At 41.3% G+C, this 72,089-nt stretch overlaps 1 pseudogene; it reads right to left on the bottom strand.

Annotated features, from left to right (window-relative positions):
- Positions 1-40,892: 40,892 nt before the first annotated feature.
- LOC147434817 (uncharacterized) lies at positions 40,893-66,506 on the bottom strand (annotated as a pseudogene).
- Between the last annotated feature and the right edge of the window lie 5,583 nt (positions 66,507-72,089).

The following is a 72,089-nucleotide window of genomic DNA, read 5'->3' as shown; positions in this document are numbered from 1 at the left end:
ACATAAGCCTCTTCTAGCTACATAATTAATCCTCTCCATGGTAACAAAGGTTCGCCTAAATCCCTTCTTGAAGAAGAATTTGTTAATCATTCATACACTATTACATGAGCATTTTTCACTACACTAGCATGTCACTCTTAGGAATCTCACATTTTCACTCTTACACTACCATGCATGGAAGGGTTTCACTCTTGCATAAGCACTCAAAGGAAGTTTCTTGATTATTTGTCTCAAGATCGCAAATTAGTGCATTCCAAAGTTTTGTGTTTACCATGCATAGATCACACCAAAGCAAAACTCATTGCAGAAAGGCATATGCATTGTTTATTTCAAGTTTCTCTACTTTCAAGTTTGTTTTGCAAATTTGAAGGCAGGAATAAGGGGATATCTTCACAGATGTCATGACGGGGTCATGACTGTGTTTCTTGAACATAAAACTCCCATCGCTTCCATGGAGATTCCCCATGGATGGCAAATGATGCAAAGGGACCAAAATGGGAATTCATCAAAGTCGGAGTTAACTTAAAACTTGCGTCGAGACAAAACCTTAAACTGTTAAGAGACTCGTTGTATTTCTTAAAGTCTTGTTTGATTAAAAATTAAAATGAACTAGTAAGTAAGAGATTATAACCCAACGAACTTAATCTAAATTTAAACTAAGATTAAAAATTTATCGAGAATATTTGACGTGGATAGCCCTAGCATAACATAGAAGATTTAAGTATAAACTTTGTCTTACATGATTGGAAAAGGCCGACGCAGGTGTTTACCTGTGGGATACAATGGGGGATCTCCTTTTAATGTACCCAATTTTTTTCAATAAAAGTACTTCATTTACTTTGCAAATATTTGAGGTTTTCATTTTATTAAGTCAAAGAGCATTCTAATAGAACGATCGGATCAAAAATCAAATTTTAGAACTATTAATTATGACCCTTATTCACTTGAAAACAATAAGGTTAATGGGAAACTTAAGCCTCAAGATTGTATCTAAAGATAAGAGTCGACTCTTTTGGAAAGAAAGAGTAATTTTAGGAAAGGAGGAGTAATTTTAGAGGAGAAGGAGTAGGAGGAGTACTTTTAGGAAAGAAAGAGAGGAAGAGTTTAGTTTAGAGCTCTTTTCTTGGAAACCAAGCTTCATCTAAGAGGCTCCAAAATCGCGCATCAAAATGCGTGTCCAAAAAAAATAAAATAAATTTTTTTAAAAAAAAATATAGCTGCGAACGTGCACGAGCTTATCTCTCCTTGCTTCCCTCTATTCTTAGTTGGCCTTGATAGCCTATATAAAGATCCCTCTCCCTTCACTTTGAGGACACACACTCTCAGAAGCGAAAGTTCTCTTACCTTGACGTCGGAGTTACCCCTCTCCATCAACCTCTCTCCCTCAAGCTCTTACCCTCGAGCAATCTCCATCTCTAACTTCTTTCTCTACCATCACCGTGGTGCCCTCAAATTCTTGAGTTCTCTTTCTCACTTTCTCCTTTCTCTTTCGCAATACGATGGCCTCGAAGCGAGTGACTCGAAGCGAGTGACTCGAAGCGAAAAGGACGCTCATGTCGCTCCACCTCCAAGAAAGATGTAGAGGAAGGCAACAACTACTCCAAACGTTGCTCAAGCGGAGGTATTGGTTGCATAATAAGTCAAAGCCGTCCAACCTCAACCACGAGAGGTAGTCAAACATGTTGCTAATCCGGTAAGATGACTTTATAATTCTGCATCGTTATACATGATGACCATAAGTCAAGCCTAAGAATTTCCTTAAAATTGTCTAGAAAACATGATTATATCACAAGAAACAAGCATATGATTTCATAGAGTAGAGAAGGAATCGTTTGATTTATGATTACTGTTTGATAATCTGTCTCTGTTTGATATTAGAAGTTAGTTAATCTTGTTTGAGAAATTACATAAAGAAAACAATTGCTGAAAGGATATCTTGTTTCCAAATGGAACTCGTGGTTAGCAAGGTGATTCCGTAGTTAGCAGAGATTAAGATGAGATCATCAGCTCTCTTTTTGTCTCTTGCGGTTAGCAAGATACCTTGCAGTTAGCAGGATGCCTTACGGTTAGCAAGATGCTCCCTTGAGGTTAGCGACTGGGAAAGTATGCGCATTTTGCGGTAAATGAATAAGTAAATCCTTTGCAAAGGCTCTGTTGGTTAGACAAAGAAAATCAGTGGGTAGTGGCAAACTCTTAAGAATAATTGAAAGAATTCATTTTTTTGAATTATAGAACTGTCTTGATTAGACCATGTTTGGGAAAGAAATGTTTTGGTGATGTTTGAAGGGCTGGATGAAAGAACTTGTGCTTGGAATTAAGAAAAGAACATTGTTTGTAAATGTAAAACAATGTGGTAGTACTTAGAAAACAAGCTAAAAAGTGTGAGTGTGGGGTGGAAAGTGGGGGCTGGCTCAGGTTGCCAATCAAGGATGGGTGGTTCCGATTAGTCGAGAAACTCTCCACTCCCTCTTATTAGGAGAAGTGAAATTAGAGACTCATTGTGTCAAGAGGCAAGAAATCCCAAATGTACATGCCCCTAAAATCTATGGACCTGATTAGGCGAGTTAATTTATATTAAGTCTCATATCATATTTATGGTTTATGGATGGCATCCGTGCCTCTTAAATGTGGGAAAAAAGGCGTTGTTTATGGATTCTAAATATGTCAATGGAATTTCATCTTTATGTTAGGAAACACCTTTCATTAAAATTCTAGATTTATCGACCTGGCTTGTGGCGTATGACCCTTATAACCATGTAAATGATGGATAGAGGACTTCCTCTCTTCTGTTACACGTATCTCTACTTTGTGGAAATGAAGTAGGGTGTCGTCAACGAAAGAGGAGAATAAAGGAAGATCATCTATCAAGTTGACCCAATCTTTTCGGGGTTAGGGACCTCACAGTTGGTATTAGAGCCTTAGGTTAAAAGGCTTTAGTAGTTACATCGAGATTCATTGTGTGTATGGTTGTTTATATCCATTACGAGAATCACAAAGACATTACGATATTTGAGTTGATGCGTACCATAGTTATGGTTGAAATATCTATTATATATTCTCATGGAGAGATATTTTGTAGACCCCTATATGGCTCTTTGATGAGTTTATAAATAGTAGTATTTTGCTTCAAAAGATTGTTGAGACTGGTTAAGTCATTGATTGAGTTGTTTTTCTTCAAAGAAATTGTATGATTGGTTAAGTCGTGTGATTGACAAGAGTCATGACTAGTTAAGTCATGTGACTAAGTTTTGATGGACTGAATAAGTCAGGATTGGTTTGGTTAAATTTTAATAGACTGGGTAAGTCATAATTGGCAAAGTTATGTGGTTGAACCTTTAGTGGGCTGGATAAGTCTAAGTCTAGAAAATACACTAATGTTTTGGGTTGTTATAAATATTAATGTTAATATATGCGTACACTCAGGAGAACCCTCAAATTACTCCTATTTAATGAAAAACCCTCAAAATGATGCTATCTATACAGAGATTCAGGAGAAGAAGTTATTATTGAAACAAATGCAACCACCTTCTTTTAAAGGAGAGGGTGTTGATATTGAGAAGGATGTAGAAGTAGGGATTGAGGCTATGGATGATTACTTCTTGGCTGCAAAGATTGCACCTATAAATCAAGTGATGCTAGGGATGTTTCGCCTCTCTGGTGAAGTGAAATTATGGTGGAAACAACTTTGTCATGACATGAGAGTATTGGAGAATTCCCAGAGTTGGAGGGAAATTAAGCAGGCAGTGAAGGAAAGATACTTACCTCTTGCACACGAAGCGTTGAAGATGAATGAGTTCTTTAGCTTGAAGCGATGCATTTTACTTCGAAGAGTACTACTCAAAGTTTGTAAGGCTTAAGCGTTATGCTCTACCAATGACCATAGAGCAACATGTAGCCCATTTTTGTCAAGGTTTAAGAGAACCAATCAGCTCGCGGCTAGAAGCCATGAAACCTACTACCGTGCAAGATGCTTTACTATGAGCTAAGCCCTTAATGAAGGAGCAAGGGGTTAGAAGAAGAGTTGAACAAAATCAAAGTTTTAATGGAGCGAGACGTCCAATAAGGCTTCCCATTAATAATGGACAACTTCAAAGAGCTTATGCTGCTAATGTTCAAAATACTTCACGCTTGGATGTTCGGTGCTTTGAATATGGAGAGTTGGGACATTATCAAAACATATGTCCATGTCCGACTAATAGAGCAGCAACAACAACTGAAGTAGATCAAAGACACCGCCCTTTTGGACACAACAATGGACAAGGTGGTGGACGAGGCAGAGGACGAGGAAGAGCAGCGAGAGCCTTTGGAAAAGGTCAAGGTAGGAATGCACATGCACATGCAGTCATAGGAGATCCTTCTACCCTTGGTGAAGAAGAAGAGAGAGAAAGAATTATTGCAGCTATTGACAACCCTGGAGCCCAAAGACAATTTGCTGTGATTAAAACACCAGCAACCCTTCAAGGTAAAACTTTTAACCTCCTCATCAATTGTGGTAGTACTCATTCTTTTCTATCCCCAAAATGCTTGCGAAAGTTGAACCTAAATAAAAAACAAGCTAAACCCATGACAACAGAATTGGCTAATGGGAAAACCAACGTATCGCAATATTCTGTGGGAACCCTTGACTTTGAACTAGGAGGACATGCTACTTCAGCTTTCTTTAGAACCTTACCAGTTGGGATGTATGATGGAATTCTTGGGATGGATTGGTTATCTAAGAATCACGATAGCATCCATTGTGGCCTAGGTAGTATGAGCTTTAGAGATAGTCAAACAAAGCAAGTCGAAGTACAGGGAAAGAATGGGATTCCAAAGAGTCAATTAGTTAAAGCCAATCGTTTACTCAAAGGTATGAAGGCCGGACAACAAATATTTGTGTTCAAGCTGAACAAGATGGATTCAAAATCAAGCGTTACAAAACCCTCTTGGCTTCATGAATATTCAGATGTCTTCCCTAAAGACCTCACCTCTCTTCCTCCCAATCGAGAGATTGATCATGCGATAGAGATTCTTCCAAGAAGTGAGCCAGTGTCAAAGAGACCTTATAAAATGTCACTACCAGAGGCCATTGAATTGAAAGAATAACTTCATCAACTTATAGAACAAGGATTTATTAGACCGTGTAAGTCAAGTTGGGGAGCACCAGTACTCTTTCAGAAGAAGAAAGATGGGACTTTACGACTCTGCATTGATTACAGAGGACTAAACCAGGTAACAATTAAGAACAACTATCCTATACCCACGAATCAATGAATTGCTAGATAGACTACATGGTTCCAAGGTCTTCTCAAACATAGATCTAAGATCTGGTTATTATCAAATCAAAATAAACGAATCAGATATTCCAAAGACAGTTTTCAACACCCGATATGGACATTTTGAGTTTATAGGAATGTCATTTGGTCTGACTAATGCTCCAGCTACATTCAATAGATTGATGTAGGATATTTTCAGGCCGTACCTAGATGACTTTGTTCTTGTCTTCTTTGATGATATTCTAATCTACTCAAAGGATGAAGAAGAACATGAAGACCACCTGAGAAAGGTGTTGGATATTCTTCGAGAACACAAGCTATATGCAAAGATGAGCAAGTGTTCTTTTTTCACTCCAAGGATTGAGTATTTGGGATTTATTGTTTCGCATGAAGGAATCTCAGTGGACCCTGCTAAAGTTCAAGGAGTTGTTGAATGGACTCAGCCATCAAATGCAAGTGAGCTTAGAGGATTCTTAGGAATCACAGGATGGTATAGAATCTTTATAAAGGATTATGCACTGATTGCTTCACCCTTGACCGATCTTTTGAAGATAAGCTGGGGACCACTACACCAAGAAAGATTTGATCAACTTAAGCAGTATGTGACTATAGCACCGTCCCTAAAGCTACCAGATTCTAACCAGGCCTTTGAAGTCCTCATTGATGCTAGTGAAATAACAGTTGGAGGAGTATTAGCTCAAGAAGGCAAACCAATAGCTTTCACCTCACGTAAGCTTAAGGTTCATGAAAAGAACTATACCACCCTTGACCTCGAACCATTGGAAGTCATTCACGCTTTGAACTTATGGAGACACTAATTATTGGGAAGGAATTTTTGACTTATAACCGACCATAAGAGCTTAAAGTGGATTTTTACCCAAGCAACCTTGAATATGCGACAAAGACAATGGGTAGAACTTTTGCAAGAATTTGACTTTGACATTATCTATCGTCCCGGAAAAGAAAACACGGCTCAGTCGAAAACCTTTTTTGAGTCTCATATCTAGACCCAACAACCCAATCATTGAAAATATTAAGGAAGTTGTATCATCTAATCCAGATTATCAAAGGTAGCTTAACCTTGTTCAATCTGGGGATTCAAAGAATATACCTTCAATGTTAAATTTCTCACATGATGGACCTTGTCTCTATTATAGAGATAGATTATGTGTACCAAAGCACCCCAACTTAAAGAAGGCTACCTTATTTGAGGCCCATGATAGCCCTACTTGAGGACACCCAGGATATGCGACGACTCTCAATGCCGTACAAAAAAGTTTCTATTGGACTGGGAAAAATGCAGATGTTCTACGCTATGTTCGTCAATGCTTGACATGTCAAAGGATTAAAGCTGAGAGAGTTAAACTTCCCGGTAAACTTCAACCATTGATCATTCCCCAAATGAAGTGGGAGTGTATAAGTATGGACTTTGTCATTTGATTACCTACAGTACAAGGAGGATATAATTCACTTATGGTAGTTGTCGACCTACTCACGAAGGTTGCACATCTCATACCAATCAAAACAACCTTTACCACCTCTGATATTGCATGACTATTTGTTAAAGATATTTTCACATTGCATGGATTGCCCAAATGGATTGTAAGCGATCGTGATGTGAAGTTTACTTCAAACTTTTGGACCTCACTCTTCAAGGCAATTAGAACAAAGTTAAACTTTAGTACCGCATACCATTGTCAATCAGATGGTCAAACAGAACGAGTTAACCAAGTCATCGAAGATATCCTTAGAGCTTATTGCAGTAGATAACCTAAGCAATGGATTCAATTTTTACCTCTAGTGGAGTATGCTTACAATGCTTCTCATCATCAAAGCATTGATATGACCCCATTTTGTGCCTTGTATGGTCAAGAATGTGTCTCTCCTCTCAATGTTTTTGACCCTACCATCAGAGTTGAAGCATCTAAGAAGATGTTGGAAGAAATGGAAAATCAAACAAAATCCATCTGAAGGGATATTCAGGCAGCAACTCAGGATTGTCAAAAGCAGTATGTGGATAGTAAGAGAGCCGAAAGAAGATTTAAAGAAGGTGACAAGGTTTTTCTTCGGATTCATCCAAAGAGAAGTACCTTATCACTTGGAAAGTACCAGAAGCTCATTCCACATTATGGTGGCCCTTATGAAGTGACCAAGTGTTTAGGAACCCAAGCTTACAAGTTAAAGTTGCCAGCTCATATCAAAGTCCACGATGTATTTCATGTAAGCTTATTAAAACCCTATATTCCCAGTGATGATCAACTCCTCAATGATGAACAAATTGGCATGCCTACTCAAAACATCTTGGAACTCCAACCTTCTAGAATTTTAGAGTCTCGAGAGAAGATCCTTTGAAATAGAGTTCTCAGAGAACACCTTGTTCAGTGGAAAGACTATCTTGAAGAAGATGCAACATGGGAAGATGAAGCCACCCTAAAGAAGAACTATCATCAATTTTTCTCAAGATGAGGACATCTCGAATCCCTAAGTTGGGGAGATTGTAATGTACCCAAAAGTATTTCATTTACTTTGCAAATATTTGAGGTTTGCTATTAAGTCAAAGAGCATTCTAATGGAACGATCGGATCAAAAATCGGACTTTAGAACTATTAATTATGACCCTTATTCACTTGAAAACAATAAGGTTGATGGGAAACTTATGCGTCAAGATTGTATCTAAAGATAAGAGTTGACTCTTTTGGAAAGGGAGAGCAATTTTAGGAAAGGAGGAGTAATTTTAGAGGAGAAGGAGTAGGAGGAGTACTTTTAGGAAAGAAAGAGAGGAGGAGTTTAGTTTATAACTCTTTTCTTGGAAGCCAAGCTTCATCTAAGAGGTTTGAAATCACGCATTGGAATCATATCAAAAAAAAAAAAGTTTTTTTTAAAAACAGCCACAAACGTGCGTGAGCTTATCTCTCCTTGCTTCCCTCTATTCTTAGCTGGCCTTGAGAGCCTATATAAAGACCCCTTCCTCTTCACTTTGAGGACACACACACTCAGAAGTGGAAGCTCTCTTGCCTTGACGTCGGATTTACCTCTCTCCATCAACCTCTCTCCCTCAAGCTCTTACCCTCAAGCCATCTCCATCTTCAACTTCTTTCTCTACCATCAACGTGTTGCCCTCAAATTCTTGAGTTCTCTTTCTCACTTTCTCCTTTCTCTTTCGCAATACGATGGCCCTGAAGCGAGTGACTCGAAGCTCGAAGGATGCTCATGTCGCTCCACCTCCAAGAAATATGCAGAGGAAGGCATTAACTACTCCAAACGTTGCTCAAGTGGAGGTATTGGTTGCGGAAGAAGTCGAAGCCGTACAACCTCAACCACGAGAGGTAGTTGAACGTGTTGCTAATCCGATAAGATGAATTTATAATTTTGCATCGTTATACATGATGACTGGTAAGTCAAGCCTAAGAATTCCCTTAAAACTCTCAAGAAAATATGATTATATCACAAGAAACAAGCATATGATTTCATAGAGTAGAGAAGGAATTGTTTGATTTATGTGATTACTGTTTGATAATCTGTCTCTGTTTGATATTAGAAGTTAGTTAATCTTGTTTGAGAAATCACATAAAGAAAACAATTGCTGAAAGAATATCTTGTTTCCAAATGGAACTCGCGGTTAGCGAGGTGATTCCGCGGTTTAGTGGAGATTAAGTTGAGGTCATCAGCTCTCCTTTTGTCTCTTGCGGTTAGCAAGATGCCTTGCGGTTAGCGAGATGCTCCCTTGCGGTTAGCGACTAGGAAAGTATGCGTATTTTACGGTTAGAATTTTAAGTAAATCCTTTGCAAAGACTCTGTTGGTTAGACAGAGAAAGTCAACGAGTAACGACAAACTCTTAAGAATAATTGAAAAATCCATTTTTGTTGAATTATAGGACTGTCTTCATTAGACCATGTTTGAGAAAGAAATGTTTTGGTGATGTTTGAAGGGATGGATGAAAGAACTTGTGCTTGGAATTAAGAAAAGAACATTGTTTGTATATGTAAGAAAAGAAATGTTTTGGTGATGTTTGAAGGGCTGGATGAAAGAACTTGTGCTTGGAATTAAGAAAAGAACATTGTTTGTATATGTAAAACAATATGGTAGTAATTAAAAAACAAGCTAAAAAGTGTGAGTGTGGGTTGGAATTGGGGGCTGACTCAGGTTGCCAGTCAAGGATGGGTGGTCTTGATTAGTCGAGAAACTCTCCACTCCCTCTTATTAGGAGAAGTGAAACTAAAGACTCATTGTGTCAAGAGTCGAGACGTCCCAAATCTACGTGCCCTTGAAAGCTATGGACCTGATTAGTTGAGTTGATTTAGACTAAGTCTCATATCATATTTATGGTTTATGGATGGCGGCCGTGCCTCTTAAACGTGGGGAAAAAAGCGTTGTTTATGGATTATAAATATGTCAATGGGATTTCATCTTTATGTTAGGAAACAGCTTTCATAGAATCCTAGATTTATCGATCTAGCTTGTGATGTATGATCCTTATAACCAAGTAAATGATGGATAGAGGACTCACTCTCTTCTATTGCTCATATCTCTACTTTGTGGAAACGGAGTAGGGTGTCGTCAACGGAAAAGGAGAATAAAGGAAGGTCATCTATCAAGTCGCCCCAATCTTTTCAGGGTTGGGGACCTCACATCCTTTTTAGCTAGGACTAATAATTGTTGGTCTATGGTTTGAGCTCGGGTTCATTCACTACCCTGGAAATGGGATTGAGTCCCGGTCGGGTGGAGAGACCTTTGAAAGCATCTGGAAATCAGCCTAGTCCGAGTAGGCCTTATGCCAACGGGAAAAGGAGGAATGAAAATAGATCCATGAAGGGTTCAAGATAAGGGACGAGGATGTGATTTAATTAAGGAACTCTTCTAATTGTTTGGTAAAAGGAACCTTGGAAAGGCTAGAAATCATAGAGGGAAGACCTAAAAGTTCCATGCTACTTAAAGTACATGGGAAGATCTTCTCTACCAATGAGTATAGCCGGTGACCTACAAACATCTTTTCAAAAGATTAAGGAGGCTATATCCATCTCCCAACTAAGGCAAAAAGCTGCTGCTGACAAGCACAGAAGGGCCTTAATGTTCAAAGAAAATGATTGGGTATTACTTAAGTTTCCTAGGGCTCAATTGAGGCAAACAACGGGCAAAAATCCTACGGGCCATCAAAAGTATTATGCTAAACTAGCAAAAAGATACTATGGTCCTTTCCAAAGTTTGAAGCCAAAATTCGATGGCCATAGAGGTGGATGAATGAGAATTAGGCTAGAGTAAATATAGTTTAACTGATTTAAAAACACTTGATAAAATAACCAATAGAAATTAATCTCTCTAGAAGACTATTGGACAGTCTACCAAGGGGTCCAATGAGCATTCAACAGCCCAATGGCTTGCCTGATTCCTATTGTCCAGAAGACTAGGAGGTCCAATGAGAGTTTAATTGAATTATTTAAATACCTAAAGCTCTCACAAAAAGGGAAAGGGGGACACATGTCACAAGGCTAGCAATTATGTTTATAATTTCCTATTGGCTAAGCTTGGCATGAGCCAATGAGGGGTCAGTAAGAAGAAATAGCAAGAGGGGTCGACCAAGAGAGAGAGGGGGCTGATTTTTGCAAGGCACTATTGCACACACACTCACACAAACTGATATGTGAAGTAAAGAATACTATATCCTTCTCAAACTTTAATGGGAAGCTCATCATCTACTCCAAGCTTGTGAGAAGGGAGGCCTACACCAACAACTCTTGGCTTTGTGATGCAAATCCAACCAAGAGCCAAGCTCCAATACATGCTCATCTCCTATACCATGCTAATTACTAAGCTATGCTAAGCTATTAAGAGAGATTATGTGAGGATAAATACTTCTTTCTTGTAAGAATACTTCTTCTTCCTCTAGATCTACTATCATACCCCGGTAGCTCTCACCATCTTTGAAGATGTCTAAGGTCTTGGGTCTAAGACCATGAGGGAATTGATGTTGTGTTTTTCAAGTGTAAGCTTGGTGCTTGAAGCTTCCATATTCATTGCACTAGCAAGTTATTGAAGGAACACAAAGTATTGTATTGTAATATGTCTCCCTTGATGGGGGAACCTATAATACAAAGCCTTTTGGAGGGAGGACCGGCTCCATGTAAATCCGGTCCTGAACTGTTGTCAATAGCTTAATTTCTCTCTCTTTTTGAAGTATTGTTTATGCCTATCTAACTAGGTTTTATGCTTTTGTTGCTCTCTCAATCCAAGCACTCTTGCTATGTTCATTAGGAGTCTATTCTTAATGAAATGTTCTCTTTGTCTAAGTTATTTGTTACATTGGTATCAGAGTTAGTGGTTTCTCTTTTCTTGCTCAAGACTCGAGAGGTCCTCAAGCTAACTATAAATGGTTGGTATTATTAATTGCAATTGAGTAAGTAGAATCGGGATTTTTCAACCTTGCAGTGTGCCTGCTTCGTGCAGATAACGGGGCATCACCATCGAAAGCTATGGTCTTAATAGTGGAGTCCTACACTATTGAGCTATTAGAAGCTTGACAGGAGCCGATGCTGTTTTGGTGGTGAAAGACCTTCTCTTCTATTCCTTGCAATTAATGATATTCGATCCACGGGTACAGGAGCTTGAGTGCTTTCCTAAAGGGTTAAGAGGAGTAGCAACTAGGGCTTGAAGTGCCAAAGTACACTTAAAAATTTCACACCTAAAATTTGTTAAAATGGCTGACAATAGTAAAGAGAGTGAAATTAGTGTTGATAGATTTGATTTTGCTAATGAACATGCTACTAATGATGCCCCTATGCTTTTTAATTACCTTGTTACTAGGCTTCAACAAGCCATGGGCAATCCATCCCTCCAAGGTGAAGTGCAACAGCAGCTACGTACTCATGGGATTCTCCAAACTCCCAACCAAGAAGAGAGAGTCCCTAGGAAGCCTCCTTGTGAGACTTCCAAAAGAGGCCTCTCTCCGATAAGGGAAGAAGAAGAGGATCCATACGAAGGGCTCAAAAATCTACTACTTGATGACGCATCTCCTTCCCAAAAGAGAACTCAAGTTTCAACGGTAGAGCCCCCACCAAAAGAACAAGAAAGAAGTGAGTCTTTGCCACCTCGGCGGAGACGGCTCCACAAATATGGTGGGCAAAATGCTCTCAAACACCCCCTAAATGGAAAAGAACATCGCATACTTCTCTACACCATAATTCAAAGAGGGACAAGAGAAAACAAGAGAATAAAAAGGCGAGAAAGAGGTCACCCTCTTCTCCATCTTCTTCATCCTCTTCCTCTTTTTAAGAAAGTGATGGTGCAGACAAGGAGGAACAAGGGAAGAAAAAGGCAAGAAAGAGGTCAGCCTCTTCTCCATCCTCCTCATACTCTTCCTCTTCTGAAGAAAGTGATGGTGCAGTTCTTGAACCACCTAAAAGAAGAGGCCATAGGAAATCCTATGCCACATGGAAGAGGTCATCCAAGCTCAAAATGTTCAAAGAGGGAGGAAAGAACATCTCTTTCCTTACATACGATGGCACTTTTGGTGCTACGGACAAAGTCTTGGCCTTCATCTAACAAGTTGGTACGGCTTTTGGAGATGAGGGCCTCATGGAGTCCTCTAAGCTACAGCATGTAGCTATGCATTTTCAAAAGTCTGCCAAGAAATGGTGGTCTAGCCTACAAGCAAATGATGAAGCTCCACGAACATGGAAAGCTTTAAGATTTTCCATCATGAAGCTGTTTTTGGCTACCGATGCCAAAGACAAAGTACTCACCGAATGGCGAAGCTTGAATCTCTCTCCCTACGAATCTATTCATAAATATGAAGACAAGTTTTGGATTTACATCTCAAAGCCACTCTCTTCAAAAAGATGGATTTTGGAGAGAAAAAACAACAATTTTGTGCGGGTTTAACTGAAGATATGGCGGAGTATGTCAACTCCCAAAGGCCACACACCATATCTGCGGTCATACACCATACCATGGTGGCTTCACAAATCAATTTATAACAAGGGGCTAAGAGAAATCCTAAACCCACAAAAACAAGGATCATAACGAGCCTAAGGGGAAGGACAATGTCCAAAAGTCTCCTAAAGGCAACGCCAACAACAACAAAGCTAAGGAGAAGGGAGTTTATAAGGCAAAAATAAACTCTCTCCTGAAGAGCTAGAGCGTTATTGTAAAGATAATTACTGTTTCAAGTGCGGGGAGCAATGGCATGCCTATCGTGCTTGTCCCCACAAGAATACACGAAATGAGCCTCTTAGAGCTACCTTGGTAAAAATCCAAGAAGAGGATGCTCACCACAAAGGATCTCCTCTATGCCATGCTTGGGGAAAGGTAAGAGAACATGATGCTTTCATTCTCTAATTTGACCCTGGTTCTACTCACAATTTCATATCCACAGATTTTTCCACCAAGATAGGCATCCAAACCTATGAGATGGGAGATGTCCTACCTGCCGCCCGATGGTGCTTTCAAGGGGCAAGAAGCCTCATTCACTCCTTGAATGGGGAAATTGAGGCTCCATGTCCAAAGCTATGTGGACAAGGAGGACTTCTTTATCTCTCCTCTCAATGATGAGGATGTAATCCTAGGGGCACCATGGTTTGATTGAATGGCTGCCAATGTTAAATTCCCTAAAAATCAAATCTACTTTAGGTTCAGGGAAAAAGACATGTACATAGATGCTAAGGAGTTGGGTAACACCATACCCATTGTACATAAGCAAGCTTTCAATAAGTCAATAAAGAGCTCTATTTTCGTGTACATGATTTTTGTAAAATATTCTCAAAATGAACCTAATGCTTTAGCAAAAGAAAATATAAACAATCACAAGGAATTAGAGCTATCCAATTTTCTTGAGGGATTTCAAGATGTTTTTATTGACAACCTCCCTTGTGAACTAACTCCTAAACGAGGCAATGATGACCATGCGATTGAACTTCTTCCAGGAAGTTCACTGCCTAATAAACCATCTTATAGAGTTTCTCAATCTCAACAAGAGGAGATTATGTGGCAAGTGCATGAGTTAGTTGAGAAGGGCATGGTTAGGCCTAGCTCATCTCCATTTTGTTCACCAGTGTTATTAGTGCAAAAAGAAGACAACACATATTATATGTGTGTCGACTATAGAGCACTAAATAGGATCACTATCAAAAATAGGTTTCCCGTTCCATGGGTAGAATACCTATTTGATAAGCTACAAGGGTTGAACTACTTCAGTAGGATTGACCTAAAAAGTGGCTACCATCAAATAAGGATAGTTGATCAAGACATTGTAAAGACCGCATTTTGTACTACGTTTGGTCTTTACGAGTACATTGTCATGCCTTTTGGCTTGACCAATGTACCATCCACATTTAACCGCTTGATGGAGAAGCTATTCAGACCTCACTGAACCTTTACTAGAGTGTTGTTTTGATGACATAATCATCTACTCTAACTTACTAGACGAACACAAGCAACACCTCCAGGTAATATTTTAGGTCTTACGAGAGAATAAACTTTATATTAATCGAAAGAAAAGTGAGTTTTTCTTACAGCAGATTCGGTAGTTAGGTCACATTATCTCTCAAGATGGCATCCAAATGGATCCATCAAAGCTAGAGGTAATAAAAGGGTGGCCTAATCCAAGAAATCTACATGAACTAAGAAGCTTTATAGGTATGTGTGCATACTATAGATGCTTCATAGAAAAGTTCTCACAAATTGTGAGACCATTACATGGCCTAGCAAAAAAAAAGGCAGGTATATATGGTCCAACAAGGAGAACAATGATTTTGAAAAGCTTATCTCTCAACCTATGCTTACATTAACAGATCTCTCAAAGCCGTTTGAGGTCCAATGCGACACCTGTGGTGTGTTATGGCATAAGCCGCACATTGCGGTCCTGCGGATGTCCGGACATTGCGGACTAGGAGTTCACGCGGCTTTGGAACAGTTCTTCATAGGATATCATGGGACACGATGGGATTTTGCACCATTCTCGATTTGCGCTGGAGCAACGGGTGTATTTGGGGGGCATACCAGTCTTGGTGGATATCTTTCATGCAATCAATACATCATTCTGATGTAATTTTGTGTTCTATTACATATCAATGAAGAAGACAGTGTTCTGTCTCTGTGTATTATCTTTTATTCTGTCTTCATATACCTTATTGTTCATATAATGTAAGGCAGAATGAGGGTATCCATTCCTGTAGTGTTTATTGCTCCATTGCGGAGTAATAGGTATTACATCTGGCGACCACGATGCGCAACGGGCGACCTGCTGTGAATATGCATGCGCACTAGGTCGCAGGGTTCTCCTGACCCTGTTGTTCCAATTGTGGGGAGACCATGGAGGAGAGGCGGTTCAAATGAATTCATGTTTTTTACACCTCAGACTGAGGAACATGTGTCTCCGTCGCCAAGCCCGGTGCATGGTCGACGTATTCGGCGTGTGCAACGTACTCCACGTAGTCAGTCATGTCCTCCGACCATGCGCTCTCCCTCACCCACTCATGTTGCTCCACCACCAACTCCGATAAGCAGTCCCGAGGTTTCACTGGCGTCGTCCCCGTCTCCTATTGTGCGACAGCTTTTTCCAAGAGGGGGTACAGGTGGGCAAGGGACTAAGGCACAGCCAGTGGCGGGCGGTCAGATTAAGTATAATCGCTTTTGAGGTCTTTCAAAGGAAGACCATGATGCACATTTGCGACAATTTAATAAAGTGTATGGATTGAATCATCCTGGCGCTGTGGTTCCTCTCCATCAACAGTCGGTGTTTGAATCCACACTTTTAGGGAAAGCTGCAAAATGGTTGCTATCAGAGTATCCTGATGATCACTTTCAGATGTATGTTGAAAGTTCCAGAGAGTTCTTGTGATGATTTAGAATGGAAAAGACGGTCCCTCAACATTTGGAAAAGCTTCGGATATTACCTCGAAAGTCGTTATCAGTGGAGGATTATGCTGTGAAGTTCCGGATGCTTTTGCAGCGGACCTCAGGAACAACGGCCAACAGCCGAGGTGTTGAATGATTATTTTCTACGAGGATTGAATAAGGATCTCAGAACTGCTATGGCAATAGTGGATAAGGTAACCACTCCACTGGATAATGTTATTGCAAGGGCTATTGTAGTAGGAGAGGCTTTAGAGGATACGGAATCACCAAGGAAATCAAAGAAAAAGGATCACAAGAAATCTCATCGTAAATCTCACGGAAGTGGCAGTGATAGTTCAGAGTCAGAGAGTACAGACTTAGAATCCTCAGATTCAGGCAGCAATGGTTCGGTGAAAGAATCGGATGAAGCACCTCGGGAAAAATCCCAGCGTTAAGGGAAAGTTGTTCCATCTGGATTGGCGGAATCTTCTGCGATGGTTAAGAGTCTGAAGGAGCTATGGTGTACTCAGTGCCAGAACCCAAGACATCCCACTCAAGAGTGTGCAATGAATCAAAAATGGTGTGCGATTTGTATAGCCAACACCCATAATATAGTGGAATGTTATTACAATGGTCGTGGCCGTAGGAGTCGAGATTCCTCTACATGGCAGTCACAACAATCAGGACATGGACAAGAGCTTGCGGTGGTGTTGGCTCACGCTCATGCATCAGAGGCTCATTTTCAAGGACAAGCTAGTGGGCGGGGTCAAGGAGGGGGTCTCAATCGCGAAAGAGGTGGCCGAGATCCTAATCGACCCAAGACTTTCCTTTTCTGTTGGGAGATGGGCATTGGTGGTCTGAGTGTTCAGAGGCTAAGGAGTATGATCGAAAGAAATAGGAACGTGCTACTGGAAAGCAGCCGAGTGTGGCTATGGTTCAGATTGAGGGGCTGGAAGAATTAAGCCCGGTTGTTTCGCTGATTACCCGTTCTGGCAAAAATGTGGTACCAACAGCCGATGTTAAGCTCCCAGATTCGGCAACTCAAGAAGATGTACATAAAAAGACTGTAACTTGGATGCCACATTGAGTACCACCATTGCAATCATCAAGACCATCAGCTCCCTCTCCGAACAAAAAGAGGGGAGAGTCCGAAGCAAGGCAAATACCATGGAAGAGGATAATTGGGATTCTATTTTGAAAGAGGTTCTAGAATCACCATTACAAGTACGATTGGGATCGTTATTGAAATTGGTTCCGAATTTTCATCACGCTTTGCTAAGTCAAAAGTTCAAAGCAATAAATGAGATGGAAGTTGATATTGCGGTAGCTGAGGGTGAGTGGGATGATTCAGTCCCGTTGTCGGTAACTAGGATGACAGATACACGCATTCCGAAGCTTTGAGTACGATATCATGGCATATATATTGACAAAGTCCTATTAGATGGAGGTGATGGAGTGAATATTATTACTCAAGCGACTTGTGAGCGCTTTGGTCTTAGTGATTGGGAACCTGCATCCTTTGTCGTTCGTATGGCGGATCAGAGAAGAGTACAGCTAGTAGGATTACTCTGAGGCATTGTGCTGGATGTGGCTGGGTTGTCTTTTGTTGTTTCCTTGATATTCTTAAATATTGAGGATCACAGTCAAGATTATCATATTATTTTGGGGAGACCATGGTTACGTCAAGCCAAGGTAAAGCATAATTGGGAGGCAAATATGCTGACAGTTAAAAAGGGTTGTAGGAAAGTTCGGGTGATGTTAGGAACATGCAGACAACCAGTTCAGGCAGCATGGCCAGTGATAGCAGAGACAATGAATATAGTGGAAGGATTAGAAGAGGATGAAGAGGAGCAATTCCTGAAGGCTAATCCGGATTTAGTTTCTCTCTATTTGGCAGATATTTCTATGATTTTGGAGAGGAAATCTTTTGGGGACCCAGGAATAGTAGAGCTAGGTGGACAAGAACAAGTCTTGCCAATTCCTGAACCATTGGAGGAGATTATTAGGCAAGAACGTGAGTTTGAAGCACACATGAGTAAAGTAAAAAGGGTAAAGGAAGATAAACTAGAGATGGTCTTTCTAGGAGCTCAATAGGAGTGTCAGCCCATTCATATTAATAAACAGCTTGAGGCAAGTTTTTGAGGAGACTTGATTAATTTGTTGACAGAATAAAAGGATGTTTTCGCATGGGAGTATGTGGATATGAAAGGATTGATCCAAAGTTTTATCAGCATACGATTCATTCAAAACCAGATGCAGTACCGGTGAAGCAAGATTCGTACACGATGAATCCGAATGTGACGAAGCAAGTCAAGGTGGAAATTGATCGCCTGTTGCGGGTGGGTTTTATTAGCCCTATTGACAATCTTGAATGGATTTCTCCTATTGTGGTGGTACCAAAGAAAAACAAATAGATTCGCATCTGTGTGGATTATAGGAAGCTGAATGCAGCTATTGTTCTAGACCCTTTTCCACTTTCATTTCTGGATTCTATTTTCGATGATGTGGCGGGGCATGAGATGTATTCTTTTTTGGATGGATTCAGTGGATATAACCAAATTAGGATGGTTGTAGGTGATCAGGCTAAAACAAATTTTATTACAACATGGGGCGTTTTCACATGCACAGTAATGTGGTTTGGATTACGAAGCCAAGCATGCGGTTGCTGATTACCTATCCCGACTAGATTCTGGTGAACAGGGCAGTTACTGATGAATTTTTGGATGCATCTCTCTTTTTGACAGGAGCAATTGCGGATGATCTTCCAGTTACACAATCAACTAGGATGATTCCCAGCATTCCCTGGACCTGGTATGAGGAGATGTTCCATTTTCTCGACAATGGGGAAATGCCTTCATTCTTGTCCAGACATCAACATCGCCGAGTGGCTATTCGACACCGAATTTTGAGATTTTCATGGGGAGGTTGTATTATCGCACAGTAGCGGATGTCCTGCTAAGATGTGTCTTACCAAAGGAACAAGAATCTGTTTTAGAGGAGGTTCATACAGGCATTGCAGGGGGTCACTTTGCAGCTTTGATTACGGCAAGGAAAGTGTTGCAATCTGGATTATGGTGGCCAACATTGTTTCAAGATGCAAGGGGTTTCATACAACATTGTGATGGGTGTCAGCGATTGGAGCAACCTACTAAAATTTCCAGGATGCCTTTACAGCTGGTATTACCCTTCAAGCCTTTTCAAAAATGGGGATTGGATTTTATTGGGCCTTTTAAACTAGTAGCAGCGAAAGGTATATTTTGACGGCCACGGATTATGCGACTAAATGGGTGGAAGCATGGCCTTTGAAAGATAATACAACGGTTTCTGTTGCTGGGTGCTTATATAAGGATCTTTTTTCTAGATATGGCTGTCCTATTGAGTTGGTTATTAATCGGGGTAGCCATTTTTTGAATAAGGTGATGGAGAGAATGTTACAATTTTATTTTGTGTTACACACGAAATCTTCTCCATACTACCCTCAAGCGAATGGGCAGGCTGAATCAACTAATAAGCAATTGGTTCGCATCTTGACAAAGCTAGTTAATTTGCATAGAACAAATTGGGATGTCAAACTTCCTTCTGCATTATGGGCCTATTGTACATTATATAAAGTGGCAACAGGACTAACTCCTTTCAAATTGGCATTTGGAATGGAGGAAATTACCCCAGTGGAGCATGTGGTTCCGAGTTTGCGGATGCTCATTGCAGATAGGCTTCTTCTGGAAGATTCCATTGTTTATCATTTGGATGTTTTGCAGGAATTAGATGAAGAGCGATCGCGTAGTTTTGTGGTGTTGCAAGATCTGCAATCCTAGCGGAAGAAATGGATGGATTTCCCTAAAGCACGACAATTTTTACAAGGCAAGTTGATTCTTGTATTTAATTCCCGCCTTGGGAAGATGCCCGCGAAGCTGAAATTACAATGGTCTGGACCGTTCTAGATTTTTAAGTCATGTGGGCCTACCTCCTTTTATTTGGCTAATTTGCGGGGGGAGCCGATGAGTGGGTTTTGACCGCATCATTATTTTTCACCTACCTTGATTTAGTGCCCCTTCGCCTAATCATGATTGGGGATTTTATAACATGCAGTCTCAAAAAGCGAGAAAAGGGCTACGATGGTTGCAACACCGTGGCATGCCCTATTTTGAGAACTCTTTGTGAGTGGTTTCATGCATGCAGTAGATACCTTATACTTTGTTCGTGCTATTTTCAGGTCTTTCGTAAGGTTGCACTTCTGTGTTCTTCTTTTCTTCTGTGTGCCTTTGCCACCACGAAGGCCTCCTTGCTATAGTGCAGTTTGTTTACTCATGTGCAGCAGCTGCCTCTCAGATGGGTGGACGTGTGGTTACAGGATTTGCGCTGCTTGTTTTCCCTAACCTCGATTGGCAGGGTATTCCTGTTCACCCATAGGCCACGGCTTTGATCGAGCAGTTAGCTCTTGGGGATATGGTGCAAGTCAACAATCAGTAGATTCAGTTTAACAGCTAAAAGAATTTCAAGATGCTATTGCATGCCAAGCGATGGTGTTATGCATGTTGCACATGTTATTCCTGCTGCAGAGGCAGAGCTAGAGTTTGGCTTAAAAGTGAAGGGAGGATCACCTTTGCAGGTACGTCAAGAGGAGAGAGGAGAGAGGGGGTCGTGTGGGAGTGTGCTCTATGTCGCAGTGCGTGGAAGTAGCAGAGTACCTGACCACACGACCTGAGTATGTGTTGTGTGTGTATATGCGTTGTGTGGTAGCGTTCCTTTTGTCATATTGCAAGTCAATCATAAGGTACCTTACCACACAATGGGAGTGTGTGCGTAAGCTATTCTACATGGAACAATGCTTACCACGAGGGCATCACCTCGATGATGCGGGAAACATGGTGTCCTTGTGGTAAGTATTGACTTACTGTCTGGGTACTACGTCGGTAGCACAGCGAATCTAGTATCCTTATGATAAGTCAACTTCCCTTTCCCTTTCCCAAAAAACGTATGGGCATCGATTGGTAACACTGCTATATGATGCTCGTATGAAAGCCATTATTTCTCCTTAGATTCTGGCGGCACTCGATCGGTAATGCGGCTAATTGAGTGTCGTTTGTTAGAACCATTTGTTTTTGCATAAATGTGGCATTCAGGTCATTAACCTGGTCGTACAAACGTCATATAATTTGTATGTGTATGCGTAGTTAATTTTTTAAAGTATTAAGTATATAAAATACTTGGTCGATAACGTGGCTGTGAAGAGTATTTCATATACAAATGTTTGAATTGCTTGATTTTGTTGTTTTTAAGTGGTCTTATGAAATTATATACTAGCTAATCATATTCAAAATAATGTTTTATTCATCAACTATCACTATTTTAAATGCTATATTTACATAAATTATATGCCAAAAAGTATTTAGATACAATTTGTATGTTAAATATTCATTTTTATTTTTTTAAAGGACCTCAAGCATCATCGCTATTTTGAATACTACATTTACATAAATTCTCTGTAAAAAAGAATTTGCACACAATTGCATGTTAAATATTCTTTTGTATCTTTTTAAAGAGCATCAATCAGCTTCACTATTTTAGCTTCACTATTTTAAATGCTACATATACATAAATTCTATGTAAAAAAGTGTGAGAACACAATTTTCATGTTAAATATTTATTTTATCTTTTTAAAGAGCAAGACATTCTTTGCAATTTCCTAGTCCGATTTGTATACTTCCAATGTCTTAAGTGAGCTAAAATAAAATTGACAATATATACATCACGATGCATGTATCTTCCAAGAGGTTTTGAATTGTTTTAGATTTTTAACATGTTCTGTTAGATATGGACAATTTTATTAGGAATGACATATTTATTGTATTTTACACAAGCAAACATTCCATTTAAAGTCAAAATGATTATCAACCTGAATAAATATAATATTACACAATTTTTTGAAGTCTTTAAGTTGGTGTGTGCTTTGTTTGAACTAGTGTGAGCGCACGGTGAAAAATATAAGTTAAAAATTCACTATATGCTGAAATGTTCCAGATTGTTAACATGTATTGTTTGATCTGGATGAAGTTCTTATAAACCACTTGTTTGCTCTGCATTTTACACGTGTAACAGATTGCAGTTTAAAGTGAAGTTTGTTTTCAATGTTTATAAATATTTCCATGCACATTTCTTAAAGTCTTCAAGTCATGGTTGAGGATTTTTCTGAAATAGTGTGAGAGTATTAGTGTTGTGTGCAACCATGAATTTGTATTTGATATGTTATTTTTTATTGTCCAGTGCTAAAATGACACTAGATCAAAAGAGAACTATTATGCGTGCCATTCAAAGAGAATGTATTTTGTCAATATCATCATGTGCAAATGGTCACATACAACAGATTAGTGAAAGCGACATCTTCATCAAAGACCTCACTAGCGCTATATGGGAGAACATAGAGGGCGGGCTGCGAGGTGAAGGCCAATATGAATTGTTGATTCCAGCAGGGATTCAATAATTTGAGCCCCACCACAAGGTTAGGACAGTGTTGGGAAATATGAAAGTATGTTGCAGAGACTTAAAGGAAGATATCCCTCATGTCTGTGACATGTCAAAATTAGACCTCTGGGATAAATTGTGGGAGGAACAGAAGGTAAAGATGAAGCGTGTGAAAGTGCATGACCAAGCAGCCTTACCCAAGATATTGAAGATGGCCCAAGATGTGCAAGCACCTTTGGGAGGTCGATCAGATGCCAGCGGCACCGACACAATCATGTGCACCGCTTTGAATGCCAAATGCACTCATCTTGTCGGCATCCCTCATGAGGCGTTGGTAGAAGGTACGAGGGTTGGAGTAGGTTCCTTTGGTGTGTGCACATTGTACACCATCAAAGGCATCTCTTTCTTTCTAGACCACATTACATATGTGGGAAAATGCTACAAGGGAGGGAGTGAGGCGAAATTTGACAGCCTTCATACAGAGCAAGAAATACAAATGCTTCACCCCTCCATTGTAAGGTGCATTGGCTTTACCACCGAAGCTCCTTGGATCCCAATATTTCCATACTACAATGGGGGTACCGTGGGGGACATGATGTGCCGCTTACCATTCGTTCACAGATTGTTCAAATGCCACATGTACAGGATACAACACGACTGGAGGTCATTGCCTATAGAAAATATGTCTGTACAAGAGATAAACATGGTGTGGATCAAAGCAGTGTGATTAAGCAGATGCCAACCATTTGTCACGCCTTAATGGATGGAGTTGCAGTTGCCCACTCGGTCGTGATAGTGCACAGTGACCTGCACCCATTCAACATAATGTTGGACTTGACTCGCGCAAATAAACCCCGTGTTGGCATCATTGATTGGGGAATGAAGCTCGGAACACCAGCTAAGCGCGCATCAATAAATTATCTGCATCCAAGTGCACAGTCAGACTCTACAGTTTTGGAGGCTTAGAGAGTAGGGGATGCAGAGATGACTAAGCTATCATGGATTGCTGCACGATTATATGATCCACGGTGCATAGATGCATACATAAAATTGAGTGATGTTTATGCATTGGGTTATCTATTTGACATGCTGATAGATTTTTGGAGTGCAGCCAAAACAGTTTATTTTCAAAAAGAAGTTTTTTACCACCCCAACCAAAATGTTATGAGGGCCATTCAGATTAAAGTTTATTGTTGAATGAAGTTTAAAGAGTCGGAACAAAGAAGAAATGCATCTGACGTTTTGATATTTTTCAAAGAACATTTAAAGACAGACCCTAATCCTGTCCCAACAACCACTTGTTGAACTTGCGTCATCTTTTTATCTGATCTAAATATTTTTATGATATACATCTATCTTGTCTATGGTATTCTATTTTTATTGAAGTGTATTATTTGGTTTGGAGTGGTTCACCTCCTTGAGTCAATTATCTTTAGTCAATTCAAATTTGTTGTGTTATACGGGGTATTTCAAATTTGTCTTGTGGTTCAATTGGGTCCGACAATTGTGATTTTGTTTAGTCGCATCAGTTGTGGTTTGATTTAGTCAGCTATGATGTCTTATATAGTGGACGAGAAGTTGTACCTTGTGCATCTGTGAGACTGTTGAATCGTGAGAATATATATTTGCCAATGATATTGAATATTTGTCTATTTGTCCATTGTAGCTCCAAGAGAAAATGACTGATAAAGAAAAAGTTTGTGGACCCAATCAGTGCATGATGATCAACAACAAGTGGATGTTAATACATTTTAGCGCATGAAGTCTCTAGCACAAGGTATGTCAGCACAACAAGCAACACGCATTGCTCGACGACTCTCAAAATGGGCAAATCCAAACCACATGCAATGAGATCAATAAATAAGTGACCAAGGACATGATCAAAACAATATGGCCATGTGAGGACGTAGATATAAAGAAAGGAAGGTGGAAGGTATCGAAGTGCCTCCACGATGGGATCAAAGAAAACGCTAAGAGGATCTACTGGAAGTTTATGGCCATCCACTGCACAATGCATATTGTGCATTATATTTTACAAAGCTGTTATGTGTTCACTTTGTGCAACAGCAACCTGTAGACATTTTGTCAAAGGAGACAACTGTCACCACTCATCGTATCAGGGAGAGTAGTGTCACTTCACCCGAGATGAGTTGGCATTGATAGTGGAAGGCACCGACCTACAATTAAAGAGAGAGAGAAGGATATTTACACAACACAGCTCACAGAGAACGATGCAAAAATAACATGGCTTTCTATAGCCACCCAGACACCCAAACCCTCACAGGTCCGGATGGAGAAAAGCATTCACCGCTTAAGCTAGGACGTTCAGAATCTGACAAAGTGAGTGAATCCTCCGCCTGTACAAGGGACACACGTCACCCATGTTGTCTGGCATCCAAATTTGGTCCCCTTGTCTACTTCACATGCATCCTCATCTTCTCAATGTCCAATTTTCTACAAGAATTTTGATGGATGGACTGGATATTATACATTGAAATGTGATCATTATTATCATTTCATCTATCTTATTCGTTTAATGCAAAATAGTAGCTGATGTGCAATCTGCTGAGACAAGATATTCCACAAAGAGTATATATTTTGTTTGGCATGGGAAATGAGTATAAATTCAAGCAAGACCGCCAAGATACCCCTAGCACAATTAGGAATCTGTTTGGTGACCGAGATGCTGCTTTAGAGCAACACAATTGAGATTGACAAACTATGTATAATTGCGAATATCAAGCATTGTATATGATCAAAACACATTGAATAAAAGGTCTTTTACAATGGTTTTGGACACGATTTTCAAAGCTATATTGAATCTGTGAATTTGTTATCTGGTTTCAAGTCTGAGTGTTGTGGATATTCTTGTAATTCAACCTCCACATCTATTATCAAATTCACTTCTATTTCGTCTATAGTGCATTGAGATACAACAACATCGAACTCTTCTTCGTCTTTGTTTTGACAATCATACAACCAGGTTGGCATTTCCTCCTCGTAACTAGCACTTTTGATGGGATTGAATATCTTTTTGTTGCAAAACATATACAATAATTTTTCACTCGGTTTGCTAATACTCTGTTGCAAATAGCGCTATGAACGTACTTGTACATACTCCAATTTCTCTCTGAACTTGAGTTTGCTGCACATTGTGCCAATACTTTCATTGCAAGGGGACGTAAGGTCGAGTAATGCTCTCCACCATTCATCATCCACCACTTCCATGCAGGTTGCTCTTTTGCCATTACCTATACAAAATCATTCGCAAAAGGACCTTCTTTTAATCTAAACGCACTCATTTCTTTGATGCAATCAATTTAATCCTGAATGTTGGAGTAGAATGTATTGACCACGTGATAGAAATCGTTGACCACCTCTGTATTGGACATCAGATCTAAATTCCAATACTTTGGATCGAGCATGTAAGCAACACTATAGAGAGGACTATGAGTGTTATTCCACCTTGCATGAAAATACTTGCCCAAAATTCTTCACTGTTTGCCAGAGAATGGTAGTCACCACTCCTTCTCTACTACAAACTCTTTCAACTCTTCGGGATTTTCGAGACTCTGTTGGACTGACCACCATGTCATCTACACTTTGCCCAAATTTGGCACCCTTTGATCAAGGTTGCGAATTGCGAACATAACGGGCATCATTATATGGTATGCATCCATTACACTCCTCCACCAAGAAGCCTTGTTTGCATTGCCACGTAGACATGTAATTTTATCTTTCACTTTTTCTTTCTGCTCAAGCTTCCATTCATCAAAGACCGTGCAATTGAATGTGTCAATCACAACGCACTTATTGCGGAGAAGTGATTCCAATGTATAAAAGTGTGTGCAAAACCGAGTTTCAGTAGAAAATTTCAACATCACTAACATGCACATTATATACGAATCGAGCACTCTTTGTTGTTTCAAGATAAATTTCACAACCTGACGTGTTGTGTCAATTATTTTGGCAAACCATGTGGTTTCTTCGCTAGTGTACCAATCTTCAGCACCAAGTTTAAGCTGTGTGTATTACAACCATTGGCAAGAATTTATGGAAAGCACTTCTTTATTAATTTACTGGTGTTTTTACAATTCTTTGTGCTGTCCATGACTACTTGAACGGCATGTTAAGCACCAATTTCTTTAATTACATTAATCAAGACCTCAGAAATGTATTTACCACTTTTAATTGCACCAGAACTATCAATCGCCTTTATAAACATTTCCCCCTTGGACAAACCAGCATTACATTGATCAGCATTCTTCTTGGAACATTTGACCAGCCATCACTCGCAATTATGCATCCTGAAAGCGAAATATTCCCAAGTATTATCTTGCCAACATGCTCTTTGACTTCGATGTAACATTTTTCAAAGAAAACATTTCGTATCATGTGAGAAGAAGGAGCTGAAAATCTTGGGCCAAACTCATCAATTTTCTCCCAAGCAGCCTTCCAATGATTGATGTCTACCATGAACAAAGCACTTTCAGTGAAGAATATTGCTTTGGCGAGTGCAGTTTGTGCTTCTTCTAGACACTGCACTCGAAAGCTTTGATGTAATGATTTTTGATGCATTTGACCAAGTCTACCTTCATTGTGATGCTTAAAAGGAACGCTGCTTGAAATTTCCTCCCCCTGTGCAGGCTGTTCTCCAAGCTTAGTTGACATCACCACAGGATCAACGGAGTTAATATTTAGCTCTGACAACTCTTGACTTGCAGCCACAAAGCTGTATATCTGTTGTCTCTTGCCACCCTTTTTGGAGAGCTCTTCTCTCAAACGCTTTGCAATTGCAGCTGCCTGAGGATGTTCACATTTCTTACAACTCTTTTTAATGCTACCCAAAAAATGGTCCCTAATACGTGGTGCATCGCCTGATTTTGTTGTGAGGCAAAATTTACATTGCCACTCTATATATCGGCCGCATATGTTGTGAGCATAATCCCACTCTTTGCTAAGAGATTTTTTCTTCTTTGGCTTCTTCGTACTGATAGCCGACTTTCGAAAATCGAAGAAAAAAAAAAGAAAAAATAACTCATTCCCCCCCCCCCCCCACTCTCAAACCCCCCGGCCAGGCGGAAGCTTTGAAAAAACCCGCCGACCCCTCTCTCGTGCTCCCTTGGTGTGAGCCGCATGGAAACCCCCCCCCCCCCCCCCCCCTTTTACTTTTGGCCCGCCAATATTCCTTCCCCGACCCCTCACCCTCTTCCCCACCCACTCGCCTCACCTTCCCTCAGCCTCATTCCCCCCCCTCTTGGCCCACTGATATATTCCCTCACTCCCACCCATTGACTTGTTTCCCTCCCCTCGTCCTCAAACTCCCATGCAAGACAATAGAACACCCCCTTCTCTCTCTCACCCACACATCTCCACTACCCCACTCCCAAGCCTCACCCCTCCCTCTCCCTCATCTCTCTCTCTCTCTCTCTCTCTCTCTCTCTCTCTCTCTCTCTTATCCACACCTCACCCCTCCCTCTCCCTCACAATCCACACCTCTCCCTCTCCCTCACAATCTCTCTCTCTCAGTCCGCAGGACCACCCACTCTCCCACCCGAGCGCTCACGCACCGCAGCAGGCCATCCGTACACACACACACACACAATATACACACACCCACACACACACACACTCTCTCTCTCTACCCCTACCCCATCCCCCCCCCCCCCCCCCTCCGCCTCGCGCAGTAGAAACCAGACCATCCGCCATCAACAGAAAAAAAACTAATATATATATATATATATATCTATATATATATATATATATATATATATATATATTATATTATATATATAAAGCCCCTTCCCACTCATGTTTTTTGCACCCACATACATATACATACACACACACCTGCCCTCATGCACGAATACATACGCACCGCACCAAAAAAAATACAAAGGAGGAGAAACGAGTACGACATCGACGAATAAAGAAGAAGGATCCAAAGCACACGCCGCCAACAACAAAAAGAGAAAATGCGCCGAAGGCATGCCCCGATCGACTCCGAAAAGAAGTACGCTCGACACCGACGCACCAGCAGCACACCATTCGCCGGCAACACGCGACCACGACACCATCCCAGTAATTTATAGGTTATTTTCATCATTATCTTCAGTTTTCACCCGAGCCATTGTAAATTTCCATTTTTGTAAACATCCTCTCTCTAGGTGATGGTCACAAAGGGCCACCTAGAGATTCCCATCTTTTAATAACCTCCCAAAACAAAGCAAGGGTCAACCATACTGGGCCCACCACTTGCTTTGTCTCCCCGATTAAGCTTATCCTAACCACACTGGGATTACCATAATCCAAGCAGCCAACACCTGTAAATTGGCACTGAGAGGTCACTATCGGGGGGGGGGGGGGGGGGGGGGGGGGGGCAATTCATGAGGAGCCAAGCATTTGGTAGAGTGTATTGGGAAGGATTGACACTATCATCATCATGGGGAGGGGGCTTGTATGTTGGGTTTGCCTTTGGAATTGCATCATACGAAGGGAACCACATCCATCTCTCGACTCCAATGGTCGATGCACACACGTATGCACGCTCTTGGTCGTAAGTATTCACAATCATTGAGTCGTCTTAGAGAACGCACCAAGTAGGTTGCACCACCTCCTCTCCCTACCTCTCTACCATCACGGCATGCCGCTTTGTAAATATTGCAAAAATAATTCACCCTCACACCCCCGAGGGTTTTCATCATTTGCAAATCTCTCTCTCTCCCTCTGTGTGTGTGTGTGTGTGTGTGTGTGTGTGTGTGTGTGTGTGTGTGTGTGTGTGTGTGTGTGTGTGTGTGTGTGTGTGTAGGTTTGCGGTGTTTATATCATCGTGGTTTTGCATGCGTGCCGCTCAAAGCTAGGTGGTGCCCCCTGTTCACTTTATCGTGGCAGGCTTGAGGCGCGCCATTCGGCCCCCGGCATTTTAGAGGCCGTCGGGGTTCAGGGTCCGCTTTGCGTCCGTCATTTGGTGCCCCCACTGAGGAGGGATTTTCTAAGACCCTTTAGTTTACAATGCTGAAAGTGACGCCCACTATCAATCATGGACGAGTGGCTGAAGGAGTTTTCTAACTGGAGGACGGAAGAAGAGGAGACGAAGGAACCGCCTTCATTGAGGTGCTACTGCCAGCCTGCAGTGTCGTCAGCATTCAAGAGGTAAATTCTCCATCTCGTGTCACTCGTTCTAACTATAAATCGAAAGCCTCAGGTGGGAGATTGGTGAAGTGCCATCACTGTTGTCAACCAAGGCACACTGTCAATGAGTGCCAGCAACAACGAAGGCAGCGTAAGGGCTGAAGTCATCTACATCAACATTCATCGCAAAGAAATCATTCACGTCAAGGAAGGGAAGCAAACGGTGAGACCTCTTTTCCCTAAAGAAGATGCAGTCAAAGATATAACTCCAAAGTGGCCTAAAGGGGCTGCTCGAGCCAAAGGCAAAGCCAAAGGCAAGGAGAAGATAAGCCAGTCTGGAAACACATGACCCTGAAAGGAGAAGCATCTGGCCAAGCAAGTGCTTCAAGCTCAAAAAGCCGGGTTGTAGCCACTTTGTCAAAGAAGAAGTCATCCGAAGCTAAGCGACGGAAGGTCGCCTACCGATTTGCACGACGTATGCGAGTGCTACCAATCCACTTTGACAATCCAGAAGAAGAAGTGGTAAGAAGATTCCCATGTCATAGAGAAGAGTGGTTCGGCTACTGCTCTCACTGTTTTGGGAAGCGAGTGGAGGACCTTCCTCCTCTCCCTATACAACTTATCCTGAAGAAGCTCTCTACCACGGGAGAAACCCAGTGGGCTGGAGACGAGCTGCAACTGAATGGAGTAGAATTCATGAAACACGTCGATTACGAAAATTACCTACAATTGCTGTTAGCCAAGAGGCTGGGAGTGGTCAGACGCGTCGCCATCACCCCGTACGTGCTGAGCAACAAAGGAAATGTGGATCCTATGAAAGGCGACAATCTCCTGTGGATGTGCCGACTCATCAACACTGGCATGGTAAGATTATAAGTAAGTATTCCACCCTCTGTGCATGATGGAAAACGGGCTGACGGCATTCCCGTTCAGATTCCTGCAGCATATGCATGTGAATATCTATGTAGATAGGAAAGTCTTCTACCAACAAAAGATCGTTTACCTATTCGGTGCGGCGGTACTAGGAGAAATCCTCAATTCCCCGAACCCTATCATTCTCCCCATATTAGATTACCATCATTCCTTTAATGTCTCTATTTTTATCCTGTTTTGACCTATCCACCCACCCTTGTAAAAAGCCGCTATGAGCCGCTACTGTTGATGTAAAAGAAAAGAAAAGAAAAGAAAAAAAAAGGTTTTTAATTTCCTGAGTCACCACCATGGCAATTTTTTCTTTCCCCACGTTCAGTGGAAAGAAGGGAGAGGATCTCACCACCGACTTTTTGGATGATTTCGACGTTGCTTGTGTCGTCTCCAACAAAGATGACGACGTTTCACGACTTAGAATTTTTCCTCTATTGATGAAAGTAGAGGCCAAGTCCTCGTATAATGCATTGCCCCAGGCTACCAAGAATGCATGGTATGTGTTAAGGGCTACTTTTGTAAAGAGGTTTGGTGGAGGCACAACCTCGGAGAAGCTATGGCAGCTACTGACAGAATTAAAGCAGGGAGGCCTGCTGGAGTATGCCACCTACGAGTCTAAGTTTGTGGACTTATGGGAGAGATGGGTTTCCACACTTGAGGAAGGCGAAGGAGTGCCTAATTTCCTAAAGAAGCACCGTTTCATTGCTGGTCTATGGTCGCCGCTTAGAGAGAAGGCGAAGGGAAGGTTTCCTGCAACATATGAGTTGGCAGTCGAAGTAGCCCGCCTTAAAGATAAGAAGCTGCGAATGCAAGCAAGAGTAAACAAGTCAGAGGAAACAAGCTCGACGCGACCAACCCCAGTGGCTGCAACAACCAATCATAGAGTCCAACCTGCAGGAGGCATCAGAAGAACAGGACCTGCTTAGTCGCATCACCACCCAACTAGAGAGTTTATCTGTCTATCTGGTGCAGCAAGGGCATGCATCTGGCAGAAACCCAGAACAAGGAAGGGGAAAACGAAGGCAAAACCCAGAGTACCACTGTTACAACTACGGGGAAGATGGCCATGGAATGTACTACTGCCCACACCCAAGGAGACAAAATTTCAATAGAGGGGGGAGGCAGAATCAGATCTCTCCGCCGAGAGCAAGACCACCACCACCTAGGCAGCCAGGACCAATCCCACCGGTCCAAATCCTTCGACCACCACTACAACAGCAACCACCACCCCAACCTCTTATTCCGCCACTACCCCCACCACCTGCTGTGAACCAAGCGGTTTGAGTGTTATTAGCTTGGAGGCTAAAGGGAAGGCGAAGGTAGAAGAGTCAGCTCGAGAGAAGCACAAAGGAAAAGCGAAGGTAGAAGAAGTGGATGCTATGGGAGTGAAGTGTGCGAGGAACAAGGAGGCATCTCAAAGAGAAGAGAAGATGAAAGGGAAGGCCGAGTCTAGCAACAAGCAAGCAGCTAAACCGCGACGGAAGATAGACATCGTGGACTTCTCACTAGGTGAGTATGCAAAACCCTATGACTTAGTCGAGGATGTGTTAATGCAAGGCCCGAAGATAACTTGGCCCCAGTTACTCCACCTTGCACCCAGAATGAGGAGGCAATGGACGAAAATGGTAAGTACCAGGAAATCAAGACCCAGGATAGCTGGGGCTATCTCTGGGAGGGATCTCGACAACATCCTGCCAACCATGGACGCTCACATCAAGGGGCAATGGATTTCAAACTTCTACATAGATGGTGGCGCGTAAATATGCATCATGAGTGAAAATATGATGCACCATCTAGGTCTAGAGGTAAGTAGGTCGGCACCCTGCCGAGCCAAGATGGCAAACAATGTAAGAGTGAAATGTGTAGGCATTGTAATGCGGTCAAAGTAAAAGCATTCAATACAGAAGTGGAGGTAGACATCTTCATCATGCCACACAAAGGGGAGGGCTACCCCATCATTCTTGGAAGGCCTTGGCTTATGGCTATGGAAGCTAAACAAGACTGGAGCACCGGGATGATCCAGATGAAGGATGCTAAAGGGAAGTCCATATTCTATGACATGAAGACTCGAAAGCAGCAACATGATCTCGGAGGCTTCAGAAGACGAGTCCACCAACAACTACTCGTCTACCTCCGAAGAAGAGACAACCACCACCGACGGAAGTGACAGTAGCATCGAAGTAATGGGAGTCATTCTTAAAGACCCAAACAGATTAACACAATCTGAAGCAACCTCAGCAAACCAAGAGGGATCATCAGGTATGCAGTCCTTGGAGGATGCAGGTAAGCTACAAAAAATGCTCTCAAATGAGTTAACCAATGAAGAAAGGAAGGAGTACGTCTCCATGTTAGGTAACTTTACTACTTTGTTTATTGATGGCTATGATAATTAAGATCACAAGAATTACGGTAGTGCAACACCACATAAAGCTCAAGGAAGGCAGCAAACCCATAGTACAAAAGCTCAGAGGACTTGAAGTAATCCAACAAGAGGCATTGCTTAAAGAAGTGAGAAGTTTGCTACAAGCAGGTTTCATCTATCTTGTCGAAGACTCAGAATGGGTCTCCCCAGTAGTAGTCACACCAAAAAAAAATGGTAAGTGGAGAGTCTGTGTGGATTATAAACCTCTCAATGCAGCCACGAAGAGGGACCACTTTCCCCTCCCATTCCAGGATGAAATATTCAATGAATTGGCAGGTCACGAACGCTACACAGTATGCGATGGCTACTCAGGATACTTCCAGATTAGCACTGTGGAGGAGGATCAGAAGAAGACAACCTTCATCACACCTTGGCGATGTTTTGCCTACAGAGTGATGCCGTTTGGCCTCACTAACGCCCCGGCCACATTTCAACGCTATGTAACTTTTGTCTTCCAACCCTACTTTGGAACATCAATACGGGTTTTCATAGATGATTTTTTCATTTATAGCTCACGAGCCCTTCATTTAAGCAAAGTCTATGATGGCTTAACCAGGCTACAAACCTTGGGTGGCCAACTCAACGTGGACAAGTGTCACATTGGTGAGAGCAAAGTCACTCTCCTTGTTCATGTAATTTCAGCAAAAGGAATCGAGGCTGACCCTAGCAAGATTCAGGCTCTGGTATCTTTATCATCATCCACCACCGCCAAGCAGTTGGTTTCTTTCCTTCAGAAGGTAAGATACTTAAGCAGGTTCATTCACCTGCTATCTCAAGTGGTCCTTTCCCTACAACAACTCACCCAGAGGGATGTCTTCTCATGGAGTGAAGAGAACGAGCAGCAGTTTACTGAGGTGAAGCAAATCCTAGCTAAGCTTCCCACTATTTCACCTCCTAAGTGGGACGAGCCATTTTATGTGAACCCTAGTGTGGGAAATGATACACTAGGAGCAGTGCTAATGCAAAAGGATCCCAAAAATTCTTTCATGCGCCCTATTTACTTCTCTAGTCAGGTCATGACCCCATCAGAAAAAGGATTTACCGAAGTAGAACACATGGTTCTAGCACTAATGTTTGCTACCACAAAGTTCCGCTCCTATCTCTTGCCTAGACCCTTTGTAATCCTGACAATGGAGGAGGTTTTCCCATATGTAATGCGACACATGGATGTCTCATCTAGGATCTCAAAGTGGTTAATTAGACTACAAGAGTTTGACTACACCATGCAAGTAGAAAACTCCACCAGGGCTAGTTTAGCGGGAATTCTCACTCATCGCCATTATGAGAAGAAGCTGAAGGTCAACACGGAAGCAAAGGAAGGAACACCAGCGATAGAAAGTCCTAAGCTAGAGAGAGCTCATTCTCTGTTCTTTGATGGAGCATACAAGAGAACAATAGATCAGTCTGCAGCAGGCATGGTCATTTTCAATGAACAGCAAGAAAGAGTATTCTCCATGGGGCAGTTATTACACTCCCACTCCAACAATGAAGCAGAATATGCAGCCTTAATCCTTGGGTTGGAACAATGTGTTTCACAAAGAATTCAACGCCTAAATGTGTTCGGCGACACTTTGTTTTTGATAAGGCAGATAAATGGCACCTGGGAGTGCAAAAATCTCGTTTTACGTGGCCAACTTCGCCAAGTTAAAGACCTCCTAAAGAAGTTTGAATCAGTGAAACTCTTCCATGTCCCCAGAGCCGAAAATCAAGGGCAGATGCACTATAGCTAAATAAAGAATACAAGACATTCCCGTAGGAGCAATCAAATTAAAACTACCCCTCTTCCAAGGTAGTGATGCTATGCCTAATATCATTAGTTTTCTAGATACAGGAGAATGTCTAGCAGGACACGCCAAAGGCCAAAAACAATGGCTGGTAAGGAAGGCTACTAGGTACCACCTTATAGACGACCACTTGTATTGTAAGGGCAAAGATCAAATTCTTAGGCGGGTGCCAACCTCTAGTGAAATCACAGAGGTAATCTCAAGTTTCCATGACGGCGTCTGCGGCGGTCATTTTGCTCTAGATATCACCACTAGGAAGATTCTACAGGCAGGATACTTTTGGCCTAGTTTGAACAGGGATGTACACCATTGGTGTAAAACATATAAGGCTTGTCAAGTGGCCAGTGATTGCACGTTAACCTACGAGCCACAAACCCCTATCATTTCATATGGTCCTTTTGAGAAATGGGGAATAGATGCAATCGGTCCTTTACCAAGGGCCAATCAGGTAAACTATACATCATAGTGGGTGTAGACTAAATGACTCGATGGGCAGAAGCAACGGCCACTACCCGCATTACAGCCCAAGAGGTGGCAAAATTCATTTTTTGAGCATATCGTTTGCCGTTTTGGCACTCCTCTTGAGATAATATCATATAGAGGACCAGGAATCAGAGGTGATTTGGTGGGAGAACTGATGAAGAAGCTAGGCATCACACGTAGACATTCCACACCATACTACCCACAATGCAATGGTCTGGTAGAGAAGGTAAATGGAATGATTTGCAAAATCATCACAAAACAGGTGAACAACCACACAGGGGACTGGGATAAACATCTCATGGCATCTATTTGGGCCTACATAACAACATTCGGAACATCACTAGGTTTCACTCCTTTCCATCTAGTTTATGGGAAGGAGGCAATTCCACCCATTGAGGTACAAATAGCCAGCTTACGAGTCTTGGCTAGCCAGACACACCGTCCAATTGTAAACCTCCAAAACCACATCTTGGATCTAGAGAGACTCCAACTGGATAGGAAGAAGCAATCGATCACTATGAAGCATAGGTAGAGCGACGTCGGCTCACTTTCAACGAAGGGCTTAAAGAAAAAGGTCTGGAAAAAGGCATGTTAGTTCTGCGATACGACAACAGATTTGACACTAGGAAGGATAAGAAATTTCAACCCAGATGGAAAGGGCCATTCATCATCAAGAAATGCTATGACAACGGCAGCTATAAGCTGATGGAAGCAGACGGGAGAATTCACAAGACTAGGGTCAATGGATGGAGGCTAAAAAGGTATTTTCTTAGGTTTGACCCAGAATTTGTGATAGACATTCTAGAAGAGGAAGAACCCTCTAACTCTACAGCTAAAGAAGCAGAAGAAGGGCTAGAAGCATGAATGCCTCTAGCCAAAGGGAGAGGGCTAATGATAGCCGACTTTCGAAAATCAAAGAAAAAAAAACTCATTCCCCCCCCCCCCCCCCCCCACTCTCAAACCCCTCGGCCAGGCGGAAGCTTTGAAAAAACCCCGCAACCCCTCTCTCGTGCTCCCTCGGTGTGAGCCGCATGGAACCCCCCCCCCCCCCTTTCTTTTTTTGGCCCGCCAATATTCCTTTCCTGACCCCTCACCCTCTTCCCCACCCACTCGCCTCACCTTCCCTTGGTCTCATTCCCCTCCCCTTGGCCTCATTCCCCCCCCTCTTGGCCCGCTGATATATTCCCTCACTCCCACCCATTGACTTGTTTCCCTCCCCTCGTCCTCAAGCTCCCATGCAAGACAGTAGAACCCCCCCCCTCTCTCTCTAACCCACACATCTCCCCTACCCCACTCTCAAGCCTCACCCCTCCCTCTCCCTCATCTCTCTCTCTCTCTCTCTCTCTCTCTCTCTCTCTCTCTTATCCACACCTCACCCCTCCCTCTCCCTCACAATCTCTCTCTCTCAGCTCAGTCTGCAGGACCACCCACTCTCCCACCCGGGCGCTCACGCACCGCAGCAGTCCATCCATACACACACACATAATATACACACACCCACACACACACACACACCGCACACACTCTCTCTCTACCCCTACCCCATTCCCCCCCCCCCCCCCCCCCCCGCCTCGCGTAGTAGAAACCAGGCCATCCGCCATCCACCATCAACAAAAAAAAAACTATATATATATATATATATTATATATACAAAGCCCCTTCCCACGCACGTTTTTCGCACACACATACATATACATACACACACACCTGTCCTTATGCACGAATACATACGCACCGCACCAAAAAAAAATACAAAGGAGGAGAAACGACTACGACATCGACAAATAAAGAAGAAGGATCCAAAGCACGCGCCGCCAACAACAAAAAGAGAAAATGCGTCGAAGGCATGCCCCGGTCGACTCCGAAAAGAAGTACGCTCGACACCGACGCACCAGTAGCACACCATTCGCCGGCAACACACGACCACGACGCCATCCCAGTAATTTATAGGTTATTTTCATCATTATCTTCAGTTTTCACCCGAGCCATTGTAAATTTCCATTTTTGTAAACATCCTCTCTCTAGGTGATGGTCACAAAGACCCACCTAGAGATTCCCATCTTTTAATAACCTCCCAAAACAAAGCAAGGGTCAACCATACCGGGCCCACCACTTGCTTTGTCTCCCCGATTAAGCTTACCCTAACCACACTGGGATTACCATAATCCAAGCATCCAACACCTGTAAATTGGCACTGAGAGGTCACTATCGGGGGGGGGGCAATTCATGAGGAGCCAAGCATTTGGTAGAGTGTAGTGGGAAGGATTGACACTATCATCATCATGGGGAGGGGGCTTGTATGTTGGGTTTGCCTTGGGAATTGCATCATGCGAAGGGAACCACATCCATCTCTCGACTCCAATGGTCGATGCACACACGTATGCATGCTCTTGGTCGTAAGTATTCACAATCATTGAGTCGTCTTAGAGAACGCACCAAGTAGGTTGCACCACCTCCTCTCCCTACCTCTCTACCACCACGGCATGCCGCTTTGTAAATATTGCAAAAATAATTCACCCTCACACCCCCGAGGGTTTTCATCATTTGCAAATCTCAATCTCTCTCTCTCTCTCTCTCTCTCTCTCTCTCTCTCTCTCTCTCTCTCTCTCTCTCTCTCTCTCTCTCTCTCGCTCTCTCTCTCTCTCTCTCTCTCTCTCTCTCTCTCTCTCTCGATGTGCAGGTTTGCGGTGTTCATATCATCGTGGTTTTGCAGCCTAGCCGCTCAAAACTAGGTGGTGCCCCCTGTTCACTTTACCGTGGTAGGCTCAAGGCGTGCCATTCGGGCCCCGGTGTTTTAGAGGCCGTCGGGGTTCGGGGTCCGCTTTGCATCCGTCAGTACCACTTGTGCCCACATTTTTCTCCATTGCTTTTAAATTAAAAGTGAAGACAAAAGAACCAGATGTTCAATTTTTAAAACATTTTTCTTATTTTCCATACATATTAAAAATCATTCACTATGAAAGTAACCAAAACTGCACAATATGAGGTTTTCAATGCACGCTAGTCAATCCACATATCGATCACCTATGTTGTGAACAAACATGCACATTGCAATACACTCTATGCACGGCAACAATGCTATGAATTTCTCAATGCAGTTATTATTATCATGATTATTTTTATGTCCACTTTGATTTGCAAACAATAAGATACATCTAATTTCAAATGCTACACAGAATAACCAACGTCTACAATGAACGATGTCAGTTGTTTGCAAAAAACAAATGAAAGCAATAAAATATACGATTGGTCATTTCATGCACTAATAATCTATCATAATACATAATCAACGTCTATAATGAATGATGTCAGTTGTTTGCAAAAAACAAATGAAAGCAATAAAATATATGATTGGTCATTTCATGCACTAATAATCTATCATAATACATAATGCACTCTCTGTATAAACCAATGCATGAACTAACTCAAATAAATCTTGAATATAATCACACAATTCAGGACTACTTGTACCCAATGAAGGATTGTAGCCCCCTTATGCAACCAATTCAATATTTAAAATGTATTTTCACCCAATTAAGGATTATAGTTCTTATATTGTGGAGTGACAGTGTGTATCAACTCAAATCTATGATGGTAAAAATGCAAGACTTCAAGGATCTTTATATGCCCAGTACACTAGTACAGGACATCCAACCCTTGACTATTGACTTGCCATTTACATATGCTTACCTTCTAAAACCAATTACAACCCTCATTTGGACCAATGGCTTCATTGCAATGAGCATGAATCTCCAAATTTTCAATTGTTTTGGTTTCATACCTTTATGTTCAGTAAAAGAATTAAATTTTTTTAGAAGTGGTTACTGAATTAAGAATCACGTTCGGCCCAAAAAAAGGACCTATGACTTTGTAACCTTAGGTCAATTCACAAGGAGATGAATATACCCGACACTCGGATACACTCCCCAAGGATTTGCCTAGCTAAAAGACCGTGGTAAGCACATTGTTTGGTATATATAATTACTCCCGTAGGGCTTTTTAATTTCCTCAGCGGGCCCGTCGAGAAAATAAAAAAGCCCGACAGGATCCGCAGGGAAAAATTAAAAGTCCGGCGGGCTAACCGGCTCTATGGGTTTTTGCAGGTCATAATCAAAGTCACGTTAACAACAACGTGATCACGTGATTTTCTTGTGTAAATACTAGAGTTATTAACATAATCACATGATCGTGATTACGTCAATGAAATCTCTGCTTGCTCATCACAAAATCTAGTGGGAGATTATTCTATTATTCACATATATAGGGTGACCATCATTTGACACCATTCTAGAGGTTTAAAATCCATGTCAAGGAAATTATTCATTGTGTCTTAGTTAAAGTCTCCTATAGGGGTTTTAGCTACATCCCTATAACTATGATATGCTAAATTAATGTGTGTTATGGTACCCTCTTGCCTGAGGTAGATATAATCTCCCTAGTCATCACAAAATCTAGTGGGAGATTATTCTGTTATGCACATATATAGGGTGACCATCATTTGACACCATTCTAGAGGTTTAAAATCCATGTCAAGGAAATTATTCATTGTGTCTTAGTTAAAGTCTCCTATAGGGGTTTTAGCTACATCCCTATAACTATGATATGCTAAATTAATGTGTGTTATGGTACCCTCTTGCCTGAGGTAGATATAATCTCCCTAGTCTTGAATTAGAGGAAAGTTGATGGGCCATATCGTTTCATTTGAAGGGATGGCAGTGAATTTTGACAAGATTGAGGTACTTTAGATTTCTCCCACTCCCCAAAGAATTTGAAGGAATTGATGACTCTTGTTAGGCTAAGTAAGTGAATTTTTGTATGAAACATGTGGAGAGCTTGGATAAAATACAAGAGCATCATGGAACCACTTCCCAGAAGAAAATTTTACAACCAAATTATCACTAACTTACTCATCTTGGATTGGACTTTGTGTCTCTCTTGTGGCCTGGGAGCACTACATCAATGCTCATAAGTTGTTAAAAAAGGGACTAAGAAGTTGGAAAGATGTGTGGCCCAATGGGTGATGGATGTCTAAGGAGGACATTAAGAGAAGCTTTACCTACTCACAAGCTTGTGAATATTTGATATACAGTAGGGTAGAGCAAATGAAAATTCACCCCCTAAACAAGACTCCTACAAGCCATAGCAAGGATCACCAAAGTCTTGAGATGGAAGGGGAAAAAAACATGGGTTCCCCCTAGGTTACCGAGAATAGGTACAACTCTATATAAAATCCTCAACAAAAAATGGGGATTAAATTGGTCATGAAACCAGTGGCCATAGAGACTCCTGGCTACATGAGCTTTCCCACAAGTAGCAAAAGAGTCAATACTTCTATGGCTCATTCTCCACCAAGGGGTATGGAAAATCTATAAGGCACACAAGATACGAAAAGAGAATGGGGCATGTCCAAGATGTGGACATCCCAAGGAAAGTCATCTTTTTTTTACTTGCCCACATAATAGGAAATATCAGAAGCTATTAGTCATTGGTTTTTCCATAGACCACCTAGGCCCTTCACCTGGAAGGAATTCCTACTTGGGGTGAATAAAGGCATGGACACTAATTTTGGTTCATTGTTGATGCCTACTAGACTAGGAAGCCTATCAATGTTGACTTCCATAGCTTTTCCAAACAACTTCTAAGCCTTCAATCTTCACCATTTGAGTTTTAAACATCTTAGCACTTTTCCAAATGTCCATGTCGTGGATAGAATTATTCTTAGATCCCTTAATCTCTTCAGCATATTGGGAAAGCATTGCACTAATTGCACTTGTGCCAGTGTCAAGCAACAAAGACAATGATGTCTCTGCAGTTTTCAAAAGTGCAGCAAGGAAAGGATGGGAATCAAAACCTTTGCAATTATTTTGGAGACCTTCACCCTTGTGCTTCTTTAGACGTCTCCTACAAGCTAGCTTACATCCTCAAAGGATTGAGCCTTCCAAAACAGAAGCTTCAAGTCCACAACTTGCAATGAAGTGTTGTCGTAGTACGGAGGTGGCTGACACTTCCATGGGATGTAAGCTTGACCCAAGGTTTCATTGTTGGACAAAATTGCATCCTTGCACAGCTTGCAAAAAGCTAGAATTTTCTTATCCTTGTCCTGCTTCTTTCTCCTGCCCCTCCCCTCTCTCAACTAAGACTCTCAACACTAGATTCAACAGATGGTCTGTATCCACAAGCACTATGTCAAGACAGTCATATGCAGCCACCAATCTCGTGATTCCTCTATCATGGTAGAAGATGGCCTCCCCTTCAACTTTAGACTTGAAATTTTTGAGATCTTCCACCTTAAACCGCAAATCTACAAGACTCTTTCAAACCTTCGCCAATTCCGCCACTCTTCTAAAATTAAGAAATATAATTCTTTAGGATGCTAGACACGACTCCTGCCTCATTGCTACAAACGGATGTGTGGCGTCCCTGCAAAATACCTCAAATAGCATGATAAAAATTATAAAACACCACAAATACGCATACCTGACAAATCTTGTGAGCACATAATCAAATCCTACACAAACAGAGAGAGATAGAGAGCGAGAGAGCTCATGCCCATGCACCTCCTAGAGTGAGTGCTACACTGGCATGGAGAGAGAGAAGAGTGGAGAGGAGAGAAGAATAACGCAGACACTAGGTGAAATCTACCGCCATGCAAGAGTGAGCCTTTTCCTCTTGCACATTGTCATGCTATGACACGTACATAGTGAGAACAAATGCTACAAGATTTATCTTGAAACTTTTTGAGATACATAAGTATATTTTCTATAATGTACATATGCATATCTAAGTATAATAATAAGCTTTCTATTTCATCCTATTATTTATCTCAAGGGTAACATATTCTTACTTTACCATTAGAAAGTACTATGGGAAAAGCGTCAATAGCTCCGCCTCTTTAACTTGGGACAAAAAGCATTGGTTCTTTTTTTATACTATCTCATTATCATCTCACACCCTAGCTAGATAGATTCTATATCTTGGGTAGCTTCCAATATATATATATATATATATATATATATATATATATATATACATATATATTCTATGCATTTTTCATATATTTCTTTCTAATAGCTACTAGGAAGGAATCAAACCCTAGAGCAACACCTAGCTTGCATGATCTTCAAAGATGCACTCATTTTAATGCATTATTAAGAGGATTCTTACAAACCTGTCAAGACGCAATATCATGCTTTCATATTGCATGAGGTGTCCATTGGAATCAAGTGGAAGTCTAAGCTAAGGGGACCACAAGAAGACTTTTGTTGCCAACAAGATACCCTATTTTGGTGAAATTTTTACACAATGTAAAATGGAAAAAGTATATAGAATGGAGTTTGTAGCTCATGAGCTAAATTGTTTGCCCCTATTTTTATTTCTTTATTTGGAGCCTCGGTTGATGAGATATGATCGAACTGCCCACATCATGCAGAGACAACTCATTTCAAACTTTGTCAGTTCCTGTTCACAATGGCTCTTCTCTTTTGTTTGTAACCCTTGGGGGTTCCCTTCACCTATAAAAGGGGACCTCTTCTTTCTTGAAAATCATTCAAGAGGGAGTGAGAGGATTCAGGCCAAATTATCCTTTAGCCCTACACTTGCCTTTGAGGAAGGCTAGCTAAACTTGAAAGCATCCTTGTAAACATCAACTCCAGTCAATCAAGGCCAAAGTCTTCTATCTCTTTTCATCTTCATCAAAATGGCAAAAAATTTCAAAGGGGTTGATAAGTAAGGTGTTTTCTGCTTTGTTATTTTTTGATACGATATCATCATAGCCTTGATGTTTTCATCTTTGTATTGTTTTGATATGCTCTTTTGTGTTCTTTCTTTGTGTGTGTGAGTTCAAGAGAGAAAGAGTAGGGCTTCTTTGATTGCACTTCCTTCCAAACCCTAAACTTCATGAAATCTGTGGTATAACTTCTTCATATAGTTTTTGGAGTTCCCTCACGAACTCTCACAGCCAAAAGCTTGATGCTTTCCTGGAAAGATCACAAATTTCTCGACATATTTTTGGTGAACCCGATGCGAATCTGCAAGTGTGAGAGTTTGTGATGAATTTTGACCCAGCAACAATGCAAATGTTTCAAGCATTTGCAATGTTCATGCAACAACAACATGCCAATGAAAGAAGGCAGATTTCAACAACCAAATCCATACAAGCATTCATCAACAGAATGGATCCGTTAAATGGCAAAGATGTAACCAAGTTCTTGTATGAGTATGTGAAGGAGATGGAGCTACATCATATGTCAGAAGGTTAGATGATTCAAAGCTTTGAGCTAGTTGTTCAGAAATTAGGGAACATGTTAGGGCAAAATAAGATGGACATGGGAGAAACTGGAAAGAACTCAAAGTAACTTTTAAAGGAGGAATATTTCATGGAGGACTCTGAGAGAGTGACCAAAAGGACATTTTTATAATGGGTAGTCAAACCAAAGAAAGGACTATCGATAACAAAGCTACTATGGGAATTTGAGCAACGCTATGCACAACTCACTAGGACAAAAAAGGCCACACTAGATGCAGAGAAGACAGATCTTTTCTTACAAAATGCAAGTAAAGAGTTTCAAGAAAATTTGGAGCTTCTTCTTGAAGATAAATATGTTAAGCAAGGACTAAAGAGCGACTGGAATGGGGTTGAAGGTGTTGTCTCACTGCTTGCCGAACGACAAAGAACAAGGGACAAGATGGTAGTAAACACTACAAGTTGGTAGTAAACACTACAAGTTCTTCCACCTCAACTTCTGAAAAAATGGTAAAGCCTACTTTTATAGCTCCTAAGTTTTATGATTCCATGCTAGATGAGCTTGTGAAGGGAATGCATGACTTGAAGGTGAAGCTTGCAAAGCTTGAAGAAAAAGGCCAACCATCAGGGGTACTTCCTAGGAAAAGATAAAAACTCAAAGAAGGGTTTGTTGATAGATGTATTTGGTGTGTTAGTACATACCATGTAAGAAGAGATTGTGATAGTTTTAGTGATTCTTTGCCAAAAGATGTTGTCTTTTTTAAGGATGGTAAAATCCACTTAAGAGAGACAGGTCTGCCCTTGAGAACTAAATTTGGTGGAAAGGGGGGAATCCAAACCTTAGTCAAGAAGATATGGCAACTAACCATGCCACCTCTTCAGTTGAGGCTTCTACTTATGGAGCAAAGATCGAGCACTCCAAGGATTTGATGAGTGATGATGATGGTACGTTGTGGCCCAATGTTCTGGAACTTTGTAGGAAAGGAAAGCTTACAAAGGAGATCCTACATGAGGCAGGGGATTGCATACGCCTAGAAACAAGATGGAATGATCCAGTGGACTCATTGTCAGTGCATGCCTACACAAAATGCCAACAAAATGAGGCTATTGTAGAAGAGAAGCACAGACGTCAAAATGCTAATGAAGGATCATAAAAAAGAGCTTCTAGAAGTGGGGGAATAAGCGACTCAATGCCTTCCCAAACACCCCCAAGACAAGGAACATCTCCACCTGAAGTACTCATGGAGGAGTCTACAATAGAAGAAATAGCCAACAAAGGTAAGCCAAAAGGCCCAAGTTATAAACGACAATCTGATATTGAGGTTGCTACAGATTTGAAGAAAGTCTTGGAGGATAGGATTTTGAATAGGAGGATTGATTTTACTCTGGGAGACGTTTGTTCGGGGGTTCCATCGTTGCATAGCTCCAATGACCAACAAAATTATCAATCTGGAGGGATGAGCTATCCGGCTACGGCATGGAAACACTCACACAATTAGTGAGCTAATCATGGCAAAACAAATGGTTGACTCTACAAGGTGAGGTTCTTGGCCTATGGAGGAGCTAAGCCACAATGGTTGGCCATCTCCACATCCACTTCCCTTCACCTTTAATCACACACACTAACGATTGCAAGACGCACACAACACTAATCCTATCATGCAACACACTAATCACAAGCACACACACATAGATCTATCCGAGCACCAGACTCCAATCAAACATACATGCATACACAAGCAAGAGAGGGCAATCACACAAGATTAGAGAGGGATTAATCACTAATTAGTTAAGATCTAGCTAATTAAAGCATCATAGACAATCATAAGAAGCATGACAGAGGCATAGTAAAAGATAATTAAGCATTGATTAGTGTTAACCAAGTCACATGAGCAAGGAGAAGCTCAAGGACTCCATAGCCACACACCTCAAGCGCTCTCACCAAAGAGTTCTCTCAACCAAATGAGCTTGAGAAGTTCCCTAATTTATTTTACATACTGCCTTATATACCTAGGGTAAAAATATGCAATATCCGGGTGCCCAAGGCCTTTAGGGCTCACCACTTACTGAATCTACTACCTAGGCACACTAACTGACCTGTTCTTTACATCTTGGAACTCCCATTGAGCTCGTAATACATTAAAATATTATAATGGCTTGAAATAAATCGAGAATTTACAATACATGGCCATTTTGGGAAATTGTGGAAAATGTGTAACTCCAACCTTTACTGCTTCTTCATGTTGGTCTTCGATGTGCAATCATATGTCTTCAGTCTTTAGCAGCTTCTGTTAACTAACGTTGACTCGGTTAACATTCCCCCCTTCCGATTTTAGTGTCGTCCTCGGGCACTGTTGAAAAGTGTCTGTGGAGGTTGTGGAAGGTTTTTAATTGTTTTTTGATGGACTCATTGTCTTCATTTGTCGTTGAATTTGTTGATGAGGTTCAATTTGCTGCAGCATCTTCATTGGTCCAAATATGTCTGATGTGAGAGATGATGTTGCATTTGTTCTTTGTAATAGCATAATGAGGAGGCTACTGTTTATTTATGAAAAGTATGTACAAGAGAAGTAGAATGATGAGGTTCTAAATGAGGGTCTAATACTTGGATAACCAAAGGGAAAAAGCCCAACGGAAAAAAGTACCTTTGGATACGCGCATTATTGGATTTTTTATTAGCATGGAGAATATTAATAAATTACTCAAGGGATTATTTGTTGATAGATATGGAATTAAAAAGTCGGCAAATATGAGAGGGTAGCATGATGGAATATTGATTTTCCTGTTGTAGTCCACTCAAGGTGCATAGGTGGAAGCAAAAAAAAAGTGTCTAATACATATGTCTGATGGTGGGACATCCTATTTATGCATACACAAAAATGCATGGAAAATAGTATGTTGTGCAAAAAAGATTTTGAGGGGTTGTTCAGCAAGATGGTGTAGCTATAAAAGCACATGACATGGCTTTGCAAGCTCGCACCCCTTTAAGAATGGTTTTTGTTGTTGAGGATATGTGCTCTCATCTTACTGTGCATTGTGCGTGAGTGTTGGACTCTACGACACTCCACCAATTGTAAGTTAATAGACTTCGACTCTTATGCTCATATGCTCAACTCTTCCAGCTTGAGTGTAAGCCTAATAACTACGACTCTTAGCACATAGTTTATTAAGACATGAAGATTTGGGACTAATGCTTTGCTCATTTCATGGCGTAGCAGCCGACTCTGACTACGCCAAAGAGTGTTTTTTGCACCCTAGCAACTTGATTTTTTACATTCTCGTGCTTACTAAAAACATTTCTTCAGGTAAAAGTAAGCTTGAATCCTCAAAAAGAGGATTAGTGAAGGACCAAGTTGGCATTGAAGGTCTTTGCCATACATGTTTTATCATCTTTGAATATGCATTTGTGTTGGTTGGATTGTCCTTCTTTGACTGTGAAGACTCCATTATCTGTTTGATTCTCCAATTAGGCCTATTGTAAGAAGTTTTTGATATTGTTGTAGGCCTCTGTTCACTGTCGGCATCTAGCTTTTGACTAGGAGCATTGAAAGATTTAGGAATCCAAACCTTGATGACCTTTGTATCTCCATTATTGACTTTGTTGAGCTTTAGGTCTTGTTGATTTCTTGATATCTTCATGCAGGTTTGGTGTAGTTGCAATTGCCTTGTGGTTGACTGGTAGCCAAATCTTTGTATACCCTGTGTAAAATCCTTGTCTGAGAGGAAGATCCTTTGAGATCCATTTTTGTTATGTATCCTCTTGAGAGTTATGGTTGACTTTAGCATCTTTCGATGTTGTTCTGTTGTATACCTGCTTCTTAGGTATCCTAGGATATTGTCGAGGTTGATACCTTGTGGGCCTTCTTTCCTGGGAGGGACTTGAAGTTACTTCATATGCCCTAACCTGCGGTTTTGGCACCATATTTGTATGCTACCTCTATAGTACTCATGTTCCTTTAAGATCTATTGTGATGCTATCCATCCCATATGTTTGTCTTTTTGTGTCGATACCCTATCTTTAATCCAAACCGGAAATTGCTCAGAATAAACACTTGCTTGACTTTCCTTTGCTTTCTTGAGTACTTCGACTGAAATACCTTTGCTTTTCTGGGTGGCTCCTTAGAGTTTTTGATTGGGTCAGCAATTGACTTGAAGTTTTCAGAGCCTGACTTGCTTGAAGAAGCTGATCCACAAGGGTTCTTTGTTGTAGAGGCATATGCTGTCACACCTTCTTTGCTAATCGGTGGAAGGTCCACTTTAGCTTTACCTTTGTCTGCAAGATTTGTCTTTGATTCTTGTGACTTTTGCAACTTTGATTCCATCATTAATGGTATCTGTAAACTATTGCTTGTTACCTCTTGGAAAAGAGAGTATTAGCATTTTATCAAAGGATGACCACTGATATCAAAGGATGACATTTGCATGCATGTCTTTTGAAGGCTTCACCTAAAACTTTACCTGGTCTTCATGATTTTGGATGCTAAGGGTAGCAACCATTTCTTCTTGACCTGTATGCATACCTAGCATTGTTTTGCTATCATGCTTGCATGGAGTGATCTGGAGGATCCTTTGGATGTTCTTTGCAATCATATTGCACTTTGATTCTTTTTCTAGTAGAGAATTGCATCTGACAGTCACTCCTTTTGTATTGCTGAGAACTACAACTATTCTCATTGTTGGTTCTATTGAAGATCTTTGTCCTCATTTTTCAATGGTCTCATTTTGATCTAATTGTGTCTCTATGGAGAGTGGTTTGAGACTATGATTTCCAATCTGACTTTCATCAGCTGGTTTAGCTGGCAATGAGTGATTGATCTTTGGACTTCCTATTGCTTCTGGTTGTCTGCGACCTTGGTCTTCTTTACCTCTGGCTTTGGTGGCATTCTCTGCTCAATAGCTTTTGTGGTTGCCCTTTGTGTTGTTTGATCTGCACTTGCTATTGCTTGATTTGCTTTAAGCTCTTCTGAAGTTCTGGTTGATGAAGATGAATCATCTTCAATAAAATCTGCTTTGATATCAATGTCCAATCTAACTATGCTTGAGGACCTTGTGCTATCGTCCGCGGGTGACCAATGTTGGTCTTCATTCTTGGTTGTCTCTAAAGACTGCATCCAGTTTACATTCTGTATCTTTGACATCTTCTACGCCATTGGAATTCCCATTATGACGTCCTCTGGCACATCCTTTACTGTGATCACGTGGAATTGAGCTATGATGATTTGTGAACTTACTTCAATGGTGGTGGAGATGATACTTAGCGAGAAGATATACTTTGCAGTTCTAGCATAGATCCACTAGTGCCACAAACAAACATAAAAATTGCAAGAACCAAACTCTAAGTTGTTTAAATTGGCCAAAATAAGGAAGTAAGGATGAAATTTTAGTGGAATCATTACAACTCGATCTGAAGGACAACAGTATGTTGACTACGAGGTCTGCCATGATTAGCCTTTGATTGATGAGAAAGTGGGATTATTATGCTTAGATTGTGTAAGAAGATGCAATAGCCCTATCTTGTATAAAAGGGTTAGTATACTCAGTCAAATAAGCACCTATCGTTAATGATATGCTTATAATAAACTCGAAAGGAAATAGGGCCTATTATGGTCTGCATGGCTCTATGTGAATGAGTGGACATGAAACAAGTAGTGAAAATAATCGCATATGGGTGAATGTTGGCCGGACAGATAGTCATATGGCCCTAAAAGTGGGCGGAATGTAATAAAGATATTTATGTTGAGCAAGTTTTAATAGAATTAAGAAGTAGAAAAATATGAGAGAGTAATTGAGCAAGAAAAATTTTCATAAAATTGCAAGAACAACAAATTTTAATCCCTACAAATTAGTTCATGACTTCCTATAACCTGAACGAATCACAAAAGATGATGTAGTATCATGACACACATTGCAAAAAGTGGTTACAGCTCAAGCTTTTAGTAGGGGTATTTGTAGATATGATTAGATCAAATTTTATACTAGCTTGTGCTAATTAAATTCGTTTAGTACAATGCAAACAATTTTTTAGAAATAGTGTGTTGCATACATATGAAAAAAATCATAAAAACAATGCCAAACTATGTGTGCTACGAGAAGTATTGACAACTTAAAGCAAACCAAAATACTAGTGATGAATCCCAGCATACACGAGCCGATAGAGATGTTGCATTATCCGTAAAAAATTAGACTACAGTAGAGATCTACGAAAGAGAGCGAAAGGGAGCCTGTATAGGCTTATTACAAAATTAAAAGAAAAAATATATCTATGGTGTAGGGTCGGGAAAAGTAGTGCTAGAGGGTCAATGTGAGGTTTTTGGGTGTCAATGGAGGGTGGTTGGCCATGAGAGGTGTTCGGTGAGGCTGATTAAAATGGAATTTAAGGAGTGGACGGAGGTTTGCACATCCAAACGTCGAAGGAAAATATTTTGAAAGCGGTTTTCCAGGCGGTCGTAGTCTCGACAAAGTTGTGTGAGCTCATCCTGCACGGACTGGAGGGTGTCAAGGATGCTGGTTGTTTTGTTGGGCGAAGACAAAGCCATAGATGTCGGTGTGAATGCGAGGAGCCTTGGAGAGAGAAGTTCCGAATTGAACCAATGGAAAGGCTATTGATGGTGTCGGTAGAACTTGCCACTATGAGGAGAGATGTGAGACCAAGCTCGAGATGATACACTCCTTGTGGATCTACAAATCCAATGTCTAAAGAGTAATAAAAATTCGTTGAAGAACTTTGTCAATGTCCTATTCTGTAGGTAGTTGTACTAGGAGAGAGCGAAGAAGAAGAAGAGTATTTTAACGTCGTAGAAAACTATCCCAAGAGACTTATGATATCAAAATGATACGATCCGTGTGAATCTAATCCGATGCTTGGGTACAAATTAAAATGAAGTAAAGTAGAAATAAAATAGAAAAAATCTCATCAGCAGCATTGTCAATGCCCTGACGTCATATGAGAAAGTATCCAACGATCACAGCCGAGCTTCGTCAATGTCCGCTGCTATACGTAGTTGTAGTAGAGGAGAGAGAGAGAGAGAGAGAGAGAGAGAGAGAGAGAGAGAGAGAGAGAGAGAGAGAGAGAGAGAGAGAGAGAGAGAGAGAGAGAGAGAGAGAGAGAGAGAGATAGATAGATTTTATTATCGTCCTCGGAGGTCAAATATGACCTATGGGACCAAAGTTACATGTGATGTAGTATGTGTATGGCTGATGAGTGACTCTCGATGCTCCAAAATTGTAGTGATGAGAGTCGCAATGGAGAGCCCACACTTTGGCTGGGAGAGGAAAGTGTGTAGGTCTAAGTTATGGCTGAAAATGTGAGAGAAGCAAGTTCGGATGTGATCAAAAGCTGAGCACTCTAGTAGTGTGTGGTACTCAGACTCTCGAACTTGCAATGAGCATAATGTGCACAATCGACTTGACTCTTCTCCATTGCCCCAACGCCCTATCTCGCATCGAAGGAAATGGGAGCTAAGCCGAATTGCTGCGATAGTGCGTATTGCGGACAAGGGAATAGGCTCAATCATGTAAGTGTGAGTACGGTTTCCTCTCTCAGCGAAGAACATGGTTTTGTAGTTGGGGGCAATATAGGTGGTGTAATGTATGAAGCGTGACCCACCGGATTTCTCCCAAGCCGTAATACATTGGCGTTGTAGAAAAGCTTCATTCACTTGAGAGTCAATTGAAGCATCATGTAGCAAGTGTAATGCATCCCATCTCCCAAACCACTTCTTTATGTCTTGCATCCATCCCGTGCTCAAGATCTTGCTTTTATGCGTCTTTTGAACTTTTTTGCTTGCTTCCCATGCAATTGTAGGAAGTCGATGTGAGGGGTTTTGACGCATCTTTATCATGTACTCCACAACCCTTTCCATGCCCATAACCTCAATTGGAAGAGATCCCGACTCAAGAAGTAGGAGCATATATGGTGTTTGTGTCTTAACTTGGAGAAAGTTTGTAAGAAAACGCTTTTGGACATTCTCAAACTCTTTCCAAGTAGACTTTGAGATGCTCCCGCCCCACACTTCAACTCCATAAAGAAGAACCGGTGTCACCAATGCATCAAAAAGATACTTCTTGAGAACCCAACACTTGATGTTTCCCGCATTACACATGTTCTCAAATGCATAATATGCTCTCTTTCCCGCTTCCAAACGACGCATAGCACATTCATGCCACTTGTGATTGGATGGAACCTCAAGGCCAAGGTACTTAAAGCTCTCAACAACTTCAAGTGTCTCCTTGTTGTACACAATGCATGGCTTCTCCTTATGGTTGGTTTTCACAAGCATAACCTTTGTTTTGGATTCATTTACAATCAGCCCACTATGCAAGCAAAAGTTCTCAAGGACAACCATAAGCTTTTGTGCATCTTCTAAAGTGTGTGCTAGAAGCACTACATCATCCGCATACAACAAAAGCATGATTACCGCATTGCAAATAGTGACCTCTTCAATGCCTTCTTCTTGCATAAAGTCAAGTACCATTTGTTCCAATTGATCGATGCATAGACCAAAGAGAGTTGGTGACAATGGACATCCTTGTTTAACCCCAATAGTGCTTACAAAAATTTCTGAAATTTCTCTTCCCATGCGCAATTGACAAATCACCTTCTCATAGATTCGAGAAACCGCAAGCATAAACTCACTTGGCACTTGGAGTTCTTCCATCCTTCTCCACAAATTGTTACGTGGAATCATATCAAAGGCTTTCTTAAAGTCCACAAAACAACAATACAATCGCTTGCCTTTTAACCGACTTTCCTCCATGAGAACACGAAGAGTGACAAGATGATCAATGGTGCTATGGCATCGACGAAAACCCGCTTGTCCCTTTGCACGCTTGTCATTCTCTTCAGCCCAATCACTCAATTTCATCTCCATTATGCACCCAAACAACTTTGCCATAAGAGACCCAATCATTATAGTCCGGTAGTTGCTTACATTCTTTACATCCCCTCCTTTATGCAAAGGCTTAACCCAATTAGTACTCCAATCATAAGGCATACCATGTTGAAGTGCAAGGTTGAACATATCACACATCCACTCATGGGTAAAATCTCCCGTCCATTTGATCATCTCCGGCTTGATACCTTGAAGATCTCCCGCTTTGCGAGTGGCCAACTTTTCAAGCCCACCGCATACATCCTCAATAGTAAAAAAAGACGGCATACATGGGAGTGAACCATAAAATGGCATTTTTTCAGTATTTTCTTGCTCATATAATTGCCTACAATGTGTGTACATATCCACTAGACTCAAGTTACCAAAATTCTCAACCCGCTTGCCTCTCAAGTTTCTCCAAAATCTTCCACATGCATGTGCCTTTTCTTGGACTTGAAATTCTTGTTGCTTTACTTCCCATCTTCTTCTCTTCTTTTGAATCAATGCCTTGTATGTATGCAAATGACTTTGATAGTTGTCTTTGTCCATAGTTGCATCAAGCTTTATCAAGGACTTTCGAGCATCTTGACATTCTTTATCAAACCACCTTTTGCGTGATCTATCTTTGTTCATACCATGGAGATGCTTTATGGCAAAGCATTCTTCCGCACAAGAACAAATAGCTTTCTTGAAAGCTTCCCATTTAGTTTCCAATGGTGCATCATATTGAAGCTTTGTCATCCATAATTTTTGCTCAACCATTTCAATGTACATTGGTGCCCGTTTGAAATCCATACATAGTGATAACTTCTCTTTCCTTTGGCTGAGATTATCATGCTTAGTTGCTTCTCCACATGAAAGGTCAATACATAAGGTGCGATGGTCGGACTCCGGGGTCCATTGACCAAACATAAAACTCTTTATGCGATACATGATGGCTTCAGAGAGTAGCATATAGTCAATCACACTATCCCCATTATGTCTTCTACATGTAAATCCATTGGTTCCACTCCACAAAGATACACCATTGGCAATGAGCATACCGGTGCTATTACACATGTGTAAAAGTAACTTTCCATAGTGATCCGGCTCTTTCTCATCCATTGAAGTACGATCATACAAGTGAACTTCCTCCAACTCCCTTGAAATGTATGGCATATCAAATTGTTGAGTATCATGTTGCAATGTTTTTGTACGAGCATTCATATCCCCAAATACAATAACATCACCTTCACCTTTGAAATAAGCAATGTCCTCTTCCAAATCAGAAAATGGTTGATCTCTATCCATGCAAGCATAAAAGGGAGAATCATGATGAGGAATGTAGCAACCGGCTACAAAAATGGGTCCTCTTTTTGGTGTCATAATTTTCAGCCATACATAACGTTTGTACTTGTCATCTTTCACAATTGATACAAAATCTTCCAATCCTTTCTTAACCATACATGCTAACCCTCCTTGTCCTCTTCGTTGCTTGAGATTCTTTGACCACATCAATGAATGTACATTGTAATCCTCCAAGCCGTTAATCCTTTGTGTATCATGCTCCCAAGTTTCAACAAGAAGTACAACATCGGCTTTGCTTGTTAGTTCATCAATGCCAACCCCCGCATTCCATGGGTATCCATTACAATTCCAAAAGCATATTTTCAATTGTAACTCGGTCTCATAGGTCACGCATCCCTATTTGCTTGAGAGACTTGCCTCCTCCTTGGGCACATTTTCTTCATGAGAGATCTCCTTGTTTTTATTATTCTTTTCCTCATATGCCTTGCGACGCATATTTTGTTGCTTAATAGTGCGATCTTCACATACAAAACATTTTGTATCCCTCAAATAGATCCAACTATTATCAAGGATAATCTTTCGCTTGGTCTCATCCGGCATGGTGCATACAATTGGCCGTTCTCCCGAGCGAGGAGCTCCTTGCTTTCCCACTCTATGTGCTCCATAGACCATAACTCCGGACATGCCAAAGTGGGTTTTGAAGAAATCTTCAATAACAATGGCAAGAGAAGGAGGTGTCTCTAACTTCTCTTCGGGAATTCCACGAATAACAATGTTCTTGGAACGTCGCTCCCGTTCCTTCAACTCCTCCACATCCACATTCTCAACATTCTTTGTTTGAACCATAGCTTGCATGAGTGAGGAATTAGAAACCACATTGCTACCACATACATCAGCCCAAGACTTGTTTGTGCATACATTTTTCATGTCGCATACATCCCGGCTCATAGTGTCAAATTTCTCCTCTTTCAATACATGGTCATGCTCTACTTTGCTCATCCGCTCCTTCAAAGCATTCAAGTCCACAAGAGAGCGTTTACATTCCTTGACTTCCTCTTCAAGTTGCATCAAACGTGTTGTTTGCATTTCAAGTGTCCTCTTGAGATTCTCATTCTCAACCACAAGTACCCTTAGTGTGCCATTCTCCATTGCAAGTGCTCGTAAGTCTTCGCCTTGTTTGTTTACGGTCTCTTGCAATGATACCAAGTACGCCATGATCATGGTTTCCGATGTTGTTGGTTGGATGGTTGTGTTGCTATCTCCACACTTAGGAGATTTTGGATCATTTTCCACAATGGTTGTGGACCTTGTTGAAGAAGAAGAACCCTTGCGAGTGCCGGAAGACATTGTATGTAAAATAGGAGATGAGAATCAATTTTGTTGAACCTGTTCACTTCGAAAATGCTGCTACAGAAACGCCTTCCATAACTCTGAAAATTTCTGTCTTTACATCAATGCGTAGAGGACTTCGTGCTCTTCGATTGAGGCTATAGATCACCCAAATCGGAGTTCGGATGAAGAAGTTATGATCAAAAGAGTGGACTGCTGTCTACTAGGTCAAAAAACGGCTGCACTGAGAGAGAGAGAGAGAGAGAGAGAGAGAGAGAGAGAGAGAGAGAGAGAATCTACTGGCGGTTAGATACACACAGAGAGAGAGAGAGAGAGAGAATCTACTGGCTGTTAGCTACAGTGCCAGAGAGAGAAACACTTGGATGACTCTGTGTGTGTGTGTGTGTGTGTGTGTGTGTGTGTGTGTGTGTGTGTGTGTGTGTGAGAGAGAGAGAGAGAGAGAGAGAGAGAGAGAGAGAGAAAGAGAGAGTCCGATGGTTGTTTGCCACATCATGAGAGAGAGGGAGAGGTGCAAGATGTTGTTGGTATTTCTCAATTAAGTGTCACTATAGAGACTCTGTTTGTAAGTGGGGATCAGCTTGTAAGAGTTGCTAAGACCCTTGCACCATTGCATTGGAGATGATAAGTGGGAGATAGTGAGAGATACTGAAGTGGACAAAGGTTGTAGTGAGAGAGAGATCAAGAGTCACTGCATGTGGTGGACGTGCATTATAGGGCTCAAGTTGTGTGTGTGTGTGTGTGTGTGTGTGTGTGTGTGTGTGTGTGTGTGTGTGTGTGAGTAGGAAACAAGAGGGCAAGCTCCTTTGAGATTGTGCATAGTGGCTGGGGCCGTTGTAGTGAGAGAGAACAAAAGAGGTTGCTACTGGTGGGTTGGGGAGAAGGTGAGTAGCTATTTCATGGCTGCTGCATGGTGCTTTGAAGTGAGTGGTATGGGGCTATTGCATTAGGAAAAATATGAACCCTCTAGGGGCCCTTTGGGATTAAGGTTAATTAGAGGCTAGCCAATGAGAAGAGCCTGGTGGACACACTCTATGCCCTCAAAAATGTAGGGGGACAAAGTAGTCTTACACTTCTTAAATGGGCTCTTATCTAGTGAGAAGGTGGGGTGGGGGGGGGGGCGGGGGGGGGGTGGGGGGTGGGCCATATGGAACCTCCAACTTCCCTCCTTTTTTATCCTGTTTTGAAAAAATCCCAAAATTTTGAAATTTTTCAAAATTTTCAAAACTCAAATTTCATCTTCTTAAAACCCCCCTAAAACTATTTTATGGTCAAAAAAGCATTTTTGGACCTCAAAAAATCAAAACGTGCACCCAAAAACCCTAAAATTCATTTTTTTTAAAATCTTTTGAAAAATCTTTTTTTGCTATCCAGAGCTCCCCCAAAAGTAGTTCTTAGGCAAAAAGTGATTTTCTCTCTCTAGAACCCCCCTTTTCCAACCCCTCCTTGGTTGCAACCATCACACTCATCCTCTACTCCAACACTCTCTCTCTACACCATCTCCATTGCTGTAGCAAGGAAGCTCCTCTCTCCTCCCCTACCACCTTCCATTGCCACACCAAGCAAAGGTTATCCACCTTCTCCTCCCATTGCCACACCAAGCAAGGGTTATCCACCTTCTCATATCACTTTATCCTCTGTACATTGTAGCAACAAGCAAGGTCCTTCTCCTCCTCCTAGTTTTCTTTGCTCAACCATGGCCAACTCTACTTCGCAAAGGTGGCCAAAGGATGAGGTCACAGCACTTGCATGCCACAACACTAGAGGTGTAGATGATGAGTGGGTGCCACAAGAGTTCACCAAAGGTGCTTGGGTATACATGCAACCATCTGCTATTGGCCCTCATCGTGTGTGGAATCGTGCAAACTTGGATCTTCATTGGAAAGGAAAGCTCCTTGGCTTCAAGAACCGCAAAGACAAGGGGACCGTAGCCATTGTGCAACATGTTTTCTCAATGTCAACCATGCATTTGCAACAACCACCTCGATTTCCAACACATTGTAAGTACATGTTTTGAGAATACAAAGCTAGGTGTGAAATCACAGTGTAATGTTATTATGGATTCATACTTAAGATTTGTCATGCATTTATAGTCATATTTCCATCCACGTTGGTGGAGGAGAAGCCACTACATAGGCTCTCCGGCACATTCAATGCTATACATGCGGATATTGGAGCAATAATGTTCCCACATCTTTGCCCAACCAAACTGGTTCAAAGAAGGATTTTCTTCTATTCTCACTCTTATATTGTCCCTACTTCTACACAAGTGTTTGGAACGCTTGAACCCATCAAAGTAACTTCCTTATTAAATATGGAGTGGTCGGTGCCAGATTTGTGGTCGGTAGCATCTTTCAAGCAAAAGATGATAATGGATGTCCAAAACTCTTTGAAATACTCTAAAGCTTTTAGGTCTGTGGGCTTGAGTTGGTGTTTGCCTATTCATTGTTTTGTGCACATTTTTAAAGAGTTTGGATTTGTGGAGACTACCACAATTCTTGTATATAAAGATGCGCATTACGAGGAATTAGGAAGGCTTTTAGAAGAGGACTGGGGTTTTGTGGAGGGTATGCACAACGGGGACCGGTACCGTTGTAAGGTTGGAGCTTCAGGTATTGGAATGCGCTATTTGAAATCCCGCACCTCCTTGTACATACGATTTCACTATGATCGTTGGATGTGCAAGCTTGGAGTGTGGACTCCCTTATAGAGTGTAGACGACGCTATTGCAAGCTTTGACATTGCAGTGAAGATGCCCAACGATGCTTTGGAGGCAGTCCAAGTGAACAAGCATTGGACTCTCAGTAATGTTCGAGAACATTTGGTTATTATGGGTTTTGAGGCCCTTCAACAAGCACAATTTCGTTTACAAGGTCACAAGGTGAGAATCCTTCCACCACATTTTCAATACATCATGGTTTGTCGATCATTGCATGCTTATTGTAATGAATGTCCGCAGATTGGGAAGAGAATGGAAGACAAACTGAAGGTCGAGGAGGACTAGGGGATGGATGGAACTATGCTATCGATCTTATAACTTTGTAACTCTTGCAATTTTCAAACTGATCCCCGCTGTAATCAACATGATTTGCTTCGGCAAATCATGCCTTTGAATATAATTTTTTGCATTGGGATGAGAAATCATTTTTTGGTGAAAGTGCCTTTTTTTAATGTCTTAAAAAAAGGGTCCATTATAAAAGGGGGGCCACCTAACTCATTCACTATTTTCACTTTTGCAACTCTTGAGCTCCTCCACTCTCTGTCTACACCCCAGGCTAGACATGGATGCTTCCACAGCCTCTCCATCTACAGCCACATCCACCCCTTTGTCACGCTTCATCCTCTTCCTCGAGGACACCAAATACAAAGGGAAGTTGGACCTCCACACCTTTTTTACTTGTCTCCCTGACCTTGATGCCACAGTTGCCCTTCACATGGATGCATTTGCCGAGATTTTTGCGCTCATGGAGGAGCACATCATAAAATATTATGTATCTATCCCCCCACATGTAGGGATCTGGGTGCCTTGCGATCTTTTGCGCTATATACACAAAGGTGATCGCCCATTCTCCAAGCGGTTACAATGATTCCAAGAAATTGCAACCGATGTAGGCCATTACTTGGACGAGCAAGCCCCAGGGGTGTCAACGCTCAAGAAGCGCAAGTTGGGGGTGAAAGGGATACATGCTTCCATTGGCTCAACTGACCCAAAGGCCATAGCGCACTCCCTCTTGACTGGGGAGTTGCCTTACGCGCAAAATAGGCGCCAAGAAATGGTCAAAAAAAATATGAACTCCTCAGATACATGATGTAAAATCACCGTTTTGGAAGTAATAAAAAATATTTGAAATTGTCTCTCTATCTTGCAAATTCTTTTGAATGTGATTTGTCAATCTTGAAAATTGTTTCAATTGGTGATATGAAAATTGTTTTGATAAGTGACTTTGTAATTTCAAGTTCTGTATGTAGTTTCAGTCAATTTCAGTAAATTTAGGTATTTTATGTTCCCTAGGGGGTAGATAAGCCTACCAAGGGCCAAAAAAACCCTGGCTACAAGGGCGCGCAAATGGCCCATCCATCAGTTTTGGATGGGCCATTTGCGCGCCCTTGTGGCCAGGCTTTATTTTGCCCCTTTTAGGCTTATCTACCCCCTAGGATACTTACAAAGCACAAATTTATTGAAATGAATTGGTTTTGCATCATTAATTTAGATGCACCCTTTCTATGGCAATTCCAGCATATGTTCACACTCAAGGACACTAGAAAAGGTGAAATCAATTATGAAATGAAGTTTCCAGCACACTATCACCTGCTTTAGCTCTACCTAGTACACCCCTGCACCAAAAAGTCCAATTACATTGGACATTTGAAAAATCCAATTTAATGTTGCATAGACACTTGGTTTCACAATATGTTTTTTTTTTTTATATCCTATAGGGAATTCAAAGCTTGAAATGGCCAAAAAAGGGTGTCCACAAGGATCCATGTAAAGTAATGTTGCAAAACCAATAGGTTTTAGTAAAGGTGTGCTTTTTAAGTACCCTTGGGGATAGATAAGCCTACAAGGGGCAAAAAAAAGCCTGGCCACAAGGGCGCACAAATGGCCCATCCAAAACTGATGGATGGGCCATTTGCGTGCCCTTGTGGCCAGGCTTTTTATTGCCCCTTATAGGCTTATCTACTCCCAAGGGTACTTAAAAAGCACAAATTTACTGAAATTGACTGAAATTACATACAGAACTTGAAATTACAAAGTCATTTCATTACAAAGATAGTAGACACAGTAGACACAACTGTTGATCATATTGTCATTGGAAAGTCAAATCATTACAAAGATAAGGGTGTGCAATACAAAAAGAGGGGTAACTTCAGCTAATGCTCGAAGTCTCGTCGCAATCGATGTGCAAGCTGCATATCTTTTGGCTATATTGTCACTCGCTTTGCATGTATGGCGCATAGGTTGGTATCTTCCAACACCGAAATGATGTGGGCCTCTGCAGCTTCTTGAATAGCCTGTAGCACTATTGCTTGCATTCTATACTGATTTCCACAGCTTTGAAGCACCTCCTTCACAGTGCGAGCAAAGGGGGCGCATCGAATCAAAAGCTCCGTCGTCTTCTGGTAGTGGCGGATTTCTGCAAATGCCCTTGCTATTTTTCGGTGCCGCTGCGGTTGTCTTGGGGGCACTTGCACATTTTCTGGCGGGCGGCGTTTAGGATTCTTGAAAAACTTAGACTTGCGCCTGTTTACATGCTTAGGGGCTGGTTCTGCAGCCTCTTCTGATTCTTCGTCTTCCCTTGGCTACCGATCTTGTTGTGTGGGGAGAGCTCCCTGGCCTCCAGGCAATGTCTTCCCCCCAACGGCAACCCGGTGTGTGCGCGGTATTTTTTCTCGCAGCCATGGTGGCTCACTCTCTGATTCAGTGTCTGTATGGACCACCCGAGTCTTGGATGGTCCTGCTTGTGATTGGTGGTGCGACGGCTGCTCCCTATCGGACTCTGTTGTTTGCTGTCCCTCTTCCTCTCTCCAGCGCTGGGCACATTGCTTCATTCTCCTTCTAGGTGTTATATCTTGAGGAGATGGAGATTCAACAGTCCTCGATGACTCTCGTGCCCTACCACCATGCCCACTACCAGATGAGTTCCTAGAACGGCCAGGCGTTCGTAGCCGTTTTCTTGTGCCTTTAAGCCATGACGGCTTCTCACATCCTTGGAGGGTGTTTTTGTTGGCAAGCGGATGCTCTTTCGTGGTTTGTTTGGTGCGCGCCATTTTGTTTTGTAAGAGCTCACCTGTTCTTAAGAAATGAGTGGTTTATGAGAGCACTTCAATAGCAATCTTGGATTGTCGCACACGCTCCATTGTGAGCTTACAAGCAAATGTTGTGCGAAAAAACCAATTGAACATCTCCTCCAAATAATTGGATTGCACCATTCCACCACCATGTCGAGTATTTTTGAAGTACACTCCCCTTGCTCGATAATGGGACTTCTCCATGCCTTGAGTGCTAAAAATTTCAAGCGATCCATACTTGTGCATAAAAAATGCACCTTGTGCAAACAAGATATGCTGTTCACATGAATAAACTATCCACATTATTAAATAAAAACAATCCCTTGTAATGAATACACCATGTAATGTGTGATGTTATTTTCACCCCAAGAAAGGGTGAAGACCTTGGTAAAATCCGCCAAGGCTTCTTGAAATGATTGGCGTTGTTCTTCTGTTGTGCTGTTAAGGCCCATAAGCTTGACCATTTTATCAAACTGTGCCCAAACTTGCTTGTGCTTGTTTGCAAGCTCGCCATTTGAATCATTGTCGGTAGTAGCTTTGCATAACTCCTTCCAAAGCTCCCAAAGGTTACCTGCCTGCTGGTTGGAGCTGTTTTGAGCATCATATCGACTTGGCTTTCCTTGGGAAACTTTCTTCAAAAAGTGTCTAGCTTTTTGTCCACTCATTGACACTTGTTGAGCAATTTCATGGGCCTCCCCTGTGTTCTTTGCAGCAACGATAGACACATTTCCACCGTGACAGCCAATGGAATTCAAGAGTACCTCCACTCTTTCGATCGCTTCCTGGGACTTTTCCAACGGTTTCATCGTGAAAGCATAGTCAATGTGGAGCTTCAATAGCCTATCAAAAATGCGCATGAATGCGTGTAATGTACAAAAATGTACATTCGATAGAGGAAATCGAAAGATTGGATTCCAAGCGTGGTCCTTTTGAACACGGTCTGGGGCATTAAGCATGGGACATCTCAGAATAGACGCTTCCCATTCTCTACCTTCATCTCCGACATCACGACAATCTAACCCTTGTTCTCCATGCCCTTGCCATGGAAGCATGGATCCGGCCTTTGCAGTGCTCTTATGTGATTTTTTTCCATTAGGTTTGTACCCTCGAGTGCAAAATGGACAAGGCATGAGAGAAGAAGCCCCTTGTTTGCAGCCAAGCAAACACTTTATGGTCTTCAAATCCCCACCTAAGTGCCACTCCACATCATAACTACCAAAACCCTAAATCTCCAACTTCTGACCTGCAATTTGGGAGTGTATCACTTCTGTGATCCATGGAGTTCTCTCAAAAATCCATGAAAGTACTCCATTGGTCTCTTTGGGCACCTCAATAGCACCCAACCACCAAATGTCTTTCAATTATTGCACGCTAAAAGATGGGGTGGGAGATGGCTCGACTGAATCCCTTCGCTTGGTTTGCAGAAGGGCCTCGTTCATTAGAGTGACACTTAGCCTCTCTAACCTTCGGCCTTTCACTATTTGACACTCATCGAGTTTCAGCACAAAAGCGACTTTTGTGCCAAGCACTACAAAATAAATAGTGCTAAGACCTTAAACTTCAGAGTCTATGATAAGAATAATACCAAAGAAAAAACTAAAGTGTGTCACCTTCTGCAGGTAACTCGTAAAATATAAGCATGGCTTCTTGAAGCCTTCTAAGATCCACGAAAATATTGTTCCACATTGTGTAAGGAAAGCCCTTCTCCAAAGGTCTTATGGATTGTTTCTTACCTTTTCCCCTTGTCTTTGTTGCGCACAAAGCATAAAGGGAAGTTGGCATTGTGTCCTCAATGTGTAGGTATGTCCCAATGCGGGAGAACACATCTTCATTTGTGGCCTTCTTTGCGAGCTTGACCTTGTGAGGAACGGGAAATAGGTTTTCCACAATGCCATGTTCTTTGAGGGAATCCTTTAGGAGTTGGAAAATAGCCTGATAGGCTTTGGTGCTGATTCCAGCCTCATCACAAGCTTGTTGAACGTCATCATCACTAACCACATTTCTTAATTTACGCATAAGGTCCTTGGTGACTGCATCCTTAATGTGCTTACCTCCAGGTGATTGTAAGATAGAAATCACGTCCTGGGTATTGAGACAACTAGTGAGAAGGTTGACTCGATCATCTTGGCTTGTTCCACCGAATGTCTCCTGGATGAAGTTTCTAGCAACAAATAAACATAAATGTTAGAAAATAGTGTGAAGTAAGAATGCATCATGCAAGTAAAGACCAAATCACCTTGTGGCTGTAACTCATCGTTTGCGTGCTCCTCCCGAATGTGCAAGAGTTTCAATGGATGAATACGTGCGTTTGCGTTCCCTTGCACCAAGGGGTGTTTCTTTCAAGTATGTGATGGTGTTGGTAAGCTTCTGGATGTGGGACTCCTTTTCTTGCATTTGTTGTTCAAGAGTTTTAACTACCCTCTCCGAAGAGGCAACACTCTCTTATAATGCCGTCGTCTTGAGGTGAAGAGCTTGACATTCGTGCATCCACATATGCAAAGAAGAACCTGCACCCATACACAACCGCTTGCAATAGCCTGACAAACCTGCTTCTCCCCTCCCAAGAAATTGAAGAAATGTGGAAAGGCTATTAAACGGTGGATGGAAGTGGCTTATAGGATCGTAAGGGTACAAATGGCCATCCACCCAAATGTCAACATTGGTCTCACAAGCGGTGCGACGTTCCTGTGATGACCTTTGATCACCTTCACTAGTGGTCTTCGGTGCAAATGCCGTGGGTAAGCGAATATGTATGATTTTGGTGTGCGGAGTACGTGGTGGTGGAAGCAAACCATTTGTGATGTCCGTGAGCACCATGGAAGTTGTTGCGTGAGGAAGCAAATGATGAAAAGATAGAGGGGGAAGGGTAGAGAGGTTGAGGAAGATGGGAGAAGAGAAGGAGGGAGGGGGGGGAGGGAGAGATTGGCGAGGAGGAGGAAGGTAGGGGCAGGGAGGGAGAGGAGAGGGAGAGGGAGAGAGAGAGAGGAGGGAGGAGGGAGGAGAGAACAAAATGTTTATTACTTTTTGGGGGAAAAGAGTTTTGAAAAAATGGACTTTCTAAGCTTGTGGGTTAAAAAATGGGTCAAAAAATGATTTTTGGATATGCATATATGTTGGGAGGGAGTTTTAAGTTAGAAACAAGTAAAAATGATTTTTTTTTTAAAAAGTCAAATTTTGTCTCTTTGTGACCCACGTTTTTGCTGATGTGGACACATCCCTATGCTTCCTTCACTTTAAAAAAAGTTAGAGAGAGAAAGTAACCCTTTAGGTCCACATCCTACATTTGTCTTTAAAAAAGGCTAGAAAGCCTACTCAAAACTACCTTCTTCAATGCCCTTGCCCCCTAAACCCCACACAACATTAGCCTTAATCCCTAAAAATTAGGATTCCTTACAAAGCCCATGCAAGGTTCATATTTCTTCTAATGGCAGGGTAGCGAGAGTGGCAGTTACAAGTTGAAAAGCGTAGTTGATTGGTTGGATGTGTGCTCGTGTGTAGTTAATGAGGGGAAGAGAAAGAGTCAGTTGGATGGAGGCACAATTGAGAGAAGGAAAGACAGACTGTGGTTGGTAGTGATTTCCCACAGACTGGCACCACCGTGCAAGAGAGAGAGAGAGAATTGGATGTTTTCTGTGAGATAAAATCGAATCTTCTGAATGAGCGTGAAAGAAAAAAGAGACTTCCAACAGCCACATGAGGGGTTGGTTGCATGGTAAGACACCGAAGGAATGGACGTCATCCTTAGGGAGGTCACCTAAGAAAAATGTAACCTATCACATGAGTTCAGCATAAGGGTATTTAAAACTCTTGAAACTTACAAAAGTATATATAGAAAAAGATACTATTTTTTCAAATTTGAAAAAAGCTTACAAATTTTAAAAGCAAAGGGTACATTATACTCCTAAAAGCATTCAGGGATAAGGCTTTTTACAAACATGTTTTAAAGGCACGTGATATGGTAGTTTTACACATAGTGAGCCCCCCGAGACACCGTCAGTTATCAACTACGTGTGGTAGCAAAAATTGCAAGGGTAATTGTCTGAGACTCACATTGTTGGACTACCTTTGGGTGGGTGCAGATGAAGGCGAGGGAGCCAAACATGAAATTTAGAGAGAAAAAGGGCCGTTGATGGTTGTAGCGATAGAGAGATAGTGTCGGATGGATGGCGGTGCCCTACTACTGCTTGATGGTGTGCTCGATGGTAAGCATGCTGCTTGACATCTACAACTTATGGCTTTGAAGCCTCCATCCGCTCCTAGTTCTGCTACCATGGTCGTGATGATTTGTTCATTTATTTATTTATTTATTTAAAGATATGAACATTAGCGTGGGGTCGATTCCCACTACCATCACCCATTAGGGACTCCTATGATTGGTTTACACCATTATTAAAGTACTCCCCTTCCTTCATGACACAAAGTCTTGAGAGACTCATTTGGCATAGATATTGGGAAACTTTAGAATTGTCAAAGATTTTGAGATCTATGACTCCTTGTTGAACAAAATTGCTTAGCAGATGGTGCTAAAGTCTCTCTGCTTCTTGCTTCTTTCCTCATGAGGTTAAAGCTACTCTACTCCTCTATCTAACCTTGCGCAGTTAGTGGTGCAAAACTATATAAGTCAACTTTATGCAATTAACACACAATTAGATAGTCTATTAATATGCTATTGCCTTATGGTATGGGATCCACTCTTCTCTCTTAACAAGATAAATAATAATACATAATCGACATCATTCACCAATGCATTGTTATGCTCTTTTTGTGTAAACACAAATCAACAACTTGCACTCGATATTGTACTAGGCAAGCACTTATGAATAAATTGTTATTTCATGTACAAAAACAAAGAAAGGACTTATCATTGAGGTTTATTGTCTCCATAGCTTTGGTTATTGCAAGGCTGAGAATGTAGCTAGAGTTATGATACCACTGCTACAAACGGATGCGTGGTGTCACTACAAAATACCTCAAATAGCATGGTAGAAATGATCAAACACCGCAAATACGCATAGTTGACGAATCATGTGAGCATATAGTCAAATTGTACACGAACAGAGAGAGATAGAGATCAGGAGAGATCGAGAGAGCACGTGCCGACACACCTCTTAGAGTAGAGTGCTATGCTGGCACGTCAAGAGAGAAGAGTGGAGAGGAGAGAAGAATAACGCAGACGCCGGGTGCAATCTCCCCCCGTGCAAGAGTGAGCATTTTCATCTTGCACACATTTACTTATAGATTTTTGAATGCTAAAAAATGAATACACATTGTCCACCCGGACATAAAGTGACTTTAGCTTACAAAGAGCTCTTTAATAATACAATGATAATAAATTTGCTATCCTTTTCACATTCCATAGAGGCGCTATGCATTTTCTACATGTTAGTAGCTGTAGTAAATAACAAAATATCAATTCCATTACACTCACTTTGGAACGTGGAATCTTGTTCATAATCTAGTGTGGTGTTCTTCTTCACAGTGAGAATGGAATCTAGCGAGAGTCGTCTCTCAATTGTAGTGACTTTGCCACAAAGATTGCTAGCTTGAATGTTCTCCTTGCCAAATCTGTCTTTGAATGCTTGAATTTTTGCAGGAGACACTACTGCAGGCAGGTCTCCTAAACAGATGGATTGCCATGGATGCAGAGCAGATGGACCGTGGACGGCTATGTTATGGCTCATGAGTTGAGAGAGAGAGAGAGAGAGAGAGAGAGAGAGAGAGATTTTGACAAAACAGCTATGTATTTTTGTTATGGCTAGTAGCCCTTATGTACCCTGGCGGGCCTAACCCCTTAATGAAGATAGAAGGAAACGTTGCTTTTGTTTTTTTCACAATATCACCACTTTTTACCAAGGAGCTTCTTGAAACTAGAAAAATTCTCTCAATACTCAATCTATTTTTCCAAATGAAGTGAAACTTAGTGTAGGTGCTCCACTCAACATGGAGACTATGGGTTTGAAGTTATAAGTCAATTTGATTGCTAGATTTACATCATATGTGTATGATGTCTATTCATGATTTTTTGTATAAAACTCATGGCACAACTATCCACAAGTCTTCAACATTGCTTCCCAAGCACTTTTACCAATTTCCATGCAAAATAATGCACAGAATCACAAGTTTTCCATTTTTTCCACTTTTAGCACATGGATTTTGTCTTTTGGGGACCAAATGTTGGTCAAAACTTTAGTCTCAAGGTGCACTAAGGGTAAAACACCCCCTTAGAACACTCTCGTGAAGTCTATTTTGTCAAGTTTGGTCTCTTGCTAGGCCCTTAGACATCATACACATATGATGTCTGCGATGCAAAATTGCACTTTTCTCATCCAGATCTCTTGCATATGTGTTCTTTTATACCCAACACCATCTAACCATGCATAATTGTCCTTTGAAACTTGTTTATTGCATGTTATCCCACTTTTCAAAGATCATAAATGAAAACAAGCATACAAAATAACTTGATGATGAATAGCTCTAGATAACAATCACAAGTCCTATCTATAAATACTCCTACTCATCATGTGGGGTGTTGTCTCTATGGTTATAAAAACACTCCACTACCTTGCACGGATTAGCTATCATTTTTATCACCTCACAAATCAATCACACTCCCTCGACACTAAACACTAAAACACAGCAAATACTACCTATGGAGGAAAATCCAGGTGAGTCACACACTCCCTGGCACTCTCCCAATATCTCAAGGGTCCGAACTCCCGGATCCTACCTAAAGTAAACTAACAAGACTCTGGAAAACCACAATAACTTTCACCTCGTAGGACTAGTCTAAGGTCACCTACCTAGGTTCTCGTCCTTGGCAGTGGCGCCAATGTTGTCGGGCAGATCAATGTCTTGCAGCAGCTGCTAGCAAAGTGAGAACTAGGCCAATAAGCAAGATGTCAACCAAGGATGGAGCTTGACACATAGGCATATGAAAACAAATATATGGGTGTCAATCACCTACTCAACCTTCTACAGACAATCACTACCAAAGGAAATTAACTCAACACACACTATGTGTATGCAACTGCTTCCTTATCTATGATGCGTATGCTCTCCAAGACATGACCTAACATTGTCGAATCATCACAAAACTCAAGGAGTAACCTCTACACACCTAGAGGATACTACCCTAAAGTCTCTAGCCCAATTTACTACGTGCAAACACTTGGTGCAAAAAATGTGTATGAAGACATATCAAAAATTACTAGGTCATCAATTCTCAATGTACTTAGGCATAAAGTGTAGTTTACTCGTCTCATGAATGCAATGACATAAAGAAATCACAAAAGGGATACACGGTTAGAGAGAAAACTCACTGCCAATCTCGTGAGAGAGTTGTTTGCGAAGAGACCGGGATTGTGCAAGCTTGGCATTGAAGTGTAACTCTCACCATTGCTAACGCAATGGTGTAGTCACCTTCACAATGTAGCTTCCATAGTGTGCGTAGAGAGTAGAAGAAGACTTCACTCTCTCTAGAAAACAAAGCACGCACTCACCGTACACTTAATAGAGCTCAAAATGATGATTAATAAAAGTTTGTCTTAGGGTTACGAAGGTTGGCTTATATACATCAGCCTTGGAGGTACTAACTCATCAAAATTACCTCCTACTTTCTACCATGAGTTTAGTTGATCTGCATATTTAATGAGTTACAATCTAGAAACTCGATTGAGTCTCAAAAAACAATCACAATTGAGTCCGTCAAAATAATACAAAAAATGGTGTAGCTTTCCCGTGTTCAAATGTCAACAACCCCCTTTTTTGCCCTCATGGTTAAGTCATGATGGCTCGTGCTAGCATCGATTACCCTGTACATAGAACTCCAAGCATCTGGACATGGAATATGAAGGGGACATACTACCAAGTACATGTCCACACTGTCCTCTATATGAGAATCAACTTTTATGAGAGCATCCAAATTCGTTCCATCTACCTCCATGTGCTCATCAAGCTCTTTTTGTATGGTGGCTACCTCCATAGTATCCACACCCATCTCCTCTCTATCACGTATTGTTGGGAGGTTCAAGTCCTTGTATACTCAAGATCCTCATAGCATAACCTCTATTTATGTATGTATGTATATACCTATACATGCATGCATGCTATATATTTTATGTATGCATATAGGTATGCGTTTATTTATCTATCTATAGCCTCGGACAAACCACCTGATTATAGTGACGGTAGTTGCATACTAGCGAGGTGTGATGTGGTTTGCAGACCGTGGCTACAATAGCCGGTGATGGTGGAGCCGGAGGTTGTAAATGGTGGTTGCTGGTGATTGTGGCGATCATGGTTGTAGAGCATAGCATAGACGCAACTACATGATCCTCATGCAATGTATTATCAATATAGAATATATTGGAGTCCCATCCCACCCAGCACCTTGAGGGGTTGGAGAGGCTCATGCTCTCGAGAACTCATCTTCACATACTACAATTATATAGGTTACGAGGAGAGGTTACGTGAGTTGGTTCAAATGTTGTAACCCCTCAAAAAGTTTTGAAAATTTCAAATGCTTGTAGGCTTCCCAACTTTTGCATGGTCACACGTTGACCTGGTGTGAGCATATGGAGAAATAGCAAGCGGCAGTTGTGAGTCAACTACCTTTTTAGGGATGGTTCTTTTACATTATTGCCCTACAAGTACTGATTGAAATGCAAAGCGTTTGTAGAGCGTAATGAATTTCCTTATAACCTTTGCAAGTCCTTGGGATCTTTAAAAATCATCTACATGGAGTTATTAGAGGATCTGAAATAGAAGCAAGGGAGAAAGCAGTGGTAATTGGGGTGGAGTTCAAAGGAAGCATGCAACTTTCTAGACAAGGCTTCCATAATTTTACATGCCATTCTCTCATCAATTGGCTAATTATCTACAGTTAATTTTTTGAAGGCTCAAACCATGTGCACAAGTTTATGCATGGCCATGCTCATGCCTTGCCAATTGTGCCATGCAAACATGCAAAGGAGTAGTTTTGCTCAGCGTGTGTGTAATTTTAAAATGTTTGAATAGCTTAAAGGTTTTTCAACTAGCCTTAGTTAGATTTTTTGAAGTATGTGACGTGAGTGTTTGTGTGCATTTTGTAGCCAACATGGCGATATAGTCTAGCTTCATGTTCTTTATTGACTTTGAGCACTTGAGGATGGAGGTTTAAATGTTTATGTCCCTTAGAGCAAGTGGGAAGCTCAAGCTTAAGTTTGAGCCTCATGATCTTTTTGAATTTGGGTAAGATGGAGGCTCAAAATTTTACCTATAAATTTGGAGCAAGGCAAAGGCTCAAACTTAAGATTGAGCCTCGTGCTTTCTGACTTTAAATGGAGGCTCAAAATTCTACCTATAAATTTGGATCAAGGAAGAGGCTCAAACTTAAGTTAGAGAGCCTCATGCTCTTTCTTACTTTGGACAAGATGGAGTCTCAATTTTACCTATAAATTTGAAGCAAGTCAAAGGCTCGAACTTTAGATGCTCTTTCTGACTTTGGACAAGATGGAGATCTCAAATTTTTACCTATAAATTTGAAGCAAGTCAAAGGGTAGTTTGAGCCTCATGTCCCTTACATATTCTGAACTCAAGTTTGAGTTTCATGCCCCTTACATACCTAGAGTATCAAAAAGAACTTAAGTTTGAGCCTCATATATTTACCTACGGGTTTGGAATAAGGTAAATCATCAAAGTCGTCACGCTCCTTACATCCTAGAGCCACAGCTGCAAGAGTTTGAACTTCAGCCTTGATTTATGTACTAAAGGGACATAAGGATCGAACTTAAGTTTGAGCCTCCTGTTCGTTACATACCTATATGGCACAAAGGCTCCACACAAACACCCATGAGGTCAAACTTGATAAAAAAGACTCCAATGTTAAATCTCATTTAAAAAAATTGGGACTTGAATAATTCTTAAAATTCCTAAATATGTCTTTTATGGTGTATTGTTCAAATTGTGGCAAAAAAGGTGATTATTTTACAAAGTATTGTCCAAGGAACTTGGACAATTGAGGCATACCAATTGTAAAGCAAAGCATAAAGCAAACTGGAAAATAAAAATTTGATGTAACTTCATCTAGCGCATCATTTTTGGTGCATTCAAATGCTCATACATTACTAGTAAAAGCATTGCAAGTTCACAATCTGCATGAAGATGCACATGTACCTAAAAATCTTAAATTGAAATCTCTAAACAACAACAATTCACGCATAGATTTAGTCGAAGCATCAGCTATCACTGAAGGCCAAAAGGAGTGCTAGGTTTGAAAATGATCCTACATCCACAACCAATAGTGCGCAATCATTTACGAGTCTAAGGGACACATCAAAACAAATGCTATTAGCATTGTATGGAATGCATAATTCATATGGCACATTATGTAGAGTGAGAAGGGAAACTGTACAAAAAGAGTCAACCAATGTTTGAGAGGCCTACGTACCAGCTCATAAAACTTTGCCCAGTGATAGGTCAAGAAGGATGGTTTATTTATAAGGAAATAATTTTTTATTCCCATCCTCTCCAGAGCTGAATGATGTTACTTTAATAAAACCAAAATTCTATTTTAGAGCCAAAGTATCACCCAAAAATAGTCAAGCTTCAACATTATGATCCGTCGAGCATAAACTATGGACAAATTGGACGTAGATATACATGAGAATTATAATCTATGATGCCTTGGGTCCTGAATCAACAAAAGCTCATGGGTCTTCAGTGGTGGTGTAGTTCTTTTCCGCTAAGTTTAGTTGTCTACTAGCATAAGAGATTGGAAAGTTCATTTTTCTCTCTCCCGACTGAGTTAATATGCAACCAATGGAAAAATTTGAAGCATCTACATGCACATGGAATATTTTGTTCCAGCCTCAAGTCTTCAATATTGGTATTGAGTTCAAAGTTTGTTTAAGCTTTTGGAATGACTCCTCATGTTGATTTGTCCATTCAAATTGAGTGATAAGACCATAAATGGGTTTAGCAATGATTGATACATGTAGATGAATCTATGATAGTAACCTCACTGACCCATAAATGCTTGAACTCCCCTGATGTTGTTGGTCTAGCCATTTCATTAATCACTGTGCCATTTTTTTTAATTTGTGGAAATACCATTTTTTGACACAATATGTCCAAAATTTTGCTTTGTCTAACCATAAATACACATTTCTAAGGATTTAAACAAATCCTATATAGATGGTATTTCTCAAAGACACATCGTAAGTGTTTGACAGGGCTCTCTATTTTTGTAGAGTGTACACAAAGATCATCCATGTAAACTTCTAAGA

Source organism: Adiantum capillus-veneris, chromosome 19, assembly GCF_014529385.1.
Source record: "Adiantum capillus-veneris isolate H3 chromosome 19, ASM1452938v2, whole genome shotgun sequence".
Taxonomy (NCBI): domain Eukaryota; kingdom Viridiplantae; phylum Streptophyta; class Polypodiopsida; order Polypodiales; family Pteridaceae; genus Adiantum; species Adiantum capillus-veneris.
The sequence above is the reverse complement of the archived record's forward strand: the minus strand, read 5'-3'. Positions and strand labels throughout refer to the sequence as shown.